General features: G+C 43.3%; 3 protein-coding genes and 1 long non-coding RNA gene across 15 annotated transcripts in view; 1 reads left to right on the plus strand and 3 right to left on the minus strand.

The window, feature by feature from the left end:
- Nucleotides 1–1070: 1070 nt before the first annotated feature.
- LOC109866695 (probable palmitoyltransferase ZDHHC14) lies at nucleotides 1071–48095 on the minus strand. 2 transcript variants are annotated; one of them, XM_031800834.1, is made up of 10 exons: nucleotides 47412–48035; nucleotides 46928–47293; nucleotides 23892–24052; nucleotides 13292–13450; nucleotides 13017–13154; nucleotides 9434–9482; nucleotides 8028–8130; nucleotides 7458–7567; nucleotides 4351–4453; nucleotides 1071–2577 (listed from the first exon to the last, which is right to left on the minus strand). In XM_031800834.1, exons 2-10 carry the CDS (start codon nucleotides 47170–47172, stop codon nucleotides 2155–2157), a joined length of 1491 nt encoding a protein of 496 aa, XP_031656694.1. In that variant the 5' UTR covers nucleotides 47173–47293; nucleotides 47412–48035; the 3' UTR covers nucleotides 1071–2154. The 2 variants fall into 2 exon arrangements, with proteins under 2 accessions (XP_031656694.1, XP_031656695.1); XM_031800835.1 differs by having other exon boundaries at nucleotides 1071–2532; nucleotides 46928–48095.
- Nucleotides 37276–40096, minus strand: LOC116356235 (uncharacterized). The gene is made up of 2 exons (XR_004204719.1): nucleotides 38469–40096; nucleotides 37276–38307 (listed from the first exon to the last, which is right to left on the minus strand). It is a non-coding gene; the product is annotated as an uncharacterized LOC116356235 (long non-coding RNA).
- A 9910-nt stretch (nucleotides 48096–58005) lies between the features above and the next one.
- tmem242 (transmembrane protein 242) lies at nucleotides 58006–67149 on the plus strand. Its single transcript, XM_020455347.2, has 4 exons — nucleotides 58006–58256; nucleotides 58467–58567; nucleotides 64701–64838; nucleotides 64987–67149. Exons 1-4 carry the CDS (start codon nucleotides 58172–58174, stop codon nucleotides 65110–65112), a joined length of 450 nt encoding a protein of 149 aa, XP_020310936.1. The 5' UTR covers nucleotides 58006–58171; the 3' UTR covers nucleotides 65113–67149.
- The window catches only part of arid1b (AT-rich interactive domain 1B), a 114002-nt gene continuing 108135 nt past the window's right edge, over nucleotides 66223–72089 (minus strand). For 7 of the 11 annotated variants that reach the window (XM_031800837.1, XM_020455343.2, XM_031800839.1 and 4 more), the window contains 3 exons: nucleotides 71136–71943; nucleotides 70511–70641; nucleotides 66223–70009 (listed from right to left, as the gene is read on the minus strand). In XM_031800837.1, coding sequence (XP_031656697.1) covers nucleotides 68246–70009; nucleotides 70511–70641; nucleotides 71136–71943 — 2703 coding nt within the window. In that variant the 3' untranslated portion in view covers nucleotides 66223–68245. The remainder of the gene's footprint in view (nucleotides 70010–70510; nucleotides 70642–71135; nucleotides 71944–72089) is intronic. The other 4 variants (XM_031800843.1, XM_031800842.1, XM_031800841.1 and 1 more) reach the window with 1 other exon arrangement.

Below are 72089 nucleotides of genomic sequence, written 5' to 3' on the forward strand. Positions count from 1 at the left end.
AGTCTGAGGGCAAGTGAATCTCAGTCCTCAGTGTATCCACTAGAGAGCAGTATACAGCCTCTATCAGCCCTAAAAATAGCATTCACATCATTATCTCACGAACCATCCAGCCAGCAGCTGATCCCTCCCAGCTGGCTTTGCCATGTAGACCAACCAGTACCTACACAATGTAAATAAGAAATCAGTCACTGCCGTCAGCTGACTCAGGGCCGGCTCCAGGCATTAGTGATATAAGCGGTCGCTTGGGGCCCCCGGCCGCTAGGGGAATCGCAGGAAATTACTTTAAAACTGCAAAAATATTTCTCCAGACCATGGCAACATGAGTAGAATTGCAGGAAATTAGCTGTAAAACAGCAAATATTTTCTCTCCACCCTATGGCAAAATGTGTAGAACTGCAGAACACTTACTTTAAAACTGCACCATTTTCTCTCCTCCCCAATGGAAATGTTTTATACTTTTTTTGTTTATCCTCGATGATTCTTAATCAAGTGCATCATTTTGTATGTGTACCTTGTTTTAAATGATCAAATAAATGAAACTCCAAAAGAACATGGCAAACTGTGTAGAATTGCAGGAAATGTACTTTAAAACTAAAAACTCTGGTGGTCTCCCAACCAAATCTCGCTTAGGTCCCCAAAAAGGCTAGGGCTGGCCCTGAACTGGCCTGCAAGCATTCAGTCATAGACTTGTGAGAGAGCACGATACATAGTCATACACTTGGTAGCATGGTACAGAAGAAGCTGTTGGAATGGCATTGTCTACTCCAAATCAGTTTTGGTCAACAGATTACAGTTGCAAAATGCCAGTAACTTTCCCTAAATGCCCAAGTTTTCCTGAAATCCTGGTTGGAGGTATCCGGATTTCCTGCATATTCCTCCTGATTCTGGGAATCTTCCGACTGTGACGTCTGGAAAACCTGGGAATTTTGTCAACAGTTGTACCAGATTTAGCTAGCAGCTAATTTCCATCTGCAAAGGGTATTCACTGAAAAGGGTATTGGGTATTGTGTTGCCCTTCTGTCAAATGACTGCGCACCGGCTGGTTGAATAAATAAAATCCACCCTTGTACATAAAAAAAATGTGAATTTATTAATTATCCACAGGCATTAATGTATAAAGCTGGAAGTCAATGACAATTTCTTGGCACAGTAATCATATTACATATTATCTACATCCCAAATGGCAACCTATTCCCTATATAGTGCGCTACTTTTGCCAGAGCCCTATAGGCCCTGGTCAAAAGTAGTGCACTAAATAGAGTGTGACATTTGGGATGCAACCATGATGTTTTGGCATCACATTTGAACAAAACAAAAATGAAATGCGACTGGCGTCACACAGACACCAGGACTGACTAATGAACACCGCCGATTACCGCGTACAGTGTTGACACAATCTCAAACCGGAAGTGACATCATCTGTGGCCATGGCTAACACTGATTGGCTGTGTCCATTACTACTGTATAAAAGAGTGTCACCACTCAGGACACACAACACACATGGAAACCTATAAACAAGTCCTGTATTTAGTCCTGATTCATGTCTTTCCAGCTAATCAACAGTCCTGAAGAACCAGGGAAGTTTCACGCTGTGTGTGTCCTCGGATGTCAGCAAAAACAAAATGGCAACTGCCTTGGTAGGTTTTAGCTGAGAGAGAGAAGAGAGATTCAGGTGATTTCCTCTACATGTCATTGGAGAATAAAGCACAAGTCATGAACATTTGGCAGAAGGCTGAACCTGTATCCAGGCCTGGTAGACACCCGGTAGAGCACCAGCTATACTACTGTGAAGAGGAAGTGGGAGTCAGAAGTGTGACTTTGGTCCTGGTCAGGTGCAGTGGAGACTGAGGGTCTGTATGTCTGTTTGGCACTACAATAGCTTAACTCAACAGGTGGGCGCAAATCTGGGTGGGATGGAGGGAGCGCTCAGGTGGAATGTTAGGGGAAATATGGCTTAGGTCCTGAGTGTGGAGAGAAGGAGAGATAGAGAGGGGAGAGGCTACGTCCCAAATGGCAACCTATTCCCTATATAGTGCACTACTTTTTACCAGAGTTCATGGGCTCTGATCAAAAGTAGTGCATTACATAGGGAATAGTGTGATGTCTGGGTAGTGGTTCCAAAGAGCCAGGGGGAAATGGCAGTGGGGCCCAGTCTCAGACAGAGCTGAGTTTAACCAGGCCCCTGACAGAGTCCTCATGCAGAGAGTCCTGGCTGGCAGGGTCGTAGAGCTGGGCAGGGTGGATGTGTCCACCGTGGGTCATGTGGGCAGCGCAGGGCAAAGTCAGAGGCATAGGGCCAGAGGGCGAGGGAGTCTCCTCAGGGCTGGCAAAGTGGTGGTGGTGGCAGTGGGTGTCTGGGTCCCTCAGAGTCAACATGTCCCCTGCACAGCTCAGCCCGGGCATGGAGGGCAGGGAGGGCTGGCTGGGGGCCAGGGAGGCACAGGGGACCACCAAGGAACTCTTCCCAGGGAAAGGGGGTCCCCCTCCACCAATCATGACGGAGTTGCTGTGGAGCAGTGGGGTGGCGGCAGCCTGCAAAACAAATTTGGTGCTCTGAATGCAGTGCTCTTGGTCACACTGAGGAGACAGGGAAAGTGAAATGGAGAGATAGATGAAGATAAGAGAAGGGGAAAAAGAAACGGTAGGAGAATTATATGTTTTTGATGAGAGACAGGAAATGAAGGAAGGAAATTATAGGGGGAGTGGAAATACACACAAATAAAAAGGTTAACAGACAAAACAGAAAGAGGAGGAAAGAAGAAAAATAACATGAAGTTAACTCACTACTTCAACTCAAACAACTCAACACATTTTGAGATTGCCCAAAATTGATTATTTTTGTAAAAAAATATATATATATTTTCAACATCTCTCCACGGGCGTATGGCCAAAGTTACTTGTTCTCACAGCTGCCAGCTTCAAACAAGGCTGTATGCAAATGAGGAACCATCCAGAAGACTATGATTATTCTGCTTGAGATATAAAACACCTATTTGAAAAGCAATGCAGGGAGAGGATCCACTGACGTTGAGGGAATTATATTCATCATTATTCAGCAGAGTACCGGTGATTTAAAACATGGATATATTCAGAGTGAGGGTGATAGGAGTTCCTCATCCGTCACACTTAAAAGCAGAGTGAGAAGTGAGAAGCTACACCCCGTTGAATTAATGAATACAAACACATGAGCTGTGTTCATTTACTATTAAATACTGCTCTCTGGATCAGAGGGTAAAGCCAACAGCAGCCACCGAAAGAGAGCGAGAAAGAAAGAGAGAGAGAAAAGTAAGAGTGAGAGCGAGAGAGAGAGAGAGAGAGAGAGAGAGAGAGAGAGAGAGAGAGAGAGAGAGAGAGAGAGAGAGAGAAGTAAGAGCGAGAGAGAGAGAGAGCGAGAGAGAGAGAGAGAGAGAGAGCGAGAGAGAGAGAAAGAAAGAAGTTCAGAGCCCAATAATGACATGGATATAGACAGATTACTGCTCTCTGTTGGCCTGTAATAACATCAAAGCCTGGTTCAATTTGTCATTTGTAAGCGAGAGCCCTTGAGTGAATTACTGACGTACAATATTAAAACCTCTACAGGATCGGTGGGTCCTCCGCGAAACGGCTGAGGTAGCGTAGGCTAATGTGATTAGCATGAGATTGTAAGTAACAACAACATTTCCCAGGACATAGACATATCTGATATTGGCAGAAAGCTTCAATTCTTGTTAATCTAACTGCACTGTGCAATTTACAGTGGCTATTCCAGTGAAAGACTACCATGCTATTGTTTGAGGAGAGTGCACAGTGATGAACTTGAAAATGTATTAATAAACCAATTAGGGACGTTTGGGCAGTCTTGATACAAAATTTGGAACAGAAATAAAATGGTTAATTGGATCAGTCAAAAACTTTGCACATACACTGCTAGTGGCCGAAATCGAAATTGCGCCTGATAATACATTATGGCCTTTCTCTTGCATTTCAAAGATGGTACCATTTTTTTAACCAAAAAACACATAATTTTTTCCTATGTATTATCTTTTACCAGATCTAATGTGTTATATTCTTCTAAATGAATGTAACATTTCCACAAACTTCAACGTGTTTCCTTTCAAATGGTATCAATAATATGCATATCCTTGCTTCAGGTCCAGAACCTCAGGCAGTTAGATTTGGGTATGTCATTTTAGGCGAAAATTTGAAAAAAAAAGGGTCCGATCCTTAAAAGGGGGGAGTCCGATCACATCCAGCGAAAAATGCATTTGAAAGCGTTTCTCAGCAGATTTAAATACTGAAGTGCCAACTCAGTCCTGTCAAACACTAAACATCTATTTACAGAATGCATAAAGAACCACACACACAACCTACCATGTGAGTGTGAAGCTGGGTGGAGGCGTACATGCTGCTTCCGTTGGAGTGTGACACAGGCTGGGGTGTGTCTGACTGGATGAAGCCTCTTCTGTCAATAAGACTAGGAAGAGAAGACAGGGGACATGAGCAGAGGTCTTGAAGTGTGTGTGTGTCGGCAAGAGCATGTGTGAGTTTGTTTGGGTGCGTGTGTGGGAAGCCTCCAGGCCCCATCCCTCCATGCATACTCACACACAGAGCAGACTGCAGCCACCTGTTTCCAGATGGAGAACAATCCCCAACTCATTCCCTTGAGGTAACGGCAAACGTGTTAATGATGTGTGAAATTCCCAGTGGATCCAGCCCAATGTACAGGTTAATGCCAAAATAAAAGAAAGAGAGAATGCAATCATTTGGTGTTTTGTTGATGGTGGTGGAAAACACTGTCTCAGACGCCACCCCAGAATCTCCCACAAGTGTTTAATTTAGTTGAGATCTGGTGACAGATGGCCATGACATTTGGTTTACGTCGTTTTCATCCTAGTCAAACCATTCAGTGGCACTCGTGCCCTGTGGATGAGGGCATTGTCATCCTATTGGGGCATAGCCATGGTAGCCAAAACAATGGCTTGCCTAGCATTATGGCTTGACCCTAAGCATGATGGGATGTTAATTGATTAATTAACTCAGGAATCACACCTGTGTGAAAGCACCTGCATTCAGTAAAATTTGTATCCCTCATTTACTCAAGCGCTTCCATTATTTTGGCAGTTACCTGTACCTACCTACCGAACAAACCTTACAAATAACTCAACTACTATTACACATCCCATTGCGCAACTCTTCTCAAGTCAGTTGTAACCCATTAATGTATATACCACACACACAACCTACCATAGAACTTACTAACGAATCAATGATAAATGTTGCCCCACCAGATGTTTGACAAACTAACCTGATTTTGTATCTGAGGGTATCATAATGTGTATGGAGTCAAATTAGTGCCAAAAATAACATTGACACTAAATATTACTCCATAAATTTACTGGCCGAACGACATTATCTCCTCTAGCCAGACCATTTACGCTAAACGTCATAACCAACGATATGCTGTGAGGACGCTAACAACGGAGGTGTCCCAAATGGCACCCGCACTACATAGGGAATAGGTTGCTATTAGGGACGCAGGCAATGTGGCAATGTGCTGAGCTCATCCCCAATAGCGTGTAAGACAAAGCTAGTTCAAGTTCCCTCGAAAGACGTCAGAAACAGAGTGTACAGTAATTATTCCTGCGTGCGCTGATGGATATCGTGATTGAGTGTGCTGCTTATTAAAAACAGTGGGAGGCTGTGTGATTCTCATAAGTGGAGCTCATTCTGTTGGTGCTGACTAATGCAGAATGGGAGAGGAGTGGAGGAGGGGGGGGGGAGAAGGAGAGAGAGATTGAGAGCTGAATCTAAGATCCCTTATAGCTACAGTCGTGACTGGTGAGGATCCTTAGTGCAGGGTGTGTGCTCATTAGTGCAGGGTGGGTGCTCATTAGTGCAGGTGGTGGGACCAAGTTGCTATTATTAGAGTCACAAGCAAGTCTCAAGTCACAAGTCGAGTCCCAAGTAGAACGGGTCAAGACTTGAATCAAGTCCAAGTTGTGCATTCCAAGAGCAAGTTGAGTCAAGTTCTTCAAGTCAAGTCTCAAGTCAAGTAAAAAAAAAAAATCTATACATGAAACGACTTGTTCAACTACAAATCTTTGTCTGTTTATTGAGGCTACCAGACAGCCCTTTTCATTATTTTGTCTACAACACATTTTGATTAACCTATGTAATTGTAAAATAGGGACTTTGTTTATCCAATCGTGAAAGAGTCCTATCATACAAAATATACAAGTAGATTTACGAAATATACACAGACAACAGCCAAAAAGAAATAGCCTCTGTATCAGGCTTAAAGGAAAACCCAAAAATGATATTTTGGTATTTGTTTCATTTAGTCGATTGTTGACACAGTCCCAAAATGTTTTGCATGTCAGCAATCACATTTTCTAGATATGTAACATTCAAAATACACAAATCATCCCTGTATGATGCATTTTCCAAATCGAATTGAGAAACCAAATCGAGTTTGTCTAACAGGAGCTCAAACAGGTAATATAAGCACTTGGCCCCCAGGACCATACAATTACCCAATTGGAAATTCCAACCAATCAGCTGGCTCTACAATGTAAAAAACCATTTCCACATCCATTGTTACATTGGTACATTTGTCTTAATCAGACTTAATGATTATTACTGACATTTAAACACCATGCATACATGGAACAATCATTTTCTCTTATGGAGCGCAGGCCACGTAGCCCATTTCTATGTGCACTGAGGCACGTGCGCTCCTATTACGCACAACACAAATGACAGAGACATAGGACACAGACACACGGAACTTCCGACATAACTTTCGAGCTATTTTTACATTACAAAAGACCAGTAAGCCTATGCTAGGAATGGTTACCCCATTGCTGGTGAGCTTGCACAGTAAACAGTTAATAATCACCAAACAATTTTTGGAGTTGCATATTTATTCATTATGGCAATCCTCTCTCCCTACAATTTGATTGTTTGCGCTGCACCCGATCCTATAGCTGTACAGTAAATAGGCAATCCGTTTGCTAGCTCACCCGACCTGTGTTGATTGACAGTTTGCTGGTCGAATCAGAGGGCTGAGTGTGCGTTTTACTAGCCAAGGGCGATGCTGCGGCTACTGTCTCTGACTGCATGGAAAGTAATCCACGTAGACTCTGTGCCAAAAAATGAGTGACAAAACATTACAAAACCTGGCTAGATAATTTAAAGTCATCAGTCTCAAATCAAAGTAGAGTCTTGAGGTTTCAAGTCCAAGTCAAGTGTCAAGTCATTTTATTCTCTAGAAAGTCGAGTTTCAAGTCATCAATTTTGTGACTCGAGTCCACAACTCTTGTGCACACCATGGCAAAAACGTTTTGCAATGGAAAACAAAAGGCTGAGTTCTCATTTGATACGTTTCAGCAAGTACCCTCCTGTTTCAAAACATTTTCTCCCAACTGAACGCAAACCCAGCCTTGCTGTTAGCTTAGCCCTGGCAGAGAGTAACTCACCTGGGTGGAAGAGGACCACAGAGGGCAGCACAACAGTTGGTCAGGATGTTCCCGTAGCTGTAGGGATTGTAGTTGTCCTTCGCCCGTTTGTTCGACCACGAGCCTTTAATCTGGAGAGGGAACATGACCAATCAGTGCAAAGGAAGGAGAACACTGCAGCTACCTCGCTCTCCAACCAAGGTTAATGAATTGAGGAGAAAACTAAAGTGAAGAGAAATTTTGAAACTCTTGGGAGGACAGTGGAACTTGACCAATCAGACCAGAGAAGACAGTTAAGAAGGATTAGGGGGTATTCTGGAGTGTTCAATCTACCAAAACCTCAGCAGCGTAAGTGAAAAAAATCATGCTAGCGACTTCTTACATGGAAGCCCAAGCATGAAATGACCCTTAATGTGAGACAGAATTGTTATCAGCAGTCAAAGTCTGATAGAGAAAGAGGGGGTAGAGATGTGGTGTGTGTGTGTGTGTGTTTTTGTTTGTGTACGTACATCTGTGTGTTTGTTTGTGTTCGTACATCTGTGTGTTTGTTTGTGTACGTACATCTGTGTGCTTGTTTGTGTTCGTACTCACATCCTCATTGGTGGTCTGATTGGAGCTGATCAGGTAGGTGTGGAAGCCCGACAGACCCAAAATGGACCACACCGAGAAGAAACACACCAGCACCTCCAGCACAGTGAGACAAACAGTCAAGGAAGAGAGACCACCAATCACCATAACAACCTATGCGTTGTCATGGCAACGCAAAACGCATGCATGCCCAGTCAAAGCCCTTCTCTGTCCATCTGAAACCCTACCTCTTCAAAGAGTATCTTAAATAATCCCACAGCGCCCCCCCCCCCCCCCCCCCCCCCCTCAGACCCCCTCCTCACACCTCTCCCCAAAATAAATAAATCAAATAATTTTGTGAACTAACACTCACACTTTTCCCCCCTTACTAGCTCTGAATTTTCTGATAGTTACTTTGAGAAAAAATGTAATTACTATGACTGTGATATGTGGTTGTCCCACCTAGCTATCTGAATGCACTAACTGTAAGTCGCTTTGGGTAAGAGCTAAATTAATAAAATGTAAATGTTAAATGTATGCATCAATCAATTAGACCAAGTTGAGATGAACGGCATCTAAATGTGGGTGAGAGATGGAGAGAGCTCTTGCACTTGACCTTGCTAATGCACAGAGTTGGGCATAGTTGCACGGACTACCAGAACATTGTGTTGGGGCCATTGATTTCCTCGGCAATGCTCTAAACATATGGTACGGCTACATGAAATAACTGCTATGTCCTCTATAATGTTCTGAATGACTCCAGGGAAAGTGGATACATACCAGCCAATCGACTAACATACACAGTCAATGCATACAAACACATCTAAAGCAACGCACGTGCCACACACAAGGCAAATCAATGACTCTCTCTCTCTCTCTCTCTCTCTATCATTTATTTAGTGTATTTCAGCCATCTGTGCGTGTCAGATCCGTTGCCTTTCTGCAGGCTGACTGGGGGCCTGCCTGTGTGTGTGTGTGTGATCAAGGCCCAAATGATGCGTGACAGGTGCATGATTCTCAGAAAAGCAGCGGGGTGGCTGGATGGGGACTAATGGAAACAGAGGCAGTGCATCTGGCTGCTCCCTAATGGAAATGAAATGCCGGCATCTAGCACTCCCCTCAAATCAAACCAAATCCTGCACTACAATTTACAGTGCAGAATTTACACCCTGAAAAATTGTGTTTATCGCTTCTGAGTGTGTGTGTGTGTGTGTGAAAGTGAGTGTGTGTGAGTGATAACCTTTAGATAACTCCCACAGTTGGAAAGAGGGAGATAAGGGCAGTGTTATCTGCCTTCAGAGATCATGCTAATGATGTTCTCTGCTATCTCCTTCCAATTAAAGGGTGAGTATATAAACAGAAATAAAGAAGTCCAACATCTAAATGTGCGCACGCACACATACACACTCTCCCCCCAGTAAAAAAGATATCTGGCAGGGCTGTCTTTGAGTGCACTGAGGAAGCCTGTCCGGTTGGATCCTGCGGAGAGCAGAGAGAGCAGAGAAACGACGGGGGTTTGTTACATAAAGGAGGGGAACATCCAAAGGTCCATGGAGCACAATGATGATGAGCTAGTCAGTACATACACAGCATTACTTCCCACAGAATTAGAGCTTCTCAGTCCTGGTGACGGAATATCTCAGAGCTGCTTCACAGCACCCACAGTAGGACAAGAAGCTGTATGCTCCGAAGGAGATTATTCTGCCTCCGACTCAAACACCTGTCAATGTCTATATTTCTCATGTCTGGGAAAACATGTCTACGTGCAGTTGAAGTCGGAAGTTTACATACACCTCAGACAAATACATTTAAACTTCTTTTTTTCACAATTCCTGACATTTAATCTGAGTAAAAATTCTCTGTCTTCGGTCAGTTAGGGTCACCACTTTATTTTAAGAATGTGAAATGTCATAATAATAGTAGAGAGAATGATTTATTTCAGCTTTTATTTCTTTCATCACATTCCCAGTGGGTCAGAAGTTTACATACACACAATTAGTATTTGGTAGCATTGCCTTTAAATTGTTTAACTTGGGTCAAACGTTTTGTGTAGCCTTCCACAAGCTTCCACAATAAGTTGGGTGAATTTTGGCCATTCCTCCTGACAGAGCTGGTGTACTGAGTCAGGTTGGTAGGCCTCCTGGCTCGCACACGCTTTTTCAGTTCTGCCCACAAATTTTCTATAGGATTGAGGTCAGGGTTTTGTGATGGCCACTCCAATACCTTGACTTTGTTGTCTTTAAGCCATTTGCCACAACTGGAAGTATTCTTGCGGGCATTGTCCATTTGGAAGACCCATTTGCGAACAAGCTTTAACTTGGTTAAATTTTCCATTCCTCATGAAGCCATCTATTTTGTGAAGTGCACCAGTCCCTCCTGCAGCAAAGCACCCCCACAACATGATGCTGCCACCCCCGTGCTTCACGGTTGGGATGGTGTTCTTCGGCTTGCAAGCCTCCCCCTTTTACCTCCATACATAACGATGGTCATTATTACCAAACAACTCTATTTTTGTTTCATCAAACCAGAGGACATTTCTCCAAAAAGTATGATCTTTGTCCCCATGGCTTTTTTATGACGGTTTTGGAGCAGTGGCTTCTTCCTTGCTCAGCGGCCTTTCAGGTTATGTCGATATAGGACTCGTTTTACTGTGGATATAGATACTTTTGCACCTGTTTCCTCCAGCATCTTCACAAGGTCCTTTACTGTTGTGCTGGGATTGATTTGCACTTTTCGCATCAAAGTACATTCATCTCTAGGAGACAGAATGCGTCTCCTTCCTGAGCGGTATGTAGGCATTTGGAAATTGCGCCCAAGGATGAACCAGACTTGTGGAGGTCTACCATTTTTTATCTGAGGTCTTGGCTGATTTCTTTTAATTTTCCCATGATGTCAAGCAAAGAGGCACAGAGTATAAAGGTAGGCCTTGAAATACATCCACAGGTACACCTCCAATTGACTCAAATTATGTCAATTAGCCTAGCAGAAGCTTCTAAAGCCATGACATAATTTTCTGGAATTTTCCAAGCTGTTTAAAGGTACAGTAAACTTCTGATCCACTGGAATTGTTATACAGTGAATTATAAGTGAAATAATCTGTCTGTAAACAATTGTTGGAAAAATGTCTTGTGTCATGCACAAAGTAGATGTCCTAACCGACTTGCCAAAACTATAGTTACATACATTTTCGGAGTGGTTAAATTTTCGGAGTGGTTAAAAAACAAGTTTTAACGACTCCAACCTAAGTGTATGTAAACTTCCGACTTCAACTGTAACTGATGCTAGTCACAATGACCGTACCAAAATAGGTTAAGCTAGGCCTAAATGTGTAGGCTCAATAGGCTAAAATCGGTCAAGGATTTTCAATCAGGAACTCTAGTCTTGATCAAAACACCTCTACTGTGGTTCAGCAGGGAATGTGTGCATCTCAAATGGCACCCTATCCTATAGTGCACTACTTTAACCAGGGCCCATTTGGAACACAGACAATGACTGACAGATAATGGTTCAGAAGGAGCTCCCCAAACCCCATCTCTAGCCTACACACAGAAACACTAAAAATAAGAACTAACCAAAATCAATACCCACAACCCGTAAAACTGACGCTGTTGGCCACAGTAATCAATGGGCCGAATGCTGATGACTGATACAGATTAAACCTGAATCCACTCGTTATCGCCGGTAGAAAAGCCATAATCACCCAGAAAAGCCATCGTGGGATTTGTGGAAATGGCTAAGAAAGAAACAGGTAAGTCAAGCCAGGACATGTGTTCGTTGCTTCTCTCTCTCTGCACAGTGAGTGGCGGTCCCCAGACTGGGGTTGCACTGTGCAAACCTCTGGGGCCGTATGTATAAAACTCAGTGTATCTCAGAGGTGGAGTGCTGATTTAGGATCAGTTTATCCTTTTAGATGAGATTACATGAGGGGGGGGGGGGGACCTGATCCTAGTTCAGCACTGTTACTCTGAGAGGCTTGATACATACGACCCCTGGCCTGCTTCTGCTCTGCCTGATTGATCTGTGTGTACAGTAAAGCACCACAAACACCGCTCCCTCTCTCCCTCATAGAGAGAGAGAGACCAGCCGTGTCAGCAGCTTTCCTGACAGCCAGCCTCCACTGGCGCTGGGAAGCAGGGAGAGAGGGAGGGTAGTATTCTGAAGAGGGGTAGAGGTAGAGGGGCGGAGGGGAAGTGGGAGGTGGTGCTGATCGAGATGAAGTGCCCAATGGGTGTAACGGATTTCCTCCTCTTCGTCTGAGGAGGAGTAAGGATCGGACCAAAGCGCAGCGTGGTAAGTGTTCATGATGATTTTTAATTCAAACTCAGAACACTAAACAGAAAAGAACAACGTGAATTTACAAAACCAAAACAGTACTGTGTGGCCAAAACACTCACAAACCAAAAGTGAAACCCAGGCTACCTAAGTACGATTCTCAATCAGAGACAACTAACGACACCTGCCTCTGATTGAGAACCATACTAGGCCGAACACAAAAACCAACATAGAAAAACAAACATAGACTGCCCACCCCAACTCACGCCCTGACCATACTAAAACACTAAATAACAGAACTATGGTCAGAACGTGACAATGGGTGGATTCTGCTGACGGTGAAATACACCTGAAAACCTGGTTGTGGGTAACCGTCTGCTCAAGCGATGTGTATTGGGTAAGGATAATTAGAGTTACAATTACTTGGACATTCCAGGACTTCAAAGGGCACCAACCGCCAAGTCAATAAACCATCAAGTTAGTTCTTAAAAATAAAATACAAATTGATACTTGGAATACTTTAAAAAGTGAGCCTATACAAAAAAAACTTGATAACGTGTGAGAGAAATACCAGTGTTATGCATTCACTCATCTTGTCATTGATGATATTATCTGGATAACAAACATGTTCTGGTCACCTGGGGGACATTGTTTGGGGAAAAACAGTGTTGTGTGTATTTCAGGGCATCACCGCTTTGTGTGTGTGTGTGTGTTTCAGTCTCTGGTCGGTATTATACTCACTCAGGATGACGTGTGTGATGACGAAGGCGAATATGAATACAGTGAGGAAGGAGAGGGAGAGGATGAAGAGGTAGAAGAAACGGTAGTTCCTCTTTCCCACACAGTTCCCCACCCAGGGACAGTGGTGGTCAAAACGCTCTGCAGAGAGGAGGGAGAGAGAGAGAGAGAGAGAGGGGAAAGGTACGTTTAGACAAAGGTGGTTTAAAAGTCATGCATATGGAGCAGCCATCGAGTCAGTTAGCTTCTCCTATTATTTTCAGGACTACAGTACTCACCCACACAGTTGTCGCACAGGCTGCAGTGCGAGGCCCGCGGGGGCCTGAAGATCTTGCAGGTGAAGCAGTACTTGAGCTTCACCGTCTGCCCGTTGATGACCACCTCTCTGGTCCTCGGGGGCGGCCTGTACCCTGGACCACTGGGGCCGTTAGCCGCGCCTGAGGAGGACCAAACAAGAGCAAGTCAGATTTGGTTCACAAGGGAAGCATATTCCTTTGTTCTCCGATGGTGGATATTCAGTACAGCCTCAGAGCTGTATCTTATTCCTAAAGCACAGCCAGTCCGTTAGGGGCCAGACACGAGTACCTGTCTCCAAGGGGGTTTGAGTTTGGGACATTTTCAGGCTCCTGTTTTTATTTCCCTGTGATAAACAAAGCAAGTCACGCCATCACATTTCAGGGGCTTCTAAACAGCTTCTACCACCAAGCCATAAGACTCCTGAACATCTAATCAAATGGCTACTCAGACTATTTGCATTGCCCCCCCCCCCTCTTTTTACCCTGATGCTACTCTCTGTTATTATCTATGCATAGTCACTTTAATAACTCTACCTACATGTACATATTTCCTCAATTACCTCAACTAACCGGTGCCCCTGCACATTGACTCTGTACCGTATGGTGGAAAATGTCATGTTATAATACTTTTATTGCATCAAATGGTTGTTTTATGCAACAGAATATAGGATTCTTATAACTATTGTGTGTGTGTTCTACTTAGGATGGTCCTCTGGGAGATAACACTGACAGGAGATTTACCATGTCTTTTGGGTGATAAAACCTAAAGAGCATTCCAAAGCATGAGTTAATGTTTCTGTTCTCTACCGTACCAGGGAGACATGGCTCCAGTATGGAGTTAGAGGGCCAGACACTGGTCTCTACACAATGAAAATGGTTGACACAGCAGATACTGTCTGCTATGAATTACAGGTGTCTTTCATACAAATCTTAACCTTGTGACCCATTCTATACATCTGTTGTTCGTCATCTAGGTTGAAAGGGGTGTATCTTGGCTATAAAATACCTTTGTACTTTGTTCTGGGGCTCTCAACGAATCATTTGAGCATGAATCGTTGGCCAGCCAACATTATTGTAGAGCACTCAATCGATTCACTTTATATGTGTGCATTGTATTGACCTGCTCCCTTATTAATAAGCGATTAAAGATTTAGTTTAAGTATAACTCTGACTTGTACTATAGGTTTGTCTCTCCTCATTTGATAGTAAAGAAATGAACCACCACAACCGGTACCCCCTGTACAGTATATAGCTTCGCTACTGTTATTTTACTGCTAACTTTAATTATTCGTTACTTTCATTCCTTTTTTTTTAGGTATTTTTCTTAAAACTGCATTGCTGGTTAAGGGCATGTAAGTAAGTATTTCACCTGTTGTATTTGGCGCAAGTGGCAAATAAAATTTGATTTGATTAGATTTGATTACAAAGGCTTTCGGAGCTTGATATATCAGTCAGCACATTTTACTGGCTTCCTCGCTGATGTATTTTACAGTGGCGGGCCGCTGGGGAACGATGTTTACTTGGCATTACATTATTCATCTGCTCAGCAGGAACTAGCACTCCACTCAGAGATAAGAGGCACATACACACATAGACTCACAAGCAAACACTCACATGCACACACACGCACGCACACACACACACACACACACGGCCTGCTCCTCAAGCTTGGAGATGGGGGGGCAACACCTCTGCGGCTCTGCATATCGCTCACTCAGCGTCACTTAATTCCCTACTCCCGTGACAGGACTTTTTAAAAATGTGATTTTATTGAACCTTTATTTATTTAGTCAGTTAAGAACAAATTCTTATTTACAATTACGGCCTACCCCGGCCAAACCCTAACCCTCCCAATCACGGCCGGTTGTGATACAGCCTGGAATCAAACCAGGGTCTGTAGTAATGCCTCAAGCACTGAGATGCAGTGCCTTAGACCGCTGCGCCACTCGGGAGCCCCAAAAAACAATACTACTAATAAAATAATACTACTTATAGCTTTTATCGTTTACAGGTAAGGTACTGTAAATGTAATTATAATATATATAAATAACTCAGCAAAAAAAGAAAATACCCTTTTCAGGACCCTGTTTTTCAAAGATAATTTGTAAAAATCAAAACAACTTCACAGATCTTCAAAGTAAAGGGTTTAAACACTGTTTCCGATGCTTGTTCAATGAACCATAAACAAACAATTAATGAACATGCACCTGTGGAACGGTCGTTAAGACACTAACAGCTTACAGACAGATGGTAGGCAATTAAGGTCACACTTATGAAAACATAGGACACTAAAGAGACCTTTCTACTGACTCTGAAAAACACCAAAAGAAAGATGCCCAGGGTCCCTGCTCATCTGCGTGAACGTGCCTTAGGCATGCTGCATGGAGGCATGAGGACTGCAGATGTGCCCAGGGCAGTAAATTGCAGTGTTTGTACTGTGAGACACCTAAGACAGCGCTACAGGGAGACAGGACAGACAGCTGATCGTCCTCGCAGTGGCAGACCATATGAAACAACACCTGCACAGGATCGGTACATCCAAACATCACAACTGTGGGACAGGTACAGGACGGCATCAACAACTGCCCGAGTTACACCAGGAATGCACAATCCCTCCATCAGTGCTCAGACTGTCCGCAATAGGCTGAGAGAGGCTGGACTGAGGGCTCGTAGGCCTGTTGCAAGGCAGATCCTCACCAGACAGTTTTGTCTCACCAGGGGTTGGATTTGTGTTTATCATCGAAGGAATGAGCAATACACAGAGGCCTGTACTCTGGAGTGGGATCGATTTGGAGGTGGAGGGTGTGTCAAGGTCAGGGGCGGTGTGTCACAGCATCATCGAACTGAGTTTATTGTCATTGCAGGCAATCTCAAAGCTGTGCGTTACAGGGAAGACAACCTCCTCGCTCATGTGGTACCCTTCCTGCAGGCTCATCCTGACATGACCCTCCAGCATGACAATGCCACCAGCCATACTGCCCGTTCTGTGCGTGATTACCTGCAAGACAGGAATGTCAGTGTTCTGCCACAGCCAGAGAAGAGCCCGGATCTCAATCTCATTGAGCACGTCTGGGACCTGTTTGATCGGAGGGTGAGGGCTAGGGCCATTCCCCCCTGAAATGTCCGGGAACTTGCAGATGCCTTGGTGGAAGAGTGGGGTAACATCTCACAGCAAGAACTGGAAAATCTGGTTCAGTCCATGAGAAGGAGAAGCATTGCAGTACTTAATGCAGCTGGTGGCCACACCAGATACTGACTGTTCCTTTTAATTTTCACCCACCCTTTTTTTCAGGGACACATTATTCCATTTCTGTTAGTCACATGTCTGTGGAACTTCTTCAGTTTATGTCTCAGTTGTTGAATCTTGTTATGTTCATACAAATACTTACACATGTAAGTTGTATATAGACCCCCCCCTTTGTTTTCTACTGTGTTATTGACTTGTTAATTGTTTACTCCATGTGTAACTCTTTGTTGTATGCTCACACTGCTATGCTTTATCTTGGCCAGGTCGCAGTTGCAAATGAGAACTTGTTCTCAACTAGCCTACCTGGTTAAATAAAGGTGAAATAAAAAAATAAAAAATAAAAAAAATGTTAAGTTTGTTGAAAATAAACGCAGTTGACATTGAGAGGACGTTTCTTTTTTTACTTCTATATATACAGTGCCTTGCGAAAGTATTCTGCCCCCTTGAACTTTGCGATCTTTTGCCACATTTCAGGCTTCAAACATAAAGATATAAAACTGTATTTTTTTGTGAAGAATCAACAACAAGTGGGACACAATCATGAAGTGGAACGACATTTATTGCCACCTTTTGCTGCGATTACAGCTGTAAGTCGCTTGGGGTATGTCTCTATCAGTTTTGCACATCGAGAGACAGAATTTTTTTCCCATTCCTCCTTGCAAAACAGCTCGAGCTCAGTGAGGTTGGATGGAGAGCATTTGTGAACAGCAGTTTTCAGTTCTTTCCACAGATTCTCGATTGGATTCAGGTCTGGACTTTGACTTGGCCATTCTAACACCTGGATATGTTTATTTTTGAACCATTCCATTGTAGATTTTGCTTTATGTTTTGGATCATTGTCTTGTTGGAAGACAAATCTCCGTCCCAGTCTCAGGTCTTTTGCAGACTCCATCAGGAGTTCTTCCATTCTTCCAGAATGGTCCTGTATTTGGCTCCATCCATCTTCCCATCAATTTTAACCATCTTCCCTGTCCCTGCTGAAGAAAAGCAGGCCCAAACCATGATGCTGCCACCACCATGTTTGACAGTGGGGATGTTGTGTTCAGGGTGATGAGCTGTGTTGCTTTTACGCCAAACATAACGTTTTGCATTGTTGCCAAAAAGTTCAATTTTGGTTTCATCTGACCAGAGCACATTCTTCCACATGTTTGGTGTGTCTCCCAGGTGGCTTTAAACAACACTTTTTATGGATATCTTTAAGAAATGGCTTTCTTCTTGCCACTCTTCCATAAAGGCCAGATTTGTGCAATATACGACTGATTGTTGTCCTATGGACAGAGTCTCCCACCTCAGCTGTAGATCTCTGCAGTTCACCCAGAGTGATCATGGGCCTCTTGGCTGCATCTCTGATCAGTCTTCTCGTTGTATGAGCTGAAAGTTTAGAGGGACGGCCAGGTCTTGGTAGATTTGCAGTGGTCTGATACTCCTTCCATTTCAATATTATCGCTTGCACAGTGCTCCTTGGGATGTTTAAAGCTTGGGAAATCTTTTTGTATCCAAATCCGGCTTTAAACTTCTTCACAACAGTATCTCGGACCTGCCTTGTGTGTTCCTTGTTCTTCATGATGCTCTCTGCGCTTTTAACGGACCTCTGAGACTATCACAGTGCAGGTGCATTTATACGGAGACTTGATTACAGGTGGATTGTATTTATCATCATTAGTCATTTAGGTCAACATTGGATCATTCAGAGATCCTCACTGAACTTCTGGAGAGAATTTGCTGCACTGAAAGTAAAGGGGCTGAATAATTTTGCACGCCCAATTTTTCAGTTTTTGATTTGTTAAAAAAGTTTGAAACATCCAATAAATGTCGTTCCACTTCATGATTGTGTCCCACTTGTTGTTGATTCTTCTTTATGTTTGAAGCCTGAAATGTGGCAAAAGGTCGCAAAGTTCAAGGGGGCCGAATACTCGCAAGGCACTGTATATATATATATATATATATATATATATACAGTTAAAGTCGGAAGTTTACATACACTCAAACTCATTCAAACTCCTTTTCAACCACTCCACAAATTTCTAGTTAACAAACTATAGTTTTGGCAAGTCGGTTAGGACATCTGCTTTGTGCATGACAAAAGTCATTTTTCCAACAATTGCTTACAGACAGATTATTTCACTTATAATTAATTGTATAATAATTCCCTTCTGTGGGAAAGAAGTTGTAGTGTACCTATGATGAAAATTACAGGCCTCTCTCATCTTTTTAAGTGGGATAACTTGCACAATTGGCGGCTGACTAAATACTTTTTTGCCCCACTGTATATATATACAGTACCAGTCAAATGTTTGGACCCGCCTACTCATTCAAGCACTATTTGGTAAAATACTAAGTCCATATTATGGCAAGAACAGCTCAAATAAGCAAAGAGAGGCGACAGTCCATCATAACTTTAAGACATGCAGATCAGTCAATCCGGAAAAGGTCAATAACTTTGAAAGTGCAGTCGCAAAAACCAAGCCCTATGATGAAACTGGCTCTCATGAGGATGGTGCAGACGACCCAAAACTGAGGAAGGCCCGAAAGATCGTCAAGAACTCCAGTTACCCGAGCCACTGACTTTTCATTCTGTTACCATCTGGCGAGTATTGGGTCTCCAACCAACATGCTGTTCTAATATAAACTATTGATTCCACTACCCACTTTATATTGTTAATACAGTGTTATAAACTGATAACAGGACATTCTCCAAACACCCGACAGGGCCAACATCCCCGTTATTTGCAAGAGGAAGAAACGCAGGTACAGGGGACACAGAGCGGGATGCCTCGTGAGGACCCGCAGAAGGCGAGTGGGAAAGCTGCTGTTACCGTCAATACTACTCGCCAACGTGCAATCACTGGACAATAAATTAGACGAGTTACGATCGCAAATATCCTACCAACAGGACATCAAAAACTGTAATATCCTATGTTTCACGGAATCGTGGCTGAATGACGACATGGATATTCAGCTAGCGGGATATACGCTGCACCGGCAAGATAGAACAGCACACTGTTCTAAGAGGGGGGGGGGGGGGGGGGTCTGTGCATATTTGTATACAACAGCTGGTGCACGAAATCTGAGGAAGTCTCTAGATTTTGCTCACCTGAAGTAGAGTATATTGTATAGCTGATAAGTTTTCAGCTATACTTTTTGTGGCTGTTTATTTTACCACCACAGACAGATGCTGGCACTAAGACCGCACTCAGTCAGGTGTATAAGGAAATAAGCAAACAGGAAACCACTCACCCAGAGGCGGCGCTCCTAGTGGCCAGAGACTTTAATGCAGGGAAACTTAAATCAGTTCTACCAAATTTCTATCAACATGTTAAATGTGCAACCAGAGGGAAAAAACTAATTCTAGATCACCTGTACTCCACACACAGAGACGCATACAAAGCTCTCCCTCGCCCTCCATTTTGTAAATCCGACCACAACTATATCCTCCTGATTCCTGCTTACAAACTAGAATTGAAGTAGGAAGCACCAGTGACTCAGTCTATAAAAAGTGGTCAGATGAAGCAGATGCTAAATTACAGGACTGCTTTGCTATCACAGACTGGAACATGTTCCGGGATTCTTCCGATGGCATTGAGGAGTACACCACATCAGTCACTGGCTTTATCAATAAGTGCATCGAGGATGTCGTCCCCACAGTGACAGATCACGCTCTCCATAACCGACGTGAGTAAGACCTTTAAACAGGTCAACATACACAAGGCTGCAGGGCCAGACGGATTACCAGGACGTGTGCTCCGGGCATGTGCTGACCAACTGGCAGGTGTCTTCACTGACATTTTCAACATGTCCCTGATTGAGTTTCTAATACCAACATGTTTCAAACACACCACCATAGTCCCTGTGCCCAAGAACACAAAGGCAACCTGCCTAAATGACTACAGACCAGTAGCACTCACGTCCGTAGCCATGAAGTGCTTTGAAAGCACTGAGCCATGAAAAGCTTTGAAACCCTAGATCCACTCCAATTTGCATACCGGCCAAACAGATACACAGATGATGCAATCTCTTGCACTCCACACTGCCCTTTCCCACCTGGACAAAAGGAACACCTATGTGAGAATGCTATTCATTGACTACATACAACTCAGCGTTCAACACCATAGTACCCTCAAAGCTCATCACTAAGCTAAGGATCCTGGAACTAAACACCTCCCTCTGCAACTGGATCCTGGACTTCCTGACAGGCCGCCCCCAGGTGGTGAGGGTAGGCAGCAATACATCTGCCACGCTGATCCTCAACACTGGAGCCCCCCAGGGGTGCGTGCTCAGTCTCCTCCTGTACTCCCTGTTCACCCACAACTGCATGGCCAGGCACGACTCCAACACCATCATTAAGATTGCAGACGACACAACAGTGGTAGGCCTGATCACCGACAACGATGAGACAGCCTATAGGGAGGAGATCAGAGACCTGACCGGGTGGTGCCAGAATAACAACCTATCCCTCAACGTAACCAAGGCTAAGGAGATGATTGTGGACTACAGGAAAAGGAGGATCGAGTACGCCCCCATTCTCATCGACGGGGCTGTAGTGGAGGAGGTTGAGAGCTTCAAGTTCCTTGGTGTCCACATCACCAACAAACTAGAATGGTCCAAACACACCAAGACAGTCGTGAAGAGGGCACGACAAAGCCTATTCCCCCTCAGGAAACTAAAAAGATTTGGCATGGGTCCTGAGATCCTCAAAAGGTTCTCCAGCTGCAACATCGAGAGCATCCTGACTGGTTGCATCACTGCCTGGGTATACAGAGGGTAGTGCGTACGGCCCAGTACATCACTGGGGCAAAGCTGCCTGCCATCCAGGACCTCTACACCAGGCGGTGTCAGAGGAAGGCCTTAAAAATTGTCAAAGACCCCAGCCACCCCAGTCATAGACTGTTCTCTCTACTACCGCATGGCAAGTGGTACCGGAGTGCCAAGTCTCGGACAAAAGGTATTCTCAACAGTTTTACCCCCAAGCCATAAGACTCCTGAACAGGTAATCAACTGGCTACCCAGACTATTTGCATTGTGTGCCTCCTCCAACCCCTATTTTACGCTGCTGCTATTCTCTGTTTATCATATATGCACAGTCACTTTTAACTATACTTTCATGTACATATGTACATACTACCTCAATTGGCCCGACCAATCAGTGCTCCCACACTTTGTCTAACCGGGCTATCTGCATTGTGTCCCGCCACCCACCGCCCGCCAACCCCTCTTTACGCTACTGCTACTCTCTGTTCATCATATAAGCATAGACACTTTAACCATATCTACATGTACATACTACCTCAACCAGCCTGACTAACCAGTGCCTGTATGTAGCCTCGCTACTTTTATTTTACACTGTCTTTTTACTGTTGTTTTTATTTCTTTACCTACCTATTCTTCACCTAATACCTTTTTTGCACTATTGGTTAGAGCCTGTAAGTAAGCATTTCACTGTAAGGTCTACTACACCTGTTGTATTCGGCGCACGTGACAAACTTTGATTTGAAGTACAGTTCATTATTACTATGCATATTATCCCTTGCACATCTGTTCTGCTTTTTTTCTGGAGGAGGAAATTGAAAATATGTAACCAACTCTGTATGGCTTCATTTAAAAAGGAGGATACTTTAAACAGGGTTTCATTGCCATCACTCAGCATCACTGCCTTCCTTGGACAAGTATTTTCATACACTGTGCCACTGGTTTATGGTTTAATATAAACTGAGTGTATAAAGTTAACTATAAAGATTTTAAAGAGGCTGTAAAGTAACTGTGGATCAAAGTTTCAGGCAACCCCATGCGTCAATGTGTGGCGAACATCTGTGGGACTGAGATTTAGCCTAAATATTTAACCACGACTTTGTGTACATGAAAAACAAGACATTGACAGTGGTGGTGACGGCAGTTGCGTTGGGACAGAGCATACATTATGCATATTGGGGAAAGGGAAGGAGATCACTTGCTGTCACTTCAGATGCCGTTCTTATACACAGAGGATTGGGAATGCATTTAACAACAAGACTCCTGCTGGAAGACAGTGCAGGAATGATGAGATATGTATATAAAGGAGAGGAGGAAAACACACACAAATACACACACACACACACACACACACACACACACACACACACACACACACACACACACACACACACACACACACACACACACACACACACACACACAGTGCAAGAGAGAGATGAAGCAGATATCAGACAGAAGGATTTGTTTGACTGCAAGTGAGTTGTGGGAAGCAGCAAATAAAGCAGCTTAGAATTGAAAACATATTGAGCTGCTCGAAAGCAAGCATTTGTTGTGAGCGAGACTGGAGAGAGGGAGCGACAAAGACAAAAGAGAGGGAAAGAAAGTCGTTTGAAGGAGTTTAGAGGTTGCAAGAGCTAGGGAAGATTGTGAAACAGACAATAGGACTAGACTACTTCACCGCTTTTTTCAGTGCAGGCCTGTAACATCACTTTTCATCAACGTTTAATAAACAAAATGTAATTCTTGTTTATAGGTTTTGTTTACAGGTCTGATTTTGATGGCAATTAGTACCAATTTCGCTGTTTGTAGAGCTGAGCACACAGTACTGAACCTCCAGATCCTCTACTAGTGGATGTGTGGATGTTGTTTCTAGTGCATCACATTGTGACCGGCCACAGACTGTAAACAACCGAATTGAGTAAATATAACAGTGAATTACTTCTACCCTTCCTCAATGGCTGTTTAAAACACTGTTGATGTGGTGAGACATAGGTGTGTGTCCCAAATGGCGCCCTAATCCCTATATAGTGCACTACTTTTGACTGGAGCCCTATGGTAGTGTACTACACAGGGAATAGGGGGCCATTTGTGACGCATCCACGAGAGACGCTTTCTCTCCTGCTCTAAGAAAGCTGGAGTTAGATAAACAGAGCAAACAATGCCCAAATTTGGTCATTCTCTTAGTACTGTATATTTTGTGATTGACAAGTCTATTCTGGAATGCTGTATTCACAGAAAAAAACAGAATTCCAAAAATACATCCAGATTGTTCTGTCTGTATAGCACAGATTTTGCTCATTGAAAATGACTGACTGATTCTTCTTGGTACGCATTGGATTGGACATCTCATAACAAAACGGAACTAGTGGCTTGCTCCTGTGATAGAGGTCTGCATCCCAAATGGCACCCTATTCCCTACATAGTGCACTACTTTTGACCAGGACCTTGGACTACTTTTGACCAAAACCCACCTCTGGTCAAAAGTAGTATACTACTCACATACACTATATAGGGAATAGGGTGACATTTGGGAAACCATCCCCTGGACTCTGGACCGTCAGGAAATGAGGTCGTCTCCATAGTTACCTATTTGTCTCTCCAGGTCGGCAGCCTCGTCGGGTGTGGCGCGGGGCAGGACCCCCGGGTCACTGAAGCTGGCCCTGAAGAGCATCCCCAGCACAAAGAAAAACAACACCCCTCCGATCACTGGGATGGCTGGGGTCAGGTTGGACGCCAGGAACGGACAGCTGCACGAGAGAAGATAAAAAGAAAGGTTTAAGTAAGAATGGAAAAGTACGTAGGCCTAATTGGTAGCTGTTCTTAGTGTGGTCTCTGTATTTGAGTGGGTGGAATGTTTACAACTAATAAAACTGTTAGGACAAACAGACATGCACGCACACACACACACACACAAACAGACACGCACAGACAGTAATTATTTGATTAGCTAACTCACTTATCCCAATCCCAGTGTTTTGTTCATGAACAGATGTTGGTCAGTGCAATCACATTAAAGCACTACTGTCATGTCCTTTGTATCTGACTTCATCAGGTGACAAGACAAGAGGGCCAGGGCCAATGAGTAATGGCCTTCCTGGAAAGTGAAAATGAATAGCCTGCTTTTCAGTGGCACAATTCAACACACCCCATAGGGCTCTGGTGAAAAGTAGTGCACAATTTTATCCTTCTGAGACCCAAGCATTTCATTTTTGTCTTCTCTAGTGAATGTCAGTTCTTGGTCTGTATCTCTGAGGCCATATAAGCCACAGTATTCAGTGAGATGTGTGTGGGTGTGACCTTGACAACTTTATCTTCTTGGTTCTTAAAAAAATGTCTGCCATCAAAATGAGCATATATTCTAGAAATTTTAAAATAAGTTTGATTAATTAATTACACACACTCCTTCGATATAAAGTTGTTTTTGATGAAAATGAAAATGTGTCAGTGTGTCACTTTCATGAGGTTGGAGTAATAACATGTTCAACTACTTAAGACATTGGTTCAAATCTAGGTTGTGCCTTTTTTTTTGTTTAAGAAAATGAACAACTTAAGAAGAACTGTTCACTTCTCTCATTGACTTCTCCGGCCTGGTCTGTTTCGCCTATTTTGCAAGCTTTCCCGGAAGTCTAGCTATGTTGCGCCTCTGGGTTTAGAAACGCTGTGCTTTAATGTAAATGTGTTCATGTTTACATCCTAATGACCACGACAGAGGACAATTTTGCACATACAATAAAAGATAAATAACAATATTTTCCAACTTTTTTTCTTCGTAAAATGTTGTTTCCCACCCCAAACACTTCTTATGCAAAAAAAAAAAAAAGTGTTTCCCAAACGTATTTTTTATTTTGGGTCTCAGGAGGATATAGGGAATATGGTGCCATTTGGAATGCATCCACTGACTGAAATCTACTGGCCCTAGGGCTGAGAAGAAAAACCATTTCCAAGCATCTTACTCGACTGGCATCCGTGACAAAGCCATGAAATGAAAGGTACGCCCTCGTGTTTATTTTCACATTATTTATAGATATGAACAGAGGCTCCCTTCTTCTCTTCTCAAAGCCTGCTGCTGTCTGTGTATCTAGTAGCACATTCTATGCATATGGCAATGGTATGGCGCTACGTGAATTTTACCATACAAAGGGCATGACCTTCTGTGCAATTAAAAAATATATAAAGTAAAAGTAAGCCTTGTCTGAGCCAGAAAAGCTCCTGCCCTGTTGGCCAATCTCCTGTTTATAGCGTGAGGTAGCATTATGTACGCTACAAGTACACCCCCTGGACTGGGCGCTTTCCATAAATATGTTATGGCCTTATATACATTTTTCCATTCAAATGGAATGGCCTCCCACAACAACAGTCACTGACTGTCTGCTGTGGATTCAGCTCTAATGCAAATAGTACACTCCAGGAAGCCCCCGATACGATATTATCACGATGCAGGTACGATTAGTATTGCGATTCTATGAGGGCTGACCCGAGATTTCATTTCGTTTGCGGTCGCAAATTTATCAAAAAATATGTCATGCCCGATATCCACCAGATGCTGTGTTTTGTTTTGTCGAATGTCTAACCCGCATTTTATGTACCCGAGGCACATGTACTTCGCTTTTCAACTCTCTAAAAGCTAGGTAGTTGGAGTCTGTGTGTACTCCCGTTTGTACCACTGCACGGTAAAGCAACACACAAGTTGAACATATTGAATGAATGTAGTACGCAGCCTAGTGAGGCACCCCGAACGTAATGTTGCGTACTGCTCCATTGAAATTGAATGACATCCGCCGGAAAGCAAGACTATGATGCATCTGGTGGACATTAAGCGTGGACTAATTCATTGCGAAGGCCGCGGGGATGGCTCGGTCCATCTCTCTGCACAAGGCGCGTCTCTCTCCGGCCAGTTTGTGCACACCCATTGTTTCATAACTTAATTGTGTGAATTATTAGCCCTTTTATTGTTAGTGACTATCAATTCCTCATTACATATATCACCAGTAATACATTTACCGTTAATTCCCATATTTTCTCATCTACAATGTTTGTTTGGTTAGTCATTTCTGTTAATGAATACACTCGTTTACCGTTCTCATCGTCGGAGTGGACATGTTGTTTGCAGAGCTCACAACCTATGCTACACTTGTGAGGAACAAGTTTTGGTTTATTTCATTCCATTTACGAGTTGTCAATTTATGAATTGTCTTTTTTTTTGCGCTCCTGTCAATGTTGAGTAAAGACGCGCACCTGATGCATGGAATGCATGGAAGAAAGCTTAGGCTACCTGGCCTGCGCGCAAATGTACACATTTGGGGATGTCTGATAGTTTTTCTGATTGTCTTAACTCACCACTGCTAATGAGCTGTGGAGCTTCTCAAAGTATTTTTTCTTCGCCTCAAACAGCAAGTAAACCAAGTCTGTTTTTTACATCCATTGAGAATGATATACAATAGCTCCTCAATGTATTTGACAATTCTTACCAGCTCTCTCCCTTATAACCACCAAGCCTCGGTGTGAAAGGGGAAAATATCATGCAGTGAAAACGTCATAAAATACCTGATTAAGCTACTTTCTTATCCATTGCGAAGTTCTGCAAATACAGCGGTGTCTGTCTGGAGCTCACTGCAGTGGTAAACTGAGGGCCCAGAATAGTTTATACAATGTTTCAAGTTTGCTAGAGCGACCTGAGGGACGGACCCAGTTGATAGTTGATATGAATGAACTTGCAGTTTAATAGATGATATGTTTCCAGTTCGATGCGACAGGCAGAGTAGAGAGATGAATGTGATTGAAATAACATGAACAAACCTCCATGTGTAGCCAATGTGATTTAGGGCTATAGGATATTTCTTTTTAAATCATGATATTTTCTACCTACAATGTTTTTATTTTTTGGCTTTATTGAGCCTTTTTTTATACCCATAATAGTACAAAAATACATTATTATAATTGAAGTGTTCCACGGAAATGTGTATATGAAAATCATAACTGGCATGCAGATCGGTTAGAAATTGTAAGATACATTGTGTATGTGGAAAAAAAAAAAAGATAAATTGTCAAGTTGGCACTCCCCATGAAAAAGCTTTCCGACCCCTGGTGTAGCCTATTACCAGCAACTTCAGGAGCATGATGGCAAAATCTGTGAAGGCCAGCAGGAGCAGGAGGGTCAGGAACAGTTTTTTCCCTTGGGGTTATCTTGATCTCTTATTTATTCAAACAGTGCACTTAAAGCATCAAGCTCAGTGCATATAGTTGATTTGATTAAAACACATAGGGTGTGTCTATATATATATATAGAAAAATTGTGCAATTGGTCGAAAGAACAGACAACATTTTGGTCTGGGACAGCACTAGATTCTATATGTATTACGATTCGATATGGCAATTTCAATGCAATTCACTGTTCCAAACATTGGTCACTATAATTATCCTGTAGAGGGATAAGAGAGAGTCATGAGAAAATGAGTTTGATCAGTCAGGGACATAAGTACTCAAACCATATTAGCTCACCATATAAAGTGGAAATCTGCAGTTCAAACAATAACAAAGCAGTCTCTAAGCCACTATTTTGGTAGAACACTGAGGGATGGGGCTAGAGAAATGTAACCATTCTCAAACTCATGGACAGAGTTATGGATACAAGGACCGACCATCCACGATATCAAAATTATACAGTGTTTGTTTATATTTACCTAGTTTACAAACAAAGACAAAAACAAGCTTATATTTTGGGTTCTGATGGGGTAGGACAGTTGAACTAAGCTCATAGGCATCTAAGTTATATTCTTCAAGAATCAACTGGTATATATCATCCATTTAAAGGTCTAAAAAATGGACGTAGCAACTGCAGATTGCCCCTTTAACGGTAACATCTTAGCGAAATAAAGAAACATTTTTTTTTCATTTTATTTTTTGAATCAACACTTTGTCATATAAATTGATATCGTAAAAAAATGATACTGCTGTATCAATTTTTCCCACATCACTAATATCTTACCTTCAGCACTCTGGTCGATATCTTTAAAACATCCATTAGTACTGATGATCCATATTCTTAGGCAACCTTACCATTAAGAACTTTACCTCTGTCTGCAAGACTGAGTGAGAGGACAGAGCGACTGGTCCTAGGGGTTAGTAAGAACAGCCCCAGATCCTGTTATTCTGGGCTTGGTGGGGAGATTCATCAAATACTCCACTATGGCTCCTCTCACAAGACTTCAGTCATTCTCAGATCATGGCAATCTCCCAAATGGCATCTTGGTCAAAACTACTGCACTGTGTAGTAAGTAGGGTGCCATTTGGGACGCAGCCCATAATATAAATGTTTGGGAAAGATTTGGAATGTTCCTTCCTAAATTAGATTGAGTATTATCTATTATACAACGATTTGATTAGAACAAGGATTGGATGTCCATTCATATTTTAGTGGGTACAATATCCAAATCAAAATCTTTCATGAAATAACCCCATGTAGGTTCCCTTAATAAAGTGCTCTATGTGTTGTTCCAATATCAGACATTGAGATCTCCATCATTTCATGGGGGGGTTATGTTGAGCTCAGGTTTGATTCATTGGTTTCAGGTTATAGCCTAGGCAGTGAGGGTAGAGGAGCACCTCTAAAACTAAATTAAATATTAAATGGTAGTAGTCATGAAGTGAAATACCATGCTTTTATCCACTTACTGCTGCATAGTCAGTGTTGACTGATATGAGAGCAGTATAGCTGCCACTTTAGCACTGTGAGGCGGCTACACGGGAATTGAATTAGACCGAAACCCAGAGACCTTATCAGTCCGTCATAATTGGGATTGGAAATAGCTGCAGAAAGTTTCCAAGTAGTAGCTTAGTCCTTCCTTTTTTTTGTCCTTCTTAGGAGGAGGTTATCAACCAAGAAGACGTGGATGTCGATTATGGCAGCCCCCCGCACCGTTCAGATTCAGAGGGGTTGGGTTAAATGCGGAAGACACATTTCAGTTGAAGGCATTCAGTGTTATACAACTGACTAGGTATACCCCTTTCCCAATGTTGTTGTTGGCATGTTACCCAAAACAGGGATAATTGTCAGAGGGCTTGAATCTGGTGAATCTGGCACACAGTGGAGGGAAAGGTTGGGTAGGGACATTGTAGCGAGTCTTTCAATCTACAGTATATAGCTGCATTTCTCTATCCCACAGCCTTTGTAAAAGGACTGTGCCCCTTGGTATACAGACTATGGAATATGGACAGTCTTAGATACTGTACTGGAAAAACAGTCTGAATGAAAGCTTAAAAATACACAAGGACAGTATCTTCTGGACCCCAAATTTCAGGCAATGGTGTTCTGGGCCCTATTATTATAAATGTATCCCCATGAATCAAATGAATGTTTCTCAGCCTTGAGAAGAGGAGAAGTGAAAACATTCAGACATCATCATCTTTCAGTCATTTCATTTTCTGATGCTCTATGTAAAAATCACGAAACAACATGCAAACGTTAACCAGCAGTTGATCCATTCCATGGTTGAATCACGACACATTAATTTGACCATTTGTGCTATGTTTCCCAGGCAAATCCCAGAGCATGTTGGACTATAAACGGATGCATGTTTTGGCTCTTCACTCAGGCTAGAGGATTGTAATTACTTTAGTCTTATCCTTGAGTCAAACACAACCAAGAGAAACCAAGGCTGACTGCATCCCAAATTGCGAAAGTATTCACCCCCCTTGGCATTTTTCCAGTTTTGTTGTCTTACAACCTGGGAATTAAAATAGATTTTTTTGGGGGGGTTTGTATCATTTACACAACATGCCTACCACTTTGAAGATGCAAAATACTTTTTATTGTGAAACAAAGAAGAAATAAGAGAAAAAAATTGAAAACTTGAGCGTGCATAACTATTCACCCCCCCAAAGTCAATACTTTGTAGAGCCACCTTTTGCAACAATTACAGCTGCAAGTCTCTTGGGGTATGTCTCTATACGCTTGGCTCGTCTAGGCACTGGGATTGTTATTCATTCTTCAAGGCAAAACTGCTCCAGCTCCTTCAAGTTGGATGGGTTCCGCTGGTCTACAGCAATCTTTAAGTCATACCACATATTCTCAATTGGATTGAGGTCTGGGCTTTGACTAGGCCATTCCAAGACATGTAAATGTTTCCCCTTAAACCACTCGAGTGTTGCTTTAGCAGTATGCTTAGGGCCATTGTCTTGCTGGAAGGTGAACCTCCGTCCCAGTCTCAAATCTCTGGAAGGCAGACAGGTTTCCCTCAAGAATTTCCCTGTATTTAGCACCATCCATCATTCCTTCAACTCTGACCAGTTTCCCAGTCCCTGCCGATGAAAAACATCCCCACTGCATGGATGGTGTTTTCGCGGTGATGAGACGTGTTGGGTTTGCGCCAGACATAGCTTTCCTTGACGGCCAAAAAGCTACATTTTAGTCTCCTCTGACCAGAGTCCCTTCTTCCATACATTTGGGGAGTCTCCCATGTGCCTTTTGGCAAACACCAAATGTGTTTGCTTATTTTTTTCTTTAAGCAATGGATTTTCTGGCCACTCTTCTATAAAACCCAGCTCTGTGGAGTGTTAGACTTAAAGTGGTCCTATGGACAGATACTCCAATCTCCGCTGTGGAGCTTTGCAGCTCCTTCCGGGTTATCTTTGGTCTCTTTGTTGCCTCTCTGATTGATTAATTCCCTCCTTGCCTGGTCCGTGAGTTTTGGTGGGGGGCCCTCTCTTGGCAGGTTTGTTGTGGTGCCATATTCTTTCCATTGTTTTATAATGGATTTAATGGTGCTCTGTGGGATGTTCAAAGTTTCTGATATTTTTTTTATAACCAAACCCTGATCTGTACTTCTCCACAACTTTGTCCCTGACCTGTTTGGAGAGCTCCTTGGTCTTCATGGTGCCGCTTGCTTGCTGGTGCCCCTTGCTTAGTGGTGTTGCAAACTCTGGGGCTTTTCAGAACTGGTGTATATATACTGAGATCATGTGACAGATCATTTGACACTTAAATAAAGTCCACCTGTGTGCAATCTAACTAATTATGTGACTTCTGAAGGTAATTGGTTGCACCAGATATTATTTAGGGGCTTCATAGCAAAAAGGGGGTGAATACAAATGCACACACAATTTTTTGAAACAAGTAATTATTTTCATTTCACTTCACCAATTTGGACTATTTTGTGTATGTCCATTACATGAAATCCAAATAAAAATCCATTAAAATTACAGGTTGTAATTCAACAAAATAGGGAAAACACCAAGGGCGTTGGTCAAAAGTAGTGCACTATATAGGGAACAGGATACAACCTAAATCAAACTGGGACTCTCTTCCAGTTGCCTTGCAAGCTGTTGGTTCGACAGGACACAAAGAGCTCAAGAGGAAACTGTTACTACGGAAACGGGAACACTACGGTGCCATGTTTTGGTATGGAATGTGGGAGGAATGAAAGACCACAGAGGGAAAGGTGGGGGATGGGGAGAGAGACAGGAAAATCTCTGTCAGTCATCCCTCGACTCTCTGCATATTACCATTGATGTCAAATGAATGAATATGCATGTGATAACATTGGGCCTTTACAAGCTGTCATGAGCAATTCTAATTGAAGACATCTGTGTATGTGACTTAATTGCCTTATATTGGTGACATTTTAGCACTCAATGAGTAGGCCATTGAATTGCAGGCTTTTCAGGCTGATACACTAAGCAAATCCAAAAAGGTTTTTAATTGGAACCCGTTTTGATTGCAATTATGTAAACCTTTAAAAATGACCCTTTGGAAACCTGCAGAAATTAGAGATCGATGGGTTGGACGATCCTTTTCTCCTCAACCATCTTGAAAAAAATGTATACTTCAAAACTGGAAATCAACCAATGCTCCATCGTTAAAAACATGGAAAAGTCAAATACTTTATTATCTAAATGTTGAAAGTGCATTGGGCGACTGAGAGAAACAAAATGCTGCAGTTTGAGGCCATGTGGCGGAGAGTGACATGGGTGCTGGAGATGGATGGAGGTGTAAGCAGGTGGGTCTGAGCAAGGGTGATGTTGTGGATGTTTGTATGCATCTGTTGTCATTTGTATGTGTATGTTTTGTATGGTTTAAATATTTATATTAAAACAATTTGAATAAAAAGGAAGCTTAGAGATCTATGGAAACGTTTCACAGACCTTCAACGTGCGAGAAAGGATCACAGAGGAAGTCTTGCTGACTTAGTTAACATTTATGTACACTGCGTTCAGCCTTTCCTTCCAGCTCTCTGCTGCCAATGACTGGAACGAACTGCAAAAATCACTGAAGCTGGAGACTCATATCTCCCTCACTAACTTTAAGCACCAGCTGTCAGAGCAGCTCACAGATCACTGCACATGTACATAGCCCATCTGTAAATAGCCCATCCATCTACGTCATCCCCATACTGTTATTTGATTTATTTTTCTCCTTTGCACCCCCGTATCTCTACTTGCACACTCATCTTCTGCACATCTATCACTCCAGTGTTTAATTGCTATACTGTAATTATTTCGCCACTATGGCCTATTTATTGCCTTACCTTCCTTAACCTACCTCATTTGCACACACTGTGTATAGAATTGATCTATTGTATTGTGTTGTTGTTTGTGTTGCACTACTTTGCTTTATCTTGGCCAGGTCGCAGTTGGAAATGAGAACTTGTTCTCAACTAGCCTACCTGGTTAAATAAAGGTGAAATAAAAAAACATTTCAAGATAAAAATTCAGAAAGTATTCAGACACCTTCCCTTATTCCACATTGTTACATCACAGCCTTATTCTAAAATTAATGAAATCGTTTCCCCCTCATCATACTACACACAATACCCCATAACGACAAAGCAAAAACAGCTTTGTAGAAATGTTTGCAAATAAAAACGGAAATATAATATTTACATAAGTATTCAGACCCTTTACTCAGTATAACCAGGATCTCCAGGAGATGTTTCTCCAAGACCTGCGCCACCTGTCTGTTACTGTCCTCATCGCCCCTGGGACTGTGGCATCGACCTGCTTGCAGGCTCTACGCCTCCGCATCTACCCTCTGTTGGTGGCTGAAACCAAGGCCATGGAGGAGTACATCCAAGAGGCTCTCCAACGGGGTTTCATCCGAATGTCCACCTCCCCTGAGTTGGCGGGCTTCTTCTTCATTGCCAAGAAGGATGGAGATCTACACCCGTGCATCATTTACAGAGGACTCAATTCCATCACCACCAAGTACCGCTACCCTCTCCCGTTTGTGCTGGCCGCGATCGAACAGCTCAGTGGGGCCCGTTTCTTTTTAATACCAAATTGGACCTCCGGAGTGCCTACAACTGATCCGCATCCGGGAGGGGAATGAATGGAAAACTGCATTCAGAACGATGTCTGGTCACTATGAGTACTTGGTGATGCCTTATGGATTAGCCAATGCTCCGTCAGTGTTCCAGGCATTTGTTAACGAGGTGTTCCGGGACATGCTTGGACACAAGTGGTGGCCATGTATATCAACGACATCCTGGTCTACTCGGTCACCTTGGAGGATTACATCGCCAACGTCAGAGTTGTCCGGGAACAACTCCTGGAGAATAACCTGTATGTGAAAGCGGAGAAGTGCCAGTTGCATCAGGTCGCTGTCTCCTTCTTAGCATCAGTCCATAGGGAGTTATGATGGAGAGGAAGGTTGGATGCAGTCAGGTCATGGCCAGTCTCAATCACCATAAAGGGGCTACAACGTTTTTTGGGGGTTTGCCAACTTCTACCGCCGCTTCATTAGGAACTTCAGCTCCATCGCCTCTCCTCCTCTCCTCCCACGTCAATGGTGGTCCCCGTAAGTTGGTGTGAAGTCCTGCAGTCAATGAGGCCTTCCGTATACTTCACCTCTGCCCCTTTGCTGAAACACCCAGATCCTACACTGCCCTTCGAGGTGGAGGTAGACACTTCAGAAGTGGGCGTGGGGGCCGTCCTGTCCCAACGTCAAGGTAACCCACAGAAATTGTATCCATGTGCATACTACTAAAATAAACTGTCTCCTGCAGAGATTAACTATGACTTTGGCGACCGGGAGCTCTTGGCGGTGAAGTTGGCATTAGAGGTGTGGAGACACTGGCTGGAGGGCGCCAAGGACCCATTTCTCATCCTCACCGACCATCGGAACCTGGAGTACATACGGACAGCGAGGCGGCTGAACCAGCGCCAAGCAAGGTGGGCCCTTTTCTTCACTAGATTTGACTTCACCTTGTCATATCGCCCAGGTTCAAAGAACATCAAAGCCGATGCCCTGTCCCATCTCTACGATTTGGGAGATGTTTTTCTGTCCTGAGTGCACCCATCATTCTGCCCTTCCGAGTCGTTGCCCCCGTGCTTTGGGACGTAGATGTGGACATTCGCCAGGCTCTGGAGAGGGAACCCGTGTTCCCACAGGGATAAGGGATCGGATGTTGCCCTGGGCGTAGGGCTGAGCGATATGGCAAATAAATTATCACGATATATACAGTGCCTTGCGAAAGTATTCGGCCCCCTTGAACTTTGCGACCTTTTGCCACATTTCCGGCTTCAATCATAAAGATATAAAACTGTATTTTTTGTGAAGAATCAACAACAAGTGGGACACAATCATGAAGTGGAACGACATTTATTGGATATTTCAAACTTTTTTAACAAATCAAAAACTGAAAAATTGGGCGTGCAAAATTATTCAGCCCCCTTAAGTTAATACTTTGTAGCGCCACCTTTTGCTGCGATTACAGCTGTAAGTCGCTTGGGGTATGTCTCTATCAGTTTTGCACATCGAGAGACTGAATTTTTTTCCCATTCCTCCTTGCAAAACAGCTCGAGCTCAGTGAGGTTGGATGGAGAGCATTTGTGAACAGCAGTTTTCAGTTCTTTCCACAGATTCTCGATTAGATTGAGGTCTGGACTTTGACTTGGCCATTCTAACACCTGGATATGTTTATTTTTGAACCATTCCATTGTAGATTTTGCTTTATGTTTTGGATCATTGTCTTGTTGGAAGACAAATCTCCGTCCCAGTCTCAGGTCTTTTGCAGACTCCATCAGGTTTTCTTCCAGAATGGTCCTGTATTTGGCTCCATCCATCTTCCCATCAATTTTAACCATCTTCCCTGTCCCTGCTGAAGAAAAGCAGGCCCAAACCATTATGCTGCCACCACCATGTTTGACAGTGGGGCTGGTGTGTTCAGGGTGATGAGCTGTGTTGCTTTTACGCCAAACATAACTTTTTGCATTGTTGCCAAAAAGTTCAATTTTGGTTTAATCTGACCAGAGCACCTTCTTCCACATGTTTGGTGTGTCTCCCAGGTGGCTTGTGGCAAACTTTAAATTACACTTTTTATGGATATCTTTAAGAAATGTCTTTCTTCTTGCCACTCTTCCATAAAGGAGATCTTTGTGGGCTATACTCGGCCCTGTCTCAGGATGGTAAGTTGGTGGTTGAAGATATCCCTCTAGTGGTGTGGGGGCTGTGCTTTGGTAAAGTGGGTGGGGTTATATCCTTCCTGTTTGGCCCTGTCCGGGGGTGTCCTCGGATGGGTCCACAGTGTCTCCTGACCCCTCCTGTCTCAGCCTCCAGTATTTATGCTGCAGTAGTTTGTGTCAGGGGCTAGGGTCAGTTTGTTATATCTGGAGTACTTCTCCAGTTTCAACTGTTATGCCTTCTTATTATTCGAACATGCTGGTCATTTATGAACATTTGAACATCTTGGCCATGTTCTGTTATAATCTCCACCCGGCACAGCCAGAAGAGGACTGGCCACCCCACATATGCGCTCTCTAATTCTCTCTTTTTTTCTCTCTCTCGGAGGACCTGAGCCCTAGGACCATGCCCCAGGACTAACTGACATGATGACTCCTTGCTGTCCCCAGTCCACCTGGCCGTGCTGCTGCTCCAGTTTCAACTGTTCTGCCTTCTTATTATTCGAACATGCTGGTCATTTATGAACATTTGAACATCTTGGCCAAGTTCTGTTATAATCTCAGAGAGTTCTGTTATAATCTCTAAGAGGACTGGCCACCCCACATAGCCTAGTTCCTCTCTAGGTTTCTTCCTAGGTTTTGGCCTTTCTAGGGAGTTTTTCCTAGCCACCGTGCTTCTACACCTGCATTGCTTGCTGTTTGGGGTTTTAGGCTGGGTTTCTGTACAGCACTTTGAGATATCAGCTGATGTACGAAGGGCTATATAAATACATTTGATTTGATTTGTGCAATATACGACTGATTGTTGTCCTATGGACAGAGTCTCCCACCTCAGCTGTAGATCTCTGCAGTTCATCCAGAGTGATCATGGGCCTCTTGGCAGCATCTCCGATCAGTCTTCTCCTTGTATGAGCTGAAAGTTTAGAGGGACGGCCAGGTCTTGGTAGATTTGCAGTGGTCTGATACTCCTTCCATTTCAATATTATCGCTTGCACAGTGCTCCTTGGGATGTTTAAAGCTTGGGAAATCTTTTTGTATCCAAATCCGGCTTTAAAACTTCTTCACAACAGTATCTCGGACCTGCCTGGTGTGTTCCTTGTTCTTCATGATGCTCTCTGCGCTTTTAACGGACCTCTGAGACTATCACAGTGCAGGTGCATTTATACGGAGACTTGATTACACACAGGTGGATTGTATTTATCATCATTAGTCATTTAGGTCAACATTGGATCATTCAGAGATCCTCACTGAACTTCAGGAGAGAGATTGCTGCACTGAAAGTAAAGTGGCTGAATAATTTTGCACGCCCAATTTTTCAGTTTTTGATTTGTTAAAAAAGTTAGAAATATCCAATAAATGTCGTTCCACTTCATGATTGTGTCCCACTTGTTGTTGATTCTTCACGTTTGAAGCCTGAAATGTGGCAAAAGGTCGCAAAGTTCAAGGGGGCCGAATACTTTCGCAAGGCACTTGTATATATATTTTTCATTCGATAACGATAATTAGCACAATATTGATCAAATAATGTTTAAAAGGTGCATATCTGCTTCAGACTCAAGAATTCCTGAACAAACCAAACGCTTTAATGTTTCTTATTTATTGTCAGTAGTAGAATAACTCACAAATAACATTAACTCCACTTTAAAAAAAGCTATAAACCCTTACAAGTTGTGAACAGCAATAGTGCAAGGCAATATGCATTATAACTGTTAGCCTAATGGCACATCACAATTGAAGTTGGGGTAGTTGCTGTCTTACAAGTTACAAGCAAGAAAGACAAGTCTGTCTACGATCTCTGGCTTTTTGCCCTATGGCAGGTCACTATGTTGCCACCTGTGCTAAAAAGCGCGCTCTGAGGGGGAGCTGGTCACAGGAATGCACAGGTAGTGCTTTGCTAGGTGGCTGACTTTGGGAATATTTTTTGGGTGGATCTTCCACCAGTTCAGTGGATTGGTTTCACTGACAGCATCAGGAGACTAAAGGTAGCAGCTGAGTTACTTCTCTAACCAGCTGGATTTCAGTAAGACCTGTGGTGATGGAGCATGGACTTTTGAAAAAACTGCCCAATTAATTTATCTTTTTAGCTGGCAGTTGTGGTGAAGCAGCAGCAACGTCTCCCTGTGCTGGGCTTTCATGTCCCTCATTGACCATCTATGAGACAGCTTTTATGTGGCCCACCTTCTCCTCTTTGATGTAATGCGTTTTAAACCGAAGGTCAACCAACGAGGCTATGTCCAGGAGGTCATCTGTGGCTAGGTCATCATATTTCTCATTCAGATAGTTCATGACTATCTTTTTGATGGTTTGGGTGAGCTCTGTTTCACCATCAGGTTTCATGACCTCTGTATTGAACAGGTGTAGTACTGGCTTCAGATAAGACACACTGACATAGGACTCACCAGACAGAGCATCTGTGAATTCTAGGAGTGGGGTCAATATCTGGTTGATGGACTCAAGAACATCTATATCAGTATAGGTGGGAGCTAAGTGCCGGGTCTTCTGGTCACTGGTCAAGACCTGCGAAATGGCTTTCTCCTGCTCCAAGGACTCTTTGCACCATCTTTTGACATGATCCCCACCTGGTAGGCGACTCTGTCTCCAACTTGTGCTGGGGTAAGTTGTAAGAGATTTTAATACAATTTTAAAATCACAATAATCCCTTTAGTTATATACAAATGTAATATTTAACTTAATCAGTTGATAAAAAAATGCACATTTAGTTTCATCTAACCAATCACTTCAATATACACAATTGACAAGGTTACTTACCAATGGCCTGGCCAAGTGCAGACGATGTCCAAAACATTGCAGTCCATTTGTTGATTTGAGCGGCCATCACCACGCTCGCACCCCTATCCGTTGTAATGCAGACCGGTATGTCTTGACTGAGTCCCCAGGAGGCGATTCACGTCTCGGGTATGGAAAGCCTTCATGGAGAAGCTGGGGGTCACGATAAGCCTCACACCCGGGTACCAGCCTCAGTCCGACGGGCAAGTAGAGAGGATGAACCAGGAGCTGGGGAGGTTCCTTAGGAGTCACTGCGAGGGGGAATGGGCCAGTTCCTTCCCTGGGCAGAGTACGGCCAGAATTCACAGCGTCACTCCTCCACCGGGCTGACCCCCTTCCAGTGTGTCCTGGGATATCAGCCAGCCCTGGCTCCATGGACCCCAAGCCAGACCGAAACTCCTGCGGTGGACGAGTGGTTCAGGTACGTAGAGGAGGTTTGGTCCACTGGCTGGTGCCGTCCTCCGCGACACCCTTCCACCTCCCCTGGATATTGATGGGAGCCCCGCCTATGCTGTCAGGTCCCTCCTGGACTCCTGACGTCGTGGGGGTCGGATCCAGTACCTGGTGGACTGGGAGGGGTACGGTCCAGAGGAGCGCTGTTGGGTCCCGGTGGAAGACATCCTGGATCCCAACATTGCCTGCGATTTCCACCTCCGCGGTCCGGACCAGCCCACTCCTCGCCACCGGGGCCGTCCCCCTGGTCAGCGTTACCCTGCGGCTGTAGCCGTACGTCAGGAGGGGTACTGTCATGTCTAATCATGCTCGCCTGCTCCGGCGCTCGACGTCGCCGGTCAACTAAGCACCGGTCCTGGCAACCCACATTACGCACACCTGGCAACCATCATTGTGCACACCTGCTCCCCATTGTTGCGCACACCTGGACTTCATCATCAACCTGATTATTCTCCCTTTATTTAGCCCTCATTAGCCTCAGTCTTCAGACAGTAGTAGTTTTGTTTACGTTCAGCACGCTACAATTTTGATTATCTTCATGTTTCTTATTATTAAAATCACCTTCTGAACCTGCTCCCTGACTCCCTGCGTATGTGTTACATGAACATTCATAATTATGACATTAAGTATTTATTTAGAAACTTTAAATTGGGAATTATTTTTGGTGTATCATGAATTAGGGACATGAGTGACTTTGCTCCCAGTGATTTTAGCTCTCTGGGTCATACAAGTAGGCTATAGTAAAGTGAGAAAGAGCATAGGCCTACTTGTGTTTTTTGAGCATGTATTTTTTCACATAAAATCCATAAAAAATAAACAAGTTCATATTTTAAAAGTAAATTGTTGTGGGGAAAACAAAGTTGGTTTAACCCTTTGACAAGTACCAACACACGGATGTGAACAATCTACAGTGATCCCTGTTTAGACATTCGCAGAAGTAGCGACTGCATAACACAATCATCCAAACCGGAAAATATAGGCAACGTTAGTCCTAGCGCCAACTGAGGAAAGATTGACGTAACACAAACGGTCCTATTTAGATAGCTCTCGGCTGACAGAAACCATAATATGAATTACCTAATAGCAATTACTATTTACAATTCATCACATCACGGGTGAGCTCACTATTGATTGAAATAATTAAAAGTAAAACAATGTCAAAAAGTTAAATAACTTCTATGCTTGCTTCGAGGCAAGTAACACTGAAGCATGCATGAGAGCATCAGCTGTTCCGGACGACTGTGTGATCAGGCTCTCTGTAGCCGATGTGAGTAAGACCTTTAAACAGGTCAACATTCACAAGGTTGCAGGGCCAGACGGATTACCAGGACATGTACTCCAAGCGGGCACTGAATTTTGGCCCATTCCTCCTGATAGAGCTGGTGTAACTGTGTCAGGTTTGTAGGCCTCCTTGTTCGCACATGCTTTTTCAGTTCTGCCCACAAATTTTCTATAGCATTGAGGTCAGGGCTTTGTGATGGACACTCCAATACCTTGACTTTGTTGTCCTTAAGCCATTTTGCCACACCTTTGGAAGTATGCTTGGGGTCATTGTCCATTTGGAAGACCCATTTGCAACCAAGCTTCAACTTCCTGACGGATGCCTTGAGATGTTGCCTCAATATATTCACATAATTTTCCTCCCTCAATATGCCATCTATTTTGTGAAGTGCACCAGTCCCTCCTGCAGCAAAGCACCCCCACAACATGATGCTGCCACTCCCATGCTACGCGGTTGGGATGGTGTTCTTCAGCTTGCAAGCCTCCCCCTTTTTCCTCCAAACATAACGATAGTCATTATGGCCAAACAGTCCTATTTTTGTTTCATCAGACCAGAGGACATTTCTCAGGAAAGTACGATCTTTGTCCCCATATAAAGTTGCAAACCGTAGTCTGGCTTTTTAGTGGTGGTTTTGGAGCAGTGCCTTCTTCCTTGCTGAGCGGCTTTTCAGGTTATGTCGATATAGGACTCGTTTTACTGTGGATATAGATACTTTTGTACCCGTTTCCTCCAGCATCTTCACAAGGTCCTTTGCTCTTGTTCTGGGATTGATTTGCACTTTTCGGCACCAAAGTACATTCATCTCTAGGAGACAGAACGCGTCTCCTTCCTGAGCGTTATGACGGCTGCATGGTCCCATGGTGTTTATACTTGCATACTATTGTTTGTACAGGTGTTTGGAAATTGCTCCCAAGGATGAACCAGACTTCTGGATGTCTACAATTTTTTTTCTGAGGCCTTGGCTGATTTCTTTTGATTTTCCCATGATGTCAAGCAAAGAGGCACTGAGTTTGAAGGTAGGCCTTGATATACATCCACAGGTACACATCTACTAAATCTTCTAAAGCCATGACATCATTTTCAGGAGTGTTCCAAGCTGTTTAAAGGTACAGTCATCTTATTCTATGTAAACTTCTGACCCACTGGAATTGTGATACAGTGAATTATAAGTGAAATTATTATTCTGTAAACAATTGTTAGAAAGATTACTTGTGTCATGCACAAAGTAGATGTCCTAACCGACTTGCCAAAACTATAGTTTGTTAACAAGAAATGTGTGGAGTGGTTGAAAAACTAGTTTTAATGATTCCAACCTAAGTGTATGTAAACTTCTGACTTCAACTGTACATATAAATATATGGATGAGCGATGAGCGAGCGGCATAGGAAAGATGCAATAGATGGTATAAAATACAGTTTACACATATGAGATGAGAAATGCAAGATATGTAAACATTATTAAAGCGGCATTATTAAAGTGACTAGTGATCCATTTATTAAAGTGGCTAATGATTTCAAGTCTGTATGGAGGCAAGCAGCCTCTCTGTGTTAGTGATGGCTGTTTAACAGTCTGATGGCCTTGAGATAGAAGCTGTTTTTCAGTCTCTCAGTCCCAGCTTTGATGCGCCTGTACTGACCTCGCCTTCTGGATGGTAGCGGGGTGGACAGGCGGTGGCTCGTGTGGTTGTTGTCCTTGATGATATTTTTGGCCTTCCTGTGACATCGGGTGGTGTAGGTGTCCTGGAGGGCAGGTAGTTTCCCCCCGGAGATGCGTTGTGCAGACTACACCACCCTCTGGAGAGCCTTGCGGTTGTCGGCGATGCAGTTTCTGTACCAGGCGGTGATACAGACCGACAGGATGCTCTCAATTGTGCAGCTGTAAAAGTTTGTGAGGGTTTTTCTTCAGAATCCTGTGGTTGAAGAGGCGCTGTTGCGCCTTCTTCACCACGCTGTCTGTGTGGGTGGACCATTTCAGTTTGTCCGTGATGTGTACGTCGAGGAACTTAAAATGTTCCTCCTTTTCCACTGCTGTCCCTTCGATGTGGATAGGGGGGTGTTCCCTCAGCTGTTTCATGAAGTCCACGATCATCTCCTTTGTTTTGTTGACGTTGAGTGACAGGTTGTTTTCCTGACACCACACTCCGAGTGCTCACACCTGCTCCCTGTAGGCTGTCTCGTTGTTGTTGGTATTCAAGCCCACTACTGTTGTGTCGTCTGCAAACTTGATGACTGAATTGGAGGCATGCATGGCCACGCAGTTATGGGTGAATAGGGAGTACAGGAGGGGCCTGAGCACGCACCCTTGTGGTGCCCCAGTGTTGAGGATCAGCAAAGTGGAGATGTTGTTTCCTAACTTCACCACCTGGGGCAGCCTGTCAGGAAGTCCAGGACCCAATACACAGGCTGGGGTTGAGACCCAGGGCCTCCAGCTTGATGATGAGCTTGGTGGGTACTATGGTGTTGAATGCTCAGCTGTAGTCAATAAACAGCATTCTTACATAGGTATTCCTCTTGTCCAGATGGGATAGGGCAGTGTGCAGTGTGATGGCGATTGCATCGTCTGTGGACCTTATTGGGGTGGTATGCAAATTAAAGTGGGTCTAGCGTGGCAGGTAAGGTGGAGGTGATATGATCCTTGACTAGTCTCTCAAAGCACATCCTGATGACAGAAGTGAGTGCTATGGGGCAATAGTAATTTAGTTCCGTTACCTTTGCCTTCTTGGGTATGGGAACAATGGTGGCCATCATGAAGCATGTGGGGACAGAAGACTGGGATAGGGAAAGATTGAATAAGTCTGTAAACACACCAGCCAGCTGGTCTGCGCACGCTCTGAGGACGTGGCATGGGATGCCGGCCCAGCCTTGTGAGGCTTAACACGTTTAAATGTTTTTCTCACGTTTCTACAAAAAAGGGGGCAGCCCTGGGATTAGTGCATAGCAGTCCTTGGTAGCGGGCTGTGCGGTGGCACTGTATTAACCCCAAAGCGGGCAAAGAAGGTGTGTAGTTTGTCTGGAAGAAAGACGTCGGTCACCACATATGTCTCGTGTCTGAGCTGTTGAATTGCTATTCCACTGTCCCTATACCGACATTCTTGTTTGATTGCCTTACGGAGGGAATAACTACACTGTCTGTATTCAGCCATATTCCCAGTCATATTTCCAATGAGCCATATTCCCAGTTCAATTTCCAATGTCCCACTCTGAGCACTCTGGAGCAGGTGTTCATCAAGGATCTCTCTGTACTTTGCTCCGTTAATCTTTGCCTCGATCCTGACTAGTCTCCCAGTCCCTGTCGCTGAAAAACATACCCACAGCATGATGCTGCCTCTACCATGCTTCACCGTAGGGATGGTGTCAGATTTCCTCCAGATGCTTGGCATTCAGTCCAAAGAGTTCAATATTGGTTTCATCACACCAGACAATCTTGTTTCTTATGATCTGAGAGTCTTTAGGTGCCTTTTGGCAAACTCCAAGCGGGCTATCATGTGCCTTTTACTGAGGAGTGGCTTCCGTCTGGCCACTCTACAATAAAGGCCTGATTGGTGGAGTGCTGCAGAGATGGTTGTCCTTCTGGAAGGTTCTCCCATCTCCACAGAGGAACTCTGGAGCTCTGTCAGAGTAACCACCGGGTTCTTGGTCACCTCTGTGACCCAGGCCCTCCTCACCCGATTGCTCAGTTTGGTTGGCCGGCCGGCCGGCTCTAGGAAGAGTCTTGGTGGTTACAAACTTCTTCCATTTAAGAATGATGGAGGCTCCTGTGTTCTTGGGGACCTTCAATGCTGCAGAAATGTTTTGGTACCCTTACCCAGATCTGTGCCTCGACACAATCCTGGCTTGGTTTTTGCTCTGACATGCACTGTCAACTGTGGGAACTTATATAGACAGGTGTGTGCCTTTCCTAATTTTGTCCAATCAATTGAATTTACCACTGGTGGACTCCAATCAAGTTGTAGAAACATCTCAAGGATGATCAATGGAAACAGGATGCACCTGTGCTCAATTTTGAGTCTCATAGCAAAGGGTCTGAATATGTACAGTACCAGTCAAAAATTTGGACACACCTACTCATTCCAGGGCTTTTCTTTATTTTTACCATTTTCAACATTGTAGAATAATAGTGAATACATCAAAATGATGAAATAACACATATGGAATCATGAAGTAACCAAAAAGGTGTTAAACAAATCAAAACATATTTTATATTTCAGGTTCTTCATAGTAACCACCCTTTGCCTTGATGACAGCTTTCTTGGCATTCTCTCAACTAGTTTCATGTGGTGGTCACCAGGAATACATTTCAGTTGTGCCTTGTTAAAAGTTAATTTGTGTAATTTCTTTCTTTCTTAATGCGTTTGAGCCAATCAGTTGTGTTGTGACAATGTAGGGGTGGTATACAGACGATAGCCCTATTTGGTAAAATACCAAGTCCATATTATGGGAAGAACAGCTCAAGTAAGCAAAAAGAAATTACAGCCCATCATTGCTTTAAGACATGAAGGTCAGTCAATCCAGGAAAATTTCAAGAACTTTGAAAGTTTCTTCAAGTTCAGTCGCAAAAAACCATCAAGCGCTATGACGCCACAGGAAAGGAAGACCAAGAGTTACCTCTGCTTTAGAGGATAGGTTCATTAGAGTTACCAGCTTCAGAAATTGCAGCCCAAATAAATGCTTCAGAGTTCAAGTAACAGACACATCTCAACATCAAGTGTTCAGAGGAGACTGCGTGAAAAATGTCTCCATGGTCGAATTGCTGCTGCAAAAAAAACACTACTAAAGGACACCAATGAGAAAAAGAGACTTGCTTGGGCCAAGAAACACAAGCAATAGACATTATGACCAGTGGAAATCTGTCCTTTGGTCTGATGAGTCCAAATTTGAGATTGTTGGTTCCAACGTCCGTGTCTTTGAGAGACACAGAGCAGGTAAACGGATGATCTCCACATGTGTGGTTCCCACCGTGAAGCATGGAGGAGGTGTGGGGGTGCTTTGCTAGTGACACTGTCTGTGATTTGTTTAGAATTCAACGCACACTTCACCAGCTTGGCTACCACAGCATTCTGCAGCGATACGCCATCCAATCTGGTTTGCGCTTAGTGGTACTATCATTTGTTTTTAAACAGGACAATGACCCAACACACCTCCAGGCTGTGTAAGGGCTATTTTACCAAGGAGAGTGATGGAGTGCTGCATCAGATGACATGGCCTCCACAATCACCCGACCTCAATCCAATTGAGATGGTTTGGGATGAGTTGGACCGCAGGGTGAAGGAAAAGAAGCCAACAAGTGCTCAGCATATGTGGGAACTCCCTCAAGATGGTTGGAAAAACATTCCAGGTGAATCTGGTTGAGAGAATGCCAAGAGTGTGCAAAACTGTCATCAAGGCAAAGGGCGGCTACTTTGAAGAATCTAAAATCTTAAATATATTTGGATTTGTTTAACACTTTTTTGGTTACCACATGATTGATTCCATGTGTTATTTCATAGTTTTGATGTTTTCACTATTATTCTACAATGTAGAAAATAGTCAAAATAAAGAAAATTAGTAGGTGGGTCCAAACTTTTCACTGGTACTGTATGTAAATAAGGTATTTCTGTTTTTACTTTTAATACATTTGAAAAAAAAATCTAAAAACCTGTTTTTGCTTTGTCATTATGGGGTATAGTTTGTAGATTGCTGAAGATTTTTATTTTATTTGATCCATTTTAGAATAAGGCTGTAACATAAGAAAATGTGGAAAAGGTCAATGGGTCTGAATACTTCCCAAAGGCACTCTATGTCATTTGGACTGGAAGCTATTGAAAATTAGATCTGTACGTTAATTAATAACCACAGATGTACTAGGCGAACATTTTTGGAGAATCAATTGTGAGGTGTACCTTTGATAAGATATCAAGGAACCCAACATACTTGTCTGTATATCTGTAACTCATATGGACAGTGAGCTATTGAAAATATCAGGAAAAGTTCAGGTGAAAATCAGGGTGGTGAACTGGAATTGTAATGAATGTAGCATGGATGGGTGGGGGTAAGTGACCTCACATTATGTGGCTTTACATCTGCATTTCACCTGGTATCTTTGTAGATAGATAGATAGATAGATAGATAGATAGATAGATAGATAGATAGATAGATAGATAGATAGATAGATAGATAGATAGATAGATAGATAGATAGATAGATAGATAGATAGATAGATAGATAGATAGATAGATAGATAGATAGATAGATAGATAGATAGATAGAATATAGCACCCTTAGTAGTTAGAGGTAACTAATAAACATTTTGGGCCCTTTAGCGACTCAAGGCACTACGCAATGTGTAATGTTGATATAGGGCTAACCCTCTTGAATGGGAATGCAACCGATATTGCACTTTTACGATGGCCCCTAAAGCACCTGAGCGCCAGAAATTGCATATCGCCTCCTTTTCGGCTCTGTTAATGGAAGAGTTCGACCATCGGTAAAAATAAATGGTGTACCTTGCTCTCTACCATCATCTGATTCTAGTTATATAATTATCATCATCCTAGGACCTTGCATCTGAGAGCTATTGACGAATGAACTCCGAATATAATATGATATATTAAAAACTAATTGACTGCGGTTACATAGCCCACCCCTTGCTCACAAATGTGCTCAGTGCATCACCAGTGAATTACGTTAAGGTCTTGCATGAGCAACTGTAGTGTGTAATTTAAACTTACTCGAACGCGAAGAAAAGCCCGCTGGTGACCATGATCAGGACTAGGGTTAGGTAGAAGACCCCGGTCTGCCTCGCCATCATGACCCTTCCATTACAGTAGAATCTATTTCGACCGGGAAAGACCTGCCACTTCCTTCGGGGAATCTTCTTCTTTTTGTGCCCTAAGGTCTCCATAGGTAACGAGTTGCGCGTGCAGATCTGATTATACTGGCATTCCCGCACGGGCTCATCAAGTCCGAGATACATCTGTAAACAGTGCACCTTTTACAACAATACAAAGAATCAAGGGGCAGCTGATAAATGGGGGGTAAAGATGTGCTCCGTGCTTGTTCCAGAGATACTCCTTTGCCACAGAGGTGATGCAATGCTGTCAGAGCAAGAAAAGTTCCGTTACTGAACAATACATTTCCACTACTCAGGTTAGTGGGATAAGAAGAATAAACATCCGGATGATCGTTTATTCAAATAATAAAAACATAGCCTACTTTTTAAATTACGTTTCCTCTTCGGCCTTGCATCCTCCTGAATTTGATCAGATATGCCACTTTGTCTGAGAAAAGAAACATCATTGCCTCAATTGTTTGAATAATACTTCCATTGCGTAAAAAAAAAAAATAACTGCCTGTAGCCACCCTAGGCGACCGATGTTACTGTCAAGTGGCCAGACTTATGTAAACACAATGAAAATCAAAAATCTGGAGAGGAAGCGAGAAGAAACCCAGTCATAAATACGTCCTTCGAGTGTCCTTAAAAAGAGAAGAATGCTTTTCACATGCTTTTAGCCACTCAAAGTGTAAAAAATGCAATTCTCCAACGAGAATATCCGACAAATAAAATACGAGGATTTTACTGCAGAATAGCACCGATTAGATTTCCTAGAAGTGGTGGAACGGCTTTTCTTGCAAGCCGCCAGCGCAATAACGTCGTGCCCTTGCTCTCGAGAACCCAAGGCATTAAACAAGGCATTATGCAAATCACAAAGGTTCTCAGCTATAAACACCCTTTACTGATGGGACCATGTAAACTACAATCCCGAAGCTCTGTTTCAACATTTAGAAACATCAATAATCCAACCTGGACTCAGCTGGTAGAGGTAACATAGTACACGTTAATAGTTGTCGCTGGTAGAGGTAACATAGTTGTTAAGATAATGGGCATAATGCCAACCCAGAGATGGCGCTAGTGGGGCACCTATCTAGGATATATAAACAGGTGCATTATGAGTATCTGATTAGGATGTGTGACCTGTAATTTATAATACCTGAGGATTATGCTAACATTTTTACCACACTCTCTGACATGAGTTATTCCCATATACATAATAACATGGTGTTAGAAGTGGTATGAATATGGAAAATAGGATACGGTATGTGGACAATGTAATCGCTGTCGAATAAACGCAAGTGGGACAGCTGAGCGAGGACAAAGAGCCTGCAATGTCTCTCAGTCAAATAGTTTTTCTGTGATCAGTGGAAGAATTATGAAATCACTACGGGCTTAGATAACATTTTAAAAATACCTGATTAAAAAAAAGACCTGCATGTGTGAGTGGCAACACTGCTTAAGAGAGTGCCATATGCTTCAAAGAATATCCTTGACGTTTTACAAAGACATTTTGAACCCAGTCGTAATGTGATTTATGAAAGATTTATTTTTAACACGTGAACAAACTCAAGCAGAGACGTCTGGTAAAGGTATGTTATGAGGCTGCGTCAATTGTTTGATTCATGTTATTTATAATCAATGACAGACAAAATGATCAGAGACAGACTTGTGATTGGGTGTAGAGATAACAGAGTAAGAGCAAGTATGCTGTGCGAACCACAACTTACACTGTCTAAAGCCATAGATATATGCAAAGCAAGCGAACAGATGCAGATCCAATTAAAAAAGATCAACACTGTCCCTGAACAGGCAGAATCTGTAAATTATGCCACTCAGAACAAATACAGAGACCATGTTGATAAAAAATGGAAACATTCATCGGACAGTGATGCAAGATGGAAAAATACTAAAGATGGTGCATGTACTGTGGATCAACACACGCAAGAGCCAAATGCCCAGCACATGGGGTTGTATGCAATTTCTAAAGTGTGCAGATAAAGGCAAAGTTAAGCTCAGGTTCACAAGTATTACATTTATGGGACATATTTTGACAGCTTAAGGCCTGAAGCCAGACCCCAAGACGGTGGAGGCAGTACAGCAAATGCCGCCACCTACAGACGCAAAAGCATTGCAGCGACTGCTTGGTTTTGTAAATTACTTAGCCAAATTCTTACCTCCTATGTCTGACGTATGTGAGCCATTGGGTTGGCTGACCAATAAAGAATGTGCTGTGGGCATGGCTTCCTCAACGTGATGATGCATTGGAGCAAATCAAGAAATTGGTAAGCAACCAACCAAGACTGAGGTACTATGACCTCTCTAAAGAAGTGACCCTACAATGAGATGCAAGTGACAAAGGCCTAGGGGCAGCGCTCCTGCAGAAGGGGCAGCCCATTGCATATGCTTCAAGGACATTGAGACCCACGGAGCAAGGATATTCCCAAATTGAAAAGGAGTGCCTAGCCATAGTGTTCGCCTGTGACCGTTTTGATCAATACCTTCATGGCAGGGACTTTATCACGGTGCACACTGATCACAAGTCGCTTGAAGTTATCTTCAAAAATCCTCTTCTGGCCTCCCGGGTGGCGCAGTGGTTAAGGGCGCTGTACTGCCGCGCCAGCTGTGCCACCAGAGACTCTGGGTTCGCGCCCAGGCTCTGTCATAACCGGCCGCGACCGGGAGGTCTGTGGGGCAATGCACAATTGGCCTAGAGTCGTCCGGGTTAGGGAGGGGTTGGCCGGTAGGGATATCCTTGTCTCATCGCGCACCAGCGACACCTGTGGCGCGCAGTGCGCGCTAACCAAGGTTGCCAGGTGCTCAGTGTTTCCTCCGACACATTGGTGCGGCTGGCTTCCGGGTTGGATGCGCGCTGTGTTAAGAAGTAGTGCGGCTTGGTTGGGTTGTGTATCGGAGGATGCATGACTTTCAACCTTCATCTCTCCCGAGCCCATATGGGAGTGGTAGCGATGCGAAAAGATAGTAGCTACTAAACAATTGGATACCATGAAATTGGGGAGAAAAAAACAGGGTAAAAAAAAAGCGACTTCAAAGGTTGATGATAAATCTTCAACGTTATCAGGACATCACAAGGCTGCTTCCGACTGTTCTACGACAGATGCCAGGAGCTGACACTGTCGTAGTCCATGTGGGGTCAAACGACATCAGGAGGGCTAGCTCAGAACATTTGAAAATTGATTTTAAAGAACTGATGTTAGCATTAAGACTCCAAAAAATGGGCAATCAGTTCAGGTCCATTACCACCGTTGGGCCGCATGTGTGAAAGATTCAGTAGACTGCTGGCATTACACACCTGGCTAAAATATTACTGTAGCTCTGCTGGAGTCACTTTTATTGTTAACTTTGACACCTTCTGGAAACAGAAGATACTCTGCAGGAATGACGGAGTCCATCCAAATCATCATGGCTCCTGGACTCTGCCCACGCATTTCAAGGCTGCTTTGAAACAATGACTTTTCAATGATCCAAGGCCAGCTCAGTTAGTCCCTACAATTGTGACAATGAGTTGTCATAATGCTGCATCTAAAATACATGATCCTAGAGGCATTGGCAAACACAATGTAAGTAACTTAATTTATGTGACCCTAATTGCAACCGAATACCTCTGTTTATCCTACAGCTATTGTATGCAGTAATCATGAACCAGTTACACTGTTAGCACTGAGGTGGTGTGCCCTAGTAGGAAGACCACTTAGTGCAGGGTGAGCTGCACAATCAGCTCCAATATAAATAACATGAGCAAGTGTACTTCTGATGAGGTTCCCAGTAAAGCATTAAAAACAATCAAGCAAACCATAAAAGTGCTTAAAATAGCTCATATTAACATATGCAGCCTGAGCAACAAGGTCCATGAAGTCAATAACTTGCTTGTAACAGATGACATTCATATTCTGACTATATCTGAAACTCACTTAGATAATACCTTTGATACAGTGGTAGCAATACATGGTTATAACAACTATCGAAAAGACAGAAATGCCAACGGGGGCGGTGTTGCGGTCTGTATTCAGAACCACATTCCTGTAAAGCTTAGAGAAGATCTAATATTAAATACTGTTGAAGTAATATGGCTACAGGTTCATCTGCCTCACCTAAAGCCCGTTCTTGTGGGAAGCTGCTATAGACCATCAAGTGCTAACAGTCAGTATCTGGATAATTGTGAAATGCTTGATAATGTATGTGATATAAGCAGATAAGTATATTTTCTAGGTGATTTTAAATATTGATTGGCTTTCATCTAGCTGCCCACTCAGGAAAAAAACTTCAAACTGTAACCAGTGCCTGCAACCTGGTTCAGGTTGTCAGTCAACCTACCAGGATAGTTACAAAGAGCACAGGAATTAAATCTTTAACATGTATTGATCACATCTTTACTAATGCTGCAGAATTTTTCTTTAAAGCTTTATCCAAATCCATAGGATGTAGTGATCACAATATAATATAATATAATACAATACAATACAATATTTAGAAAAACCAACGTTCCAAAGGCTGGACCTAATATAGTGTATAAGAGGTCAGGCTGGACCTAATATAGTGTATAAGAGGTCAGGCTGGACCTAATATAGTGTATAAGAGGTCAGGCTGGACCTAATATAGTGTATAAGAGGTCAGGCTGGACCTAATATAGTGTATAAGAGGTCAGGCTGGACCTAATATAGTGTATAAGAGGTCAGGCTGGACCTAATATAGTGTATAAGAGGTCAGGCTGGACCTAATATAGTGTATAAGAGGTCAGGCTGGACCTAATATAGTGTATAAGAGGTCAGGCTGGACCTAATATAGTGTATAAGAGGTCATACAATAAGTTTTGTAGTGAATCATATGTTGTTGATGTAAATAATATTTGCTGGACTGTGGTGTATAATGAGGAGAAACCAGATGCTGCACGTGACACATTTATGACATTTCTTATTCCAGTTACTAATAAGCACCTACCCATTAAGAAAATGACTGTAAAAACTGTTAAAACCCCCTGGATTGATGAGGAATGAGGATGAGGCAAAAGGTATGGCAAATAAGTCTGGTAGCCTAACTGATTGGCAAATGTTCTGCAAATTAAGAAATCATGTGACTAAACTAAATAAACTATAATATGAAACAAAGATAAATTATATAAAGAATGATAGTAAAAGGCTTTGGGGCACCTTAAATTACATTCATTGAATCCGATGGCTCATCATTCATCAAAGCCAACTGATATTGCCAACTACTTGAATGACTTTTTCATTGGCAAGATAAGCAAATTTAGGGATAACATGCCAGCAACAAACGCTGACACCACACATCCAAGTATATTGGACCAAATTGTGAAAGACGGTAATTGTACTTTTGAATTATTTTGAATTAAAGTCAGTGTGGAAGAGTTGAAAAAAGTATTGTTGTCTATCAACAATGACAAGCCACCGGGGTCTGACAATCTGGATGGAAAATTACTGAGGATAATAGCAGACGATATTACCACTCCTTTTTGCCACATCTTCAATTTAAGCCTACTAGAAAGTGTGTGCCCTCAGGCCTGGATGAAAGCTAAAGTAATTCCGCAACCCAAGAATAGTAAAGCCCCCTTTACTGGCTCAAATAGTCAACCAATCAGCCTCTTACCAACCCTTAATAAACTTCTGGAAAAAAATGTGTTTGACCAGATACAATACTATTTCACAGTAAACAAATTGACAACAGACATTCAGCACGCTTATAGGGAAGGACACTCAACAAGCACAGTACTACACAAATGACTGATGGCTGGCTGAGAGAAATTGATACAATTATTGTGGGGGCTGTCTTGTTAGACTTCAGTGCAGCTTTTGTCATTATCGATCATAGTTTGCTGCTGGAAAAACATATGTGTTATGGCTTTACACCCCTTGCTATAATGTGGATAAAGAGTTACTTGTCTAACAGAACACAGAGGGTGTTCTTCAATCGAAGCCTCTCAAACATAATCCAGGTAGAATCAGGAATTCCCCAGGGTAGCTGTTTAGGCCCCTTTCTTTTTTCAATCTTTACTAACGACATGCCACTGACTATGAGTAAAGCCAGAGTGTCTATGTATGCGGATGACTCAACACTATACAGCTAACACAGTGACTGAAAGGACTGCAACACTTAAAAAAGAGTTGCAATTAGTTTCAGAGTGGGTGGCAAGTAATAAGTTAGCCCTAAATATTTCCCAAACTAAAAGCATTGTATTTGGAACAAATCATTCACTAAGCCTCAACTAAATCTTGTAATAAATAATGTGGACATTGAGCAAGTTGAGATGACTAAACTGCTTGGAGTAACCCTGGATTGTAAACTTTCATGGTCAAAGTATATTGATACAACAGAAGCTAAGATTGGGAGAAATCTGTCCATAATAAAGCGTTACTCTGCCTTCTTAACAACACTAGCAACAAGGAAGGTCCTAAAGGCCCTAGTTTTGTCGCACCTTGACAACTGTTCAGTCGTGTGGTCAGGTGCCATAAAAAAAGGACTTTGCAATTGCAATTGGCTCAGAACATGGCAGCATGGCTGGCCCTTGGATGTACACAGAGCGCTAATATTAATAATATGCATGTCAATCTCTCCTGGCTCTCTCCTGGCTCTCCTGGCTCAAAGTGGGCCTGAGGGCACACAGTGTGTTGTAAAATATGTGAATGTATTGTAATGTTTTTAAAAATGGTATAAACTGCCTGGACCCCTCAAAGAGTGCTAATGGGGATCCATAATAAATACAAACTACAGGTAGTATATAAGAAAGGAGTAGAGCTTCACATTGCAGATTTCTTGTCTAGAGCAGCACTACCAACAGCTAGTTACCTGCAATATCGGACAAATGAGACAGTATATGCTCTACAGGCTGAGGTTGAAGATGTGTACTATGCTACTGATCAAAACATCTCCCCACAGACAAAGGATGCTATCAACGCTCATTCAGCAGAGGACAAGACTTCTCAAATTCTTCAGTCTTTTATCCTAATGGGCTGGCCAGATACAAGAAACAGTACACCCATCCTGGTGAAGGACTACTGGACATACAGAGACTAATTCACAATGCAGGAAGAGGTTGTCTACAAAGGCGACAGGGTGGTAGTGCCAGACACTCTACACCCAAGGATTCTCTCTCATACCCATGCAGAGCACTCAGGGGTCGAAGCAAGTATCAGCAAAGCCAGAGACTCAGTATTCCAGCCCAACATGACCCAAGAAATGAAACATTTTGTGGCTGTGTGCAGCATATGTAATGCTAATCTACCTAAGCATCAAAAGGAAACGCTGCACCCACATGACGTACCAGCACGTCCTTGGTCTAAAGTGGGAATGGATTTGTTCACAGTAAAGAACGTTCCTTTTCTGATTATAGTGGATTAATATTTTGATTTTTGGGAGGTGGAGAAATTCATTGACACATCAGCATCAGACTAACATGGAATCAAGCACATCAAGACCGTTGTGAAGAGGGCACGACAAAACCTATTCCCCCTCAGGAGACCGAAAAGATTTGGCATGAATTTGGTTCAGATCCTCAAAAGGTTTTACAGCTGCACCATCGCGAGCATCCTGACGGGTTTCATCTCTGCCTGGTATTGCAACTACTCGGCCTCTGACCGCAAGACACTACAGAGGGTAGTGCGTACGGCCCAGTACATCACCGGGGCCAAGCTTCCTGCCATCCAGGACCTCTATACCAGCCGGTGTCAGAGGAAGGCTCTAAAAACTATCAATGACTCCAGCCACCCTAGTCATAGACTGTCCTCTCTGCTATCGCACGGCAAACGGTACCAGACCGCCGGTCCAAGAGGCTTCTAAACAGCTTCTACCCACAAGTCATAAGACCCCCTGAACAGCTAATCAAATGGCTACCCAGGCTATGTGCACCCCCACACTGTTGCTACTCTCTGTTATTATCTATGAATAGCCACTTTAATAACCCTACCTGCATGTACATAATTACCTCAACACTGGTGCCCAGCACATTGACTCTGAACCGTTACCCCCTGCAGGTAGCCTAGTGGTTAGAGCGTTGGACTAGTAACCGAAAGGTTGCAAGATTGAATCCCTGAGCTGACAAGGTAAAAATCTGTCGTTCTGACCCCTGAACAAGGCAGTAAACTCACTGTTCCTAGGCAGTCATTTCTTAACTGACTTGCCTAGTTGAATAAAGTTAAAATAAAAAAAATAATACAAATATAGCCCTGCTATTGTTATTTACTGCTGCTCTTTAATTATTTGTTTTTCTTATCACTTACTTTTTTTATATAGGTATTTTCTTAAACTGCATTGTTGGTTAAGGGCTTGGAAGTAAGCATTTCACTGTTGCATTCGGCGCATGTGACAAATAACATTTGATTTGATTATACATTTTTATTTGAAACCCAGGTCCAGCGACTGTCAACCCAACACCTTAACCGTTACACCAAGATGAGGTCTTGTGTTAAGGTCGCTAGAAGGCAAGGGGTTAAGGTTAGGGGAAGGGTCAGCTAACATGCTAAGTAGTTGCAAAGTAGCTAAAAAAAGTAACAAGTAGTTGCTAATTAGCTAAAATGCTAAAGTTGTCCTTGATGAGACTTAAACATGCAACCATCGCGTTGATAGACGTTTGAGTTATATATTCCTACTCATCCACCCCGACCAACCACCCTCCTTTCATTTTTGCCTTAAGTAACCTGTCTTATGTTACCATACCAAACGGATTTACATTCCCCGGGTTTACGTTTACTATGTTACGTGTAATCTATGAGACCTGGCAGAAAATCACTTGGAATAGGGTTTACAAAACATGGAATTTATCAGAAACAATCTTTCAAACAAAAAATATACACTTACTGTAGCAGGTTTGCACAGATCCATAAGGCTATGTGTGCCTCCAGCCTACGAACTACACCTTCGCTAATTGCATCTTTAATTTAACCTTTTGTTTTTGAAAAATACTTATTGCTGATATGAAATATACATTCCTTATGTTTCCAAAACCAGTGGGATGCATGCCAGCAAAGTAACTACACAACACAACACAACACAATACAATACAACACTAAACCATACATTAATTGCACTGTAATGGCGACAAACGGTGCCCACAAACTGTTAGGGCCAACATAAAGCCATCCCAACAGCAGTCCCAACATCTTACCACTGGCTATCACCTGGCTATCAGCGCAGCCTTGTCTGGCAGCGAAACAGTTCATTCAGCCTCATTTACTGCCTTTAAAAAAAACATGGCTGACTTGCTTAATAAACCAATGTGGCTTCTAATGCCAATTGAGATGTGCAAAATATGGCATAAGGGGACGAAGTGGATAAGAGGCCATCAGTAATTTCGATTAAGACAATGAGCGAGTTTGGACGGACGTAATGTTATTCAATATAAACTATTTGTTTAGCACTTTTGAAATGTACAGCGACCAAATTCAGAACATGGGCCATTTCTACAGTGTTCACCAAGTCCGAAACGTAGGATCTCAGCCTTCTGAGTTAACAGTTGTTTTGGGTGTGAAACAAATCAAGCTTCATTGACAGCATGGCCAATGGGAATGTTTATCATTTTAAACTTGGAAAAGAGCCTCTTAATCCCAGATTAACCCACAGGAAAAGTGTCACTGATTCCTTCAAAACCACTCGTTGAATTTCGATTTCCAACGATTTCAAACATGAGCACCGACATGTTTTTATCTATCATTTCTCTTCATTATTTCTCTTCATATGACAAGGATTAAAAAGGATTTGCCAGTAGATTGTCGACTTGATTCATGATGATGACTGCTAGCTAAGATTGGACTGATCATGTCAACATCATACTTTCACAATCAAAGCTACTGTACATATAACATGACTTGACATCATTTTATCTGTGACCAATGACCTTGAGCCTTCTTGGATTGGTACTTCCATGACAGCAGCCTAAGGGCTAGAATGTTCAATGTCTCCTCTTACACTTGTCATTGACATAAAGTTCCCATGAGTGACAGAACACTGAGCTAATTACGGCACAACGCTTTGTATTTTCTGCTCACTTGCCCCAACACCACAGAAAGCACCGATCTAGGCTGAAACACCTGCATTTTGGAGCTGCCTTACTCAAGAAAACAAAAGAGACCATGTTTGTATGCAGCTTTATTAACTCAATGATATATATTATTTTACATTGTTTGCAAACTGATATGTGGCAAGTATTAATGCCAAAATAACATGCAAAACAGGCTCTGCCCCACCTGCTTGAATGAAGGATCGTCACTGGCTCTTCAGAAAACTCCCCCGACCAGAAGATACTGTATTTTCATGAATAGACGCTACAGGTAGTGGGCTAGTGATGTCCAGCAGGATGCTTTGATGCATCTCAAATCATCCCAATTATTATAGTACAATATCATAGTCTCGTTGTGGAGCGCATTTTTGTGTTCATTGTTTGAAAGCATGGGACATTTGTATGACTAAAAGGACAGCCCGCCCAGTCTCACGATGCCGCTGCCTATAATGTAATGCAGCTCCCACAAACACATGTGAGCGAGCACACGTTAGTGGACAGATACGAGCGCACGCAAGTAGTGTAGTGGTGGAATAAGTACCCAATCGTCATACTTGAGTAAAAGTAAAGATACCTCAATAGAAAATGACTCAAGCAAAAGTGAAAGTCACCCAGTCATTTGTGTTTAGTGAGGCAGTAACTGTTAGGGATGACCAGGGATGTTCTCGTGATTAAGTCCGTGAATTTGACAATTTTCCTGTTCTGCTAAGCATTCGAAATGTAATGAGTACTTTTGTGTGTTAATGTATGGCGTAAATAGTACATTTATTTTCTTTAGGAATGTAGTGAAGTAAAAGTTAACAAAAATATAAATAGTAAAGCAAAGTGTACATACCCCCCCAAAATTCTTAAGTAAAAATACTTTAAAGTACGACTGAAGTACTTTACACCACTGACGTAGTGTCATGGGAATCGTACATGTATTTAACTCTCAAATGGAAATATACATTCCCATGTTCAAATGCACAGTACTGAATCATTATACTACGATGTATTGATTCGGTAGCCCTAAAATGGCTTAGATTTTCGTGACAGAACGTTAAAAACGAATTGAATGTTCCTAGCATGTTTCCACCGGAATTTTTTAAGTGACGGACAGGCTTACCTTTTTACAAAATGACAGCTGAGAAAGAAAACACGAGTTTGAATGTCACTACTGCAATTGTGACAGATAACGACGACAAACTACAACTAATGAAAGGCAAGTGACTGTTTTATTTAACAATTGTTTCACTGTTTGCACAGTTAATTCGTTTTTTGTATTGCTGCTGTTAGCTACATTAGCTTGACCCTGACAGACTCACTGCAAATGATTGAATTATTGGCCAGCTAGTACAGTAGCTAGTATAGTTGATTACTCACCTGATCATTTTTTGAGACCCATAACCAACGTCCCATCGACCTTTTTCAGGTGCAGCTTTCCTGACGACTGTCGCATCTGCTGGGATGATAGCAGGATTCGGCTCCACGTTAGCCTTGGCCAAGAAAAAGAGTCCAGGCTGGTTTAGCAAGGTAGCTATGATTTGATATAGCTACAGCATTACATACAGGTTAAGTCACATTCATGTTAGTCTTGACCCATGACGAAGTGATATTATATAGGGCTGGGATACATCATGACAATGTCTGAAATGTAAGGCATGAATTGCATTCCATGACCTCCATGTATGCAAGGCAAGCACAACTGTATCTTTATGGCACAGCACAATTGGTAGCAAGTGTGCTTACCCTGTAACTGCTGTTCCTACAAAATGGCTACATTGGTGGGATAATGTTTACATTTTGGTAATTTAGTAGACACTCTTATCCAGAGTGACTTACAGGAGCAATCAGCGTTAAATGCCTTGCTCAAGGGCACATCAACAGATTTGTCACCTAGTCTGCTTGGGGATTCAAACAGTTACAGTATTTAGGACACCCAATAAGCTGTCCTAACCAGTTAAGTTACCAGCAGGTGTCTTGATAATAGAAAATTGCAGCGAGTCAGTGGTTTCTGTCACATGCAATTGCTTTTGAGTTACTTATGTTTTGATATTTTATCAATCGATAAATAATCTAGATTTACACGTAACAGTGACAATTTCACAAGACCTATTTTACCTGACATGCCTAAATACTTATAACTACTAGGCTAATAAATACATTATTATTTAATTACTTAGTTCATGTTATTTCAAGTTATCCATTTGGAACGCCACATCACGTTGTTAAAAATATCCCTCAATTGGGCATGCCTATAAATTATGCAATTGAAGGCATCTATAGTGCTTATGTTAACTTTTATAGTGTTTGATGAAAACGATGGCCTGTCAACGTTGTATGCAACATTATCGGCAAGTGACTTGATGCCTACCGTGCCAAAGCAATTTAGTTGTTAAACGGGAGTGACGATGAGTGTGTTGATAACGGTAATATTGTGCAAAAGACACTTTTAGCAAGCATAAACATACGATTAAAAAAGGCTATGCATGGCAATAACTAAGATCCTGTCAGGCAAAATTTTTATAAAAACCTTTATCATTACAACATTTGATGTATGCTCACATTCACTGTTGTGGTCTGAAGCATGCTGTATAGACCCCTTTCTGTGTTTGCAAACATTTCCACACTAGGGCGATGCACGCAAGTTGGTGGCAGAACAAGGGGGAGGGAGTTCTTACAGAACAGCAGCAAAGAAAAGGCTCTATTTACATGTTGCTTGTGAGTGCATTTCACATGACTTTTGGATTACAATTGGATTTTAAGGATCGTATGAATGTCCTGCTTAGGGGCTGTTGCTATGACCAAATTATCGCCACACCGGTGATCACGAGACATGAACGCAGTCAAATTCCACATGGCCGTTTAGTCACGGTAATTAGTCTTCTCCAAGTTGATGCTGCTCATTAGTAGCCTGCTAAACTTGCTAACTGCCTGGTACTCAGCACTCTATTGTCCCTCTAATCACCTGACATCAATGCAACTTCATGAGCTCATGTTGCGCAACATTTCTATAGGTTATGCAATTGGGCGAGAAAACAGAGTGATGGCCTCTACTTAAAAGAGGGTCGTCCCATTAGCTTTCTATAGACTAGGCCTACTATATGTATTTATCAAATTCCTAATATTAAGCACATTGTTTCTTTACAACAGGAGTATAGCCAACCTGGCTGGCATGAAAATAACCCACAGGAAAAGCGTCCTCCATTCGCTATTTAAAAGCATAGATGACATGTATTTTATTTCCCACTGCCCCTGTTTCGAGACGGGTGCATGATGATGGTCCACTCTAAATTGAGCATTACAGCCACAAAGGGGATGCCACCGTAAAATTCCAGGCATTATCACATGCTTGTCAAGTTGTGAATGAGAGACTATTGAAATATGTACAGCCTACTCAAAAAACAAAGCAGAGCTCATGCCTTTCAAGCAAGTTTTTTTCAAATCATCATTAGTCTCATCATGCAGCCTTACAATGTATTAAAAATCCAAACATATAGCCCAACGTTTGAAGAACAACTAAAGTTACATCAATAACTCTAATTTAAGCATATAGAAGTACCTATTTATTTGTTAACCGCTCATTAGAGTAGCCTCAAATTGTATTTTATTCAGCTTTGTTAAATTTTATTCTTTATACTTTAAAATAATGCCACGGAATTCTAAGACAATTTTGTCGGCTAAATTAACTTGTGTAGCCCACAGCCATTTGGCATAGCCACACCAGGACCTAACATAAGAGCAACTCAAGAGTATGCTATTCTTCTGAAATAGACTACATTTTCTTCATATCATGCCTCTTTAAACGTGTCTAAAATAAATCATGGATTTATTGTGAAGGTTATATTACATGGATTTGTTAGACTTAAAAATGTAGATGTTCCAAAGGTCTGCATCAGTGGCTTGTGTCGAAACCAGGAGATGCTAAATGTGTTTGTTAATTAACGGTCAATTACCGTGAGACCAACCGTTATTTGCCTGACAATCATTGGCTGACAAAGTTTTGTGACCGCCCTAGTCCTGCTTAATATAATGTTTGTTTCATCACCGCAAATCAACTGCATTATACTTAAACACTTCAACCAGTAAAATCTCTTTGGCTAGCTTTTGATACAGCCTATATCAATGAGCGTTAGCATTCGAGCTAACAATTGCTACACCCAAAATAGTTATTTTGCAAAGATCAAACAAATATAATCTTAGCGACTATTAAAACAGAAATCTAAACATCATTGTAAGTGTATGAGAACTCCAACAATGTATTTTGTTGAAGTAAAGAGTTGTAAAATCTATGTTGAATGGGTGCAGATGGAGATGGCTTTCTTACTGCCAGCAAGAGTTGAGCGTGTCAGTTTGTTGTGTACTGGAAAGGGGTCTATGGAGTTCACAGCTGGCGATGCCTCATCGTGATTGGTTAGTCCCCATAATTTGCAACAATCACAATGAGGCATTGCCATCTTTCCTTTGTGGTACCTCAAACGGTCTGATTACCAGCTGAGAAATGTTACTTTGAGCTGAGAGATTATTTTTAGTCTTTAAACAGGCTTTAACAGGATTCCTAGGAACTTTTCTGAGATGCTTTGTGAATACAGGCCCAGGGCTCTGGACAAAGTGGTGCACTATTTAGGGAATAGGGTGCCATTTGGGACAGTCACAAGTTCTGAGCTGATATGAAGTTATGAAGATATACTTGGCCCAGCAGCATAGTGGTGCCTTTGTTGGATTTTTACGTTTATTTTTAAGCCAATAGGGCCATCTTTGTAAACATTAATTCTCAGCCGAATATGCCTTGTAAAGTGGTCAAATTAGATTTTGTGCTTTGTAAGAGGTATGCGGTTGTGAGGTCACACTGGCTGGCTGGAGTAATTCTTTCACAGAGAACAGAGATGGACTGTAGAGATTGTCCAGAACCTGGCGAGATTGCTAGACAGTTAACATGTCACTTTTATGTTAATGGAGGCACTGTAAAGAGAAGATACCAAGGCTTGTTTGTCATGGAACCAGGGCTGTCTCTGGTATCTCATACATGAACCTGGCAACTCTCATATGCAGATTTCATGCTGTTATGACTTATGGCTGGTTTTGAGGAGAGAGTTTGCAAATTAGTGACCAAACTCCATAAGACATGTTTGTAGCACACTCACAGGACCGCTCATACCCATCAGAGCAAAACAACTCGTAAAGGATCAGACGTAAAATAAGACCGTTGGTAACATTATATGCAACACTAGGGATAGGCAGCTGATGTTGATGGACATTGACTAGCCTACACCAAATCAAATCTCTTCAGGCAGCCTTTTAACCATCTAGGAAGAGCTACAGTGAGTCTGGCCAAACTCTAATAATAGCTAATCTAATGAGCAGGCCACATGGACAATAATTACATTAAGAGGAAATAATATTAGTGACCTGCGTCTGGTTTCTAAACTGCTTCTTCAGTCTTGGATGCATCCCAAATGGTACCCTTTTCCCTGCATAGTGCACTGCTTTTGACCAGAGGCCAGGTTAAAAGTAGTGCACTATATAAGGAATAGGGTGCCATTTGCGACGTAACCTTGAAAATACAGCTCCTCTTCCAGGGTAGGTTTAGAGTTTCTCTTTCAGTTAGATAAATTCCGTTTGCAGGGTGGCTAACAGTTTTTACCTCCTTTAAAATGTTGTTTTCTGCTCACTTTGGGCCCATGTGTAGATCAACTCATGTACGTACGGTGGGTATCATAAGTATTCACCCCCATTAGATTTTTTTCACATTTTGTTATGTTACAAAGTTGAATAAAACATTTTTTTTAAAATATTTTTTGATCTACACAAAATACTCTGTTGAAGTAGAATAAAAACCTGGATATTGTTTTTTAAATGAATGAAAATAAAATACTAATATACCTTGATAAGCTAAGAATTCACCCCATGTTAGAAACACCTTTTGGCAGCGATTAGGGCTGTGAGTCTTATAAGAGCTTTGAACAATTTTAAAAAATGTGTTCTTCAAGCTCTGTCATGGTGTTGGGTATCATGGCTAGACAGCTATTTAAAAAAAAAAAAAAAAAAAAAGTATTCCCATAGATTTTTAAAGCGGATTTAAAATCTCAGGAACATTCACTGTCTTCTTGGTAAGCAACCAGTGTAGGTTATTGTCCAACTGAAAGGTGAAGTCCTCTCCCTGTGTCTGCTGTAAAGCAGTCTGAAGCTGGTTTCCCTCTTGGATTTTGCCTGTTCTTAAGCTCCATCCTGTTTATTTTTATCCTGAAAAACTCCCCAGTCTTTGACGATGTCAAGCATACCATGAGGCAGCCACCACCATGCTTGAAAATAAGGAGGCAGTTACTCAGGGATGGGATGTTTGCCCCAAGCACAAGCTTTGCATTTAGGCCAAAAAGTTGATTCCTTTGCTTTATTTTTTAAAACTTTAGTGTCTTGTTCCATACAGGATACATGTTTTGGAATATTTGTATTCCGTATCTTTTCACTCTGGCATTTAGGTTAATTATGTGGAGTAACTACAAGCAACAAAGCAATTCTCTACCCTCACTGGAATGCTTTCGCCCTCGGGGCATAGACAGTGAGAGAGAGGAAAAAGGAAGATAACTCTGGGAATAGAGTGCCAGCACCCTTATGCACGCTCTGTTTTTACAGTTTTTCTTGGAGAAGTGGTATGACTAAACAGATTGTTCCTCCTTACACTCTGTTTTCCATGGTCCAATGCGCCTTGCAGGAGTTTTTGGGATAGAGTGAAGGTGTCGTCATTGTTAATGGCAGGCCGAGAAAGCGGCTTGAGGACAAGGCCCTGACAGTTGTATAGTTTATCCACTGTCGCTTACGCCTAGTCTATAAGTCTTTAGCTAGTCCTGGGACCTGTCTATTGTGCTGGTTCTAGCCGCTGAAAAGCAATATTCCTCAGTCTTTCGCTTTACTGCCAGTGGTGTAACCCTAAGCAGACGGTACTCTACCAGCAACTGTTTGCGCCCGCAGTCTGCCCAGGTTAATGTACCTGCCCCCTGTCGACATTCTCATTGTCGCACCATAGTCTGTGGCTTTCGCCTGTCGCCTTCCCCAGAAGGACGGCCCCGCTGTTGTCCAGTACTTGGATTGAACGAGAGCTCAGGCAAGGGCGTTGTGCTCTTCGTTCATTGGGCAACTACACTCAAGAGGGTTGGTCCTTTTCTCTTTGTTTTATAATGACAGGTGACCGCCCTTGTAGGGGACTGAAAGAGCCCTCCTATAGGAGTTAACCTATTAGGTACCTCTCATTAAACTGAGATTATGTGAGCTGAATTGGGCTTCCCCTCACTTTGTAATCACCCCCCCCCCCCCCCCCCCCCCCCTTCTTGGTGCATACTGTTTCGGCGTCTCTGAGGGTTGGGACTACCCAGGCTTCGAAGAGCATGTTTTGCAGCCATATCCCCATAGTGATACATTGAAACAAGTAACTCCGGTTCTCTGATGAGTGAGATGTAGCACCGCACTCCCCTGGTTGCAAGAGCGTGAGAAAGAGAAGCTCCTTATAAGGAAGTGCCATTCTACCCATCTGTCTCCAACATACGCTTTTGATAGGTCCTTCGAGTTGGTGATAAAGCTCACTCATCAGAGAACCGGGGTTACGAAGGTAACCTTAAGTTTGGAACCATGTGTAGAGCAACTCTTGTGTGTATGTATGTGTTCTCTCAAGGGAACAATGGCCACTGCTGCAGTACCGGAGACTGGGGCGTCCCTGGCTCTCCGTGCCCTGGGGTGGGGCTCTCTCTTTGCCTGGTGTGGAATGGGCCTGCTCAGTGTCGCAGTCTGGAAAGCCATGGGGGTCCATAGTGTACGTATTAACCATTTCATGGTCTTGCCCTTATCATTCCATCGGAAAAGCATGAAAGACTAACAACACCTTTTAACTAACTCAGTAAATGTAAACAAATAAAGTCCATACATGTACTGCTCAAGAAACCTCCACTTCATCTTCACAGCTAACAGAGTTCAGGCAGAAGATGCAGTCTGTTTTCCCAGCTATTCCCAAAAACGAGGAAGGACCGGCCAACTCGGAGGAATGGGACTCCATCTTCAAGTCTAAAGAGAACAACGGATCTAGCTGACATTCTCCCTGTCTGGTTCAGGGCAGCCTTAATAAACCACTGATTTAAACAATTACTGTGGCATGGGCTGAGAAGGAAAGGAACTTGGCATCCACTGGATGTACTTGCAGGTTACTGGGCTCATTCACCGATGCTCATCTGAAGTCTATGCAGAGTACTCCTTGTGTGGAAGAGAAATCATAAACTAAACTAATGGATTGAGGCATCATGGTTAATCTTAATTTCTGATTTGAGGCTTAATATTTAAGATCACAGGAGCACAGGACTGTATTGTACTAGTATAGGAGTTCGGCTTAGTGCCAGTCTGTGTGCTCTTGCCAACTCCATTGCTAATTGTCAAGCAAAATATTTTTGTCATGCCAATGAGTGACAACTTAACATGATAGCACAAACAGACTAGCACAGTATTCCTAGGCAACAACTGCTTTCTAATATTGTAATCTCTGTGGCTGTTTGGATTTCATCATGATATAATTGACACTTCTATTTTTGTTCTATGAAACTAAAAAAGCTAAATGTGTTTTCAGTTCTGAAGACAGTGAAGGCTGGCCAGCTGAATGTGAGGCACCTGTCTGGTTTCACTTAAAACAGACCCATCATCCAATGTAACACCTATTTAAGTGTTTGCCGTCAGCTATTCCCATGAAAGACAAGTATCAAAGCAAGAACCGACCTGAACTATTTTAAACTGTCCCGGCTAGCCGTAGAAATAAGTGTGCGTCATCCTAAATGTGCTTGTGACTGCTGCCCCTGATGTTTTCACACACAAAGTTGAATGAGTGCGTCATGCAAACATTTGATGCCACAGCTGTAATGTGGAGCACGGTGTTGGTTATACAGAGAAGTGTCAGTTCAGCTGTATGTTATCTGTCGTGCGTATGATCATTCCTTGCCCGCTGTGCTAAATAAACTACTGTACTTATCTACAGTCTGGTAGGTTGCTGTTATTTAGCAGACGCTTTTATCCAAAGCGACTTAGTTGGTTGTGATACTTTGTAGAGGAGATTCTTGGACAATGGAAGTGAATAATAATGTTTGGCCATATTCATTCTGCCACGATTCTCCAGTTTACAATCTCTGGACAAAAGAGTCAAACACCCTTCACAGTGCTCAACCAGATTTCATGTACATTTATTCTTAACATGTGGAACATATAGTATAAACATTTTACTGAAAACGATGTTCATCAAATGTTAACTGTCAATCGGACATGATTTTTTTTTTAAACAATTCAATTCCGGAATACAGTTCTGCCCATTGTGATCTATTAGTTAGCTGACTGTACAATCTAAATAAGTGTCAAAACTAGTCAGACTGAAATCATCCCTATATGTCAAGAGACCTGTGTCAGTCAGTCAACATAATTCTTTTAAATACATAAAATGACTGACCTCCAGTTGAAGAGTCACCAAATATCCATTATTCAAATACAAAGTAATCATAACATCCATTATAATGATCAACTACCATCACTTCTCATACCACATCTCTCGGAGAAGATACCAAATAGGGCTGTCTGAATATACAACGTCTATATACAAATGGGCCTATATATATATATAAAAAGAAAAAATAAGACTGAGGGAAGTACTGCACGTGGGTTTGAGAGTTTACCTGTCTGTTGCTATGGTTACCAGGAAGTAAGTCAGTTGAACAGGGTGACTCATGTCTCCCTCATATACTGGTATTGTAATATTATTATGCAATGCTTATTTCATAATTTCCCCCAAACAAGCCAACTAAGGCCTAATTACAATCTGATCAAGCGTTAACCAGCGATAGCCAACACCCGTATAGCTCATGTTTCGGCCGTGCTGTCAAATTGGCGAGCAGCTGCTCTTGTGGTTATTGTCATGAAGCCACACCCATCGAATTGAAAATCATTCAAATGAAATAATGAGGAATTTTCTCTCACATTCCAGTGTTCAAACTTGTAAACAAGGCTGCGTGGGATTTTTCTTAATGCGACTCCATGCAGCCAATGGCAATGTTCACTTTAGGTATAATGCCAGGAGCCGCTTGTAGATTTTTATTTTACCAGGTAAGTAGACTGAGAACAAATTCTCATTTACAGCAACGAGCTAGGGAATAGTTACTGGTGAGAGGGGGATGAGCCAATTGTAAGCTGGGGATGATTTGAGGGCCAGATTGGGAATTTAGCCAGGACACCAGCGTTAACACCCCTACTCTTACGATAAGTGCCAGGGGATCTTTAGTGACCACAGAACCCCTTTAACATCACACCCTACACAGGGCCAGCCCCCCGCACCTCTCTGATTCAGAGGGGTTGGGTTAAATGCGGAAGACACATTTCAGTTGTACGACTGACTAGGTATCCCCCTTTCCAATCACTGGCATTGGGAAATTGTTTTTTAGACCAGAGGAAAGGGTGCCTCCTACTGGCCCTCCAGCAGCATCTTGCCTCCCATCCAGGGACCAACCCTGCTTAGCTTCAGAGGCAAGCCAGCAGTGGGATGCAGGTTGGAATCCTGCTGATTTGACAGCTCTTAACGCAGTTCCACCATCAAAATATCAGCTATGCGGATGTCGGCTAAAGTGGTTCTGATTGAGTCAGGCCCTTAATCCTTTTGCACAATATACTTTCTCCCCCCCCAGAACAGGATACATGATGATCTGTATATTCAGAGTTAAGTCAGTGTTTTTTTCCTTTACATTAATACATAAGAGGTCTATCTACAACATGATTCACAATTTAAATAAGTCTGCTTCTTCCTGCAGAAAACCACCATCAGAAAGATCCCACACAGACAAACAGCCACGGATAATTACCAAACATTTTTTTAAGAGCAAGAGACCCCAAAACTAAAGTACGTTCTCTATCATCGGGTGCCAACTTTGGTTAAAACAAAAAGAACCGACAAATAAAAATAATAGATAAAAATGTAAAATACAAAGTATTAAATATTTGTATTAAAATGATTTAAAAATCCCAAATGAAGGTTGCGAATGGGGCATAGGAGCTATATATATTCTATATATTTATTTGTATGTAAAAACATTTTTGTTTTATTTAAATAAAAATATTATACCACGCACACCCATGTTCGTGTTCACTGTAGCTTGGCTGTCAGACCAAGCACCCCCCCTCCCTCTGTGTCTTTGCCTGTGGCTGTCACGAGGAGCGTCCAATCTTAAACAGTACTTCACACATGATGGCCGCCACGGCAGAGCTCAGCACAGAGGACAGAGAGCTATCCAGTAGCCTGCTCTCGTAGAGAACAAACTCTGGCCGGTTCTCCTTCACCTTGGCCATGGCCAGCAGAGCCTTGGCGGCCCTGCACATCATGTTAACGCTGGGGGGTTCGGGGTGGGGGACTGGTGCTGGGTGTAGCAGGCTGTGGGGTCCCTGCTGGTGCTGGGCCATGGCCACGCAGTCCTCCAGGAAGCCGATGAGTGTTCCCACGCTGCCCTTCTGCAGAGCGATGGCACGCGCCGCCGTCGGGTCCCCCTGTGCCAGGTTAGAGAGCACAGCCACCGCCATCTCCCGGCACACCTGGGACTTCCGCTCACCCACGTGGCGCACCAGGGTGGCGTAGAGCTTCTCCTGGCGGCTGAACGGCGGCGTGGCCAGCAGGAGGTCCACGTTGTTGTCCTGGATGCTCAGCTTGCACAGGCACTCCAGCACCAATCTCTGGGGGGTGAGGGAGGAGGAGCAGCCCGCCGTGGTGAAGGGGTCCTGGGCCTCGGCAGAGGGACACACCATCCAGTGGAGCAGCCCGTCCAGGATGGGCAGACAGATGCTCTCTGGGTAGAGGGACAGGTCTAGTTGACCTGAGATGTTAGCCAGGGTGACCAGAGTGTTCTCCCTGAGGGCTGACAAACAGTCCCACCACCACTCGTCCTTGCTGCAGGCCCGGCCCTGCTCCTCCTCTCTCTGGTAGCTGGGGGGCGTCCTCCTCCTCTGGGGGTGCAGGTGATGCAGAAGGACCAGCCGCCCCAGGATCAGCACCAGGCCTGGGTGGCGGGACATGTCGTTGTCGTTCCCTGGGATGAAGGAGAGGCCGCGGACGATGTTGGAGACACAGACACAGCGGCGGGCCAGGGCGTCCTGCCAGGGTTCGGCCGTGGAGAGGGGCGCCTCGTCCCAGCAGCGAGGCTCGTCCTCCAGCAGGGTCAAAATAGGACTTTGGGTCTGCGCCCCTCCTACAAAGGAGAACGTCCCAGTAAGATCGTTCCTCTCTGACAGAGACTGAGAGCCTGGTCGGGCACTCAGCATTTCGTCCACAGTGGCTGTCTCAGTCATGGTCTTCTCTACAACGGCCCCTTCTTCCACCTTCCTCTCCTCTGTATGCTTGCTGTCCGTCTCTTCGCTGCGTTTCTCGAAGTGTGTTTGGATGTGGGCCGTGGAGTCCCCCCCTCCAGCCTTCCAGTGCAGCAGGCCGGAGCTGAAGCCCCTGGGCAGGCTGAGTCCCTGGCGCTCCTCCACCTGGTCCTCCTCCGCACTCTTCTCCTCCACCTTGATAGGCAGCTTGTCGTACTTACTGGCCTGTTTGGGCCTCGGCTCTGGGGGCCCCTCGGGCTGGGGAGGCTCAGACTGATCCGTGGTTGCCCCCACCTCAGATTCTTCCCCTTCTACCTTTTCCTCTTTCACAGTCACCTCGACAGGCTCCTCCGTCTTTTCATCTGGGACTGCCTCCTCTGTGCTGCCGTTGGCTGTGGGCTTCTCTATCTCCGCCTCTTCTGGCCTGTTATCCCTCTGCTCTTTGCGTAATTGGCTGCCGAGCTCTGGAACGGTAGGCTCTTCCTCCTGGTCTGCGATTGGTCCTAGCAGCGTTCTCTGTCCCTCTGTGCCCACCTCATACTCATCCAGGATCCCAAAGATGGAGATCAGGCACCGGCGGAAGTACTCCACAATCAGCTCCAAGAAGCCAGGCAACTGGGATAACACAGGGAACAACATATTAGTTGGGTGCATTCTGAAATTATTGTGTGAAAGACTATAGGCAATAGCTTAATCATTTGTCCTTCATCCAGTCATGGTCAAATCAAATTATATTTGTCACATACGCCGAATATAACTATAAGTGTAGACCTTACCGTGAAATGCTTACTTCCAAGCCCTTAACCAACAGTGCAGTTCAAGAAATGGAGTTAAGAAAATATTTGCTAAATAAACTGATTTTTTTTTATAAATAAAATTAAAAGTAACACAAAATAGCAAAAACGAGGCGTTATACAGGGGGTACCTGGTACCGAGTCAATGTGCGGGGGGTGCAGGTTGTCAAATATCCACACCACTTAGAATGAAGCCATGGTGTGGGCCTGTATTCGACATGGTATAGTATAGATATCGGAGGAAATATCATTGGTTTAGTCCCGTCTCGTGGATAATGGATATCATTGGACATTGGATATGGTTTGTGTAGCACCGTCTCACCTGTGCGAGGGTGAAGGAGGACACAGTGTTGTCGTCATACAGCAGGATGTTGATGGTGTCCAGCGCCCACGTGCTCTCCGCCAGCAGACCTGACTTAAGGGACATCATCACGCGCCACGCCTCCGGAGTTCCTGTGGGTAAGAGGTCAAAGTACAGATGTCGGAGGGGAGCGACCTATATTAGAGCTGGGACTATAAAAGAAACATAAATCAACACCGACCATACCGATCACAGGCATTTTGCTGATATCGTTCATTATGATAAGTAGCCTATACTAGAGAAATGTCAAGTATAAATTAATTAAGTTTGCTAATATGGGTGATAGTTAATGAGACAATTGACGGCTTACAACAGTCAAACTAGTCGTAGTAGTTTAAAGGATGAAAAAAAAAACATGGTGCAGATTGTTATAAATATATAGTTCTATTAATCGTTATTGAATCAATTTAGGCAATTTATCATGATATGGATTTTTGTCCATATCGCCCAGCTTTGCTCTACATAGTGCAATACTTTTGACCAGGGCCCATAAAGCTGTGGTGAAAAGTAGTGCATCATAAAGGGAATAAGGTGCTATTTGGGAAGCAGCCATTATGAATTTAGTTAGTATGCTTCATTCTCCTACCGGTCTCCTTGGAGGTAAGTCTGCGTCGGGCCTTGAGTTTGGGCAGGGTGGCCTCCACTGACCCCACGGGGAAGCTGATATCTCTGTGGAGAGGTAGAATGCCCTGCCCTGACATCCCTCCGCCGAGTGAGCCTGGCATGGATCCGGGCATCCCTGCCTTCTTCAGAGATGCCATGTAGGGGCCCCCATTGTTGGGGGACAGGGGCCCGGATCCCCCCATGGGCCGGGGGAAGGGCGAGGGGCTGGGGGCTCTAGAGATGTGGTTGGCCATGGCGGGGTTGGATTGGTAGGAGGAGGTGGGCTGTCTGGATGCCATTGGGGGCATGGAGGAGGCAGAGGAGGAGTGGGGTGGATACGGGGGCTGGTGCTGGCCTGGAGGTCCGGGGGGCCACTGCCCATCTGGGGAGTTCCTACCCTCTGGGTCATCCCCCGGGCCCCGTCCCAAACCAGGGTAAGGGAGCCCCTGGCCCAGTTGGCCACGGTAAGGCCCGGGGTAGCCCATGTCTGTCCTGGGGTGCCACATGTTAAGCTGTGGGCCCTCTGCAGAGGCTCCGGAAGAAGAAGGGGGCCCACCACTCATCATGGCGTGTTGCTGTGGCCCCTGGGTGGCCCCCATGCGGTCTCGGCTGTAGGGGTAAGGGTACTGGCCCTGCATGGGCCTGCGCTCTGGCCCCATGTAATTCCCTCCGTACTGGCTGTACATGCCTGGCTGCTGTCCTCCGTACTGCTGCATGCCGTAGGCCTCACCCTCATGGCGCTTAGCAGGGGGACCGTACATAACATCTGGTCCTACTGGCCTCTTATAGCCCTGAGAGGGAACACAGAACATTACACGTTAGATACTGTAGTCAGTGCATTGCAAAAATGATAGCTTCTCATTTGCAGGCGTACCTCACTCAAACATACACAGACATGTGTGACAAATGTGGGGTCACTTATAAATGTCCTTGTTTT

The sequence above is a fragment of the Oncorhynchus kisutch genome, linkage group LG21 (genome assembly GCF_002021735.2).
Source record: "Oncorhynchus kisutch isolate 150728-3 linkage group LG21, Okis_V2, whole genome shotgun sequence".
Taxonomy (NCBI): domain Eukaryota; kingdom Metazoa; phylum Chordata; class Actinopteri; order Salmoniformes; family Salmonidae; genus Oncorhynchus; species Oncorhynchus kisutch.

What these genes read in the sequence shown, in the direction of transcription:
- LOC109866695 (XM_031800834.1), bottom strand. Translation starts at nt 47,172, where the DNA reads ATGTATCTCGGACTTGATGAGCCCGTGCGGGAATGCCAGTATAATCAG. An exon ending in TGTGGTCCTCTTCCACCCAG is followed by an intron (nt 4,454 to 7,457) that starts GTGAGTTACTCT and finishes TTCTCTTCCTAG; the next exon opens with TCTTATTGACAGAAGAGGCT. An exon ending in CCCAGCTTCACACTCACATG is followed by an intron (nt 2,578 to 4,350) that starts GTAGGTTGTGTG and finishes CTGTCTCCTCAG; the next exon opens with TGTGACCAAGAGCACTGCAT.
- tmem242 (XM_020455347.2), top strand. Translation starts at nt 58,172, where the DNA reads ATGACAGCTGAGAAAGAAAACACGAGTTTGAATGTCACTACTGCAATT. An exon ending in CAAACTACAACTAATGAAAG is followed by an intron (nt 58,257 to 58,466) that starts GCAAGTGACTGT and finishes GACCTTTTTCAG; the next exon opens with GTGCAGCTTTCCTGACGACT. An exon ending in AAGCCATGGGGGTCCATAGT is followed by an intron (nt 64,839 to 64,986) that starts GTACGTATTAAC and finishes TCATCTTCACAG; the next exon opens with CTAACAGAGTTCAGGCAGAA.